We start from the raw sequence: 64,423 nt of genomic DNA, 5'->3' as shown, positions 1-64,423 counted from the left end.
CATGAAAATCCAATTACTACTCATGTCCCAGAAAAGTCTTCCAGTTTCCATAACATGCCCGTATTATTTTATTTTTGAAGACTAAGCAGAATTTCAATCCAGTATGTTCTACTACTCTCTTACAAACCCCTAACTTAAATATTAAAAAGAGAAGAGGGGAAGGAAGGCAAGGAGAAAAAAGTGGAGGGGAAAGAAGGGGATGCCTGAGGACACAATTTAAAAGACCTTGTGTGCTGGTTGTTTTTAATGCAGATTTTTAATTTTCCCCCTTGCAGTATTGCAGAGGAACGTAAGCAATGCTGGAATGTAAGCAATAGTACCAATGGGTGACATGCTTTACTAGTGTAAATAATGAAGCAAATTCTCCACGTTAGCATACTTAGTGTTTTGGGAAACAACTGACAAGGTGAACCTTTGTTAGCAATGCTGTTGATTTTTCTTAGAAGCTGGGAAATGTTTTGTTTCTCTCAAAAAAGTTCTTTCCCCTTGTTAGCAAAAAAAAAGAAAGAAGTATCAGCTCTAACATAGACATGAGCCAAGACTATTTTTTTTTTTTACTGAGTTAATTATTGATTGAAAAACATTTCATTTCTTGTTCTTTATCTTTTTCTCTGATGAATATGTGTTGAGTTTTTTGAGAAAAACTTAAAAATTAGAAGCTGAATGTTTAAAGCTATACAACAATTGGACTTGTGGAAATTTTAACAATATCAGTTTGTTAAAAAATGACTTGAAATTATCATGAAAACAGGCAGAATACTCTAAATAGTAAAGGGACACATTTGAAATACAAAGTTTTTTCAAGTTTTTTTCTTGCAAAGTCCATGTAAAATTACAATGTTGTTAAAAAGCTTATGTATAATATTTTTAGAGCTTAGTAAGTTAAATTCCTGTCTGCGTCCCTCTTGAAAAGAAATGCGGGCTATGTTTGAGACATAATTTGTGTAACAAAATATCTTTATTTCTGAGTTAATTTAATTTTTACATGCCTCTGTTACACAGGAAGTATACTTTTAATAAAAGTCATGTGTTTAAAGCAGTAATTTTTGCATTCAACATAAATTATTTTTATGTTCTAGCTGTTTGATGTGAACTCTACATTTTCTGCGAGTAAATTTCTTAGTAGTTATACTGTGGATCTCATCTTACTATATCAGTACCAATGTGTTACCAATCACTGTATTGGAAATAAAACTTTACAGGTTAATATCAAATTTTGAGTAAAACTATATCTGTACTTTTAATTAGAAGATATACTTGCAGTCCTTTTTCACCTAGGTTTCTTGAACTATTCCCCCCCCTAAATAAATAAATAAGTAACGGTCTGTTCTTGTAATTTCTGATTTAAACAGGGTCTAGCACCAGATGAAACGCTTTGCTAACCTTTAACAATGTCAGAACATGAAATAGAGGAGGAGGATATCCTATGGTGTATAGTACATTTAGGCGATTACCTCATCAGCATGAAAGGTCCATAACTAATCTACACCAGAGACATGAACTGTTAGAGGAGAACATTCTTGAGGATGTAAAGCAATGAATTAAAACATTTTCTATGAGAGCTGTTCAGAATATAAGCGGGTCAGCAGGCATGTGAATATTTCTGAATTCCTGTATCAAATTTATTGTCTGTTTCCAGAGTTTTTAATTCTTTTTCCCCTCCCCACTAATAACTTCAATGTAAGACTGGGCTTATAAGTTGCAATCAACTTGTGCTTCAGAAATTTGTAATTAAAGATTAAATTGTGGTGGAAGGTGATTCTCATATTTTCATCATGCAAGAGGAGAGATTCTCCCTACCTTGTTAATTGTGGAAATACAATAACAGAAGCATCGCAGGAGGTTAGTGATTAAGAGGAAAGCAAATTTTTTTTTATTTTTTTTTCCTCTCCCAAAATTCCTAAATCTTTTTGAAAATGTACACTACTTTGTGTGTTTTTGCTCTAGTTTTACTCAAGCATGTATGAAGCCCATAGAGAAATTAATTCTGAAGATTCACATCCCAGTACCAGGCAAATAAAATATAGTTCTACCCATCCATTGCACACAATCATGTAACTGCTGCTATGATAGACTTCTGTAGCTCTCAGCACTTGTATTACCTTAATACTTGTTTTTCTACATATGATTTAAAAAACAACAACAACAAAAACAGTTGCTTGCTGATAGATTTGAAACATTGGCTGAAAGCTGTAAATACATTTTTCCAGACATAATGAAATAATGGAAATGAGTCAACCTGAAGTTTTATTAACCCTTTTTAAATCTTGCAAATAAGTTGTTTTTAAATGCTAGGGTTTGAAAACCCTGTTCCAATTTTGTGTGTGAGCCCTTGTTTGAATGTATTCCTTATTATTAAGAAAAGGAAAAAAATCCAACACCAAATCCATGGAGAATTGCCAAAAACAGCTTAAATAATACTTATTAGGTCATAGAAATCTATTATTCAAACATGTGCTAGAATTATTGGCTCATATACATTGTAATATATCCCTTGAGTAGAAGAGCATGACAACAGAACATCGTAAGCAACTAAAAATCATTCTATGCTGTTTTATTATTTTTCAGATTCAGGTGTCTTTTTTTTGTTTCTCTCATAAGAAATTACACTTTGTTGCACTTGCCTATGAGACTATCTGGCATGTTGATCGATCACATTTTCTAGTATCTCTGAAATATTATTAGACATCCATTTTACTTGTGTTTCTGTTAAACAGCAAATGTATGTTATTTAAATATTTTCTTTCAGCCTGCAGTAGTGTAAAACTTTTTTTGAGCAGATAATTCATAAAAAATTCCTTATTTACCACAAATTGTTGATGAATAATTCAGCTTCTTCAAGTTTGCCGTTCAGAATTGTTTGTTTAATATTCTTTGTGAGTCTTGTTTTTGAGCTGATTGATGGGCTGTCCTCGCTGATTGCTATTTGAAATGTTACAGTCTGTAATCAGCCAGTTAGCTTGCATGCTATGTTTCTTTGTACTGATTGAGCATATATAATAATTCTTAGCTGGAAGCTTGTAGAAGATAGATGTAAACATGCTTCTCAGTAAACACTTTCTAAAGTGTGCTTAAATTACTTATATCCATATTCCTGATGATAGACTTTTTTTATTATTATTTTTATTTTTATTAACTTGGGAAAACGAAGCTGAAATACACATTTTTAAAAGATCTCAGTGAATATTTGTAGTTGATCAGTACTAGTTGCAGAAATATGTAACAAATAATTCATCCTTGGTGAAATTCAATTTTTTTTTTTTTTTTTTTGAGTGAAACGCTATACTTTTTCAGTGCATAAGTAGTAGATTTGACCAAGTGCATTGGGGAAAACCCCTCTTTTAGGCGAAGTCCAAGAAGAACAAATGTAGTCTCCAACATAAGTGGTTCTAAGAACTGAAGCCTTTTGATTTGAAAGGAAGCCAAGTACTAAAAATTTGCAGACGATAACTTTACCATATTATGCCCTCTGTTATTATTTAGACAGGCTAGCTACTTTCTCTGTTTATCTGTCCTGCAGTAGGATCCAAAACTTAGTTCAACTGAGGTTAACAACAGAAGTTATTAACATTCAAGAGATCAGTGTAAAAATGTGGAGTAACGTGTATTGCCTCCAGTAATAAGAACCACTTTTTGTCACTGTCTTTAGACATTTTCTTAGGGGTTCAGCAGACTGGACTTTGCAGTTACTGAAGGCAAATTATTGATTGGCTGAGATAAGAAACTGCCTAGGTGAACTTCTCATAATGTCCATCATTTTTATTTTATGATCGATAACATTATATATATATAATATATATAATATATGTATATTGTCTTTAGGTAAAATCAGGGCCAATTTTTCCCTATGTAGATTAGCGTAAATCTGAAGTCATATGAAATGATGCATTCTACTGAAAGTGGGAATAGGATTTTGCCCCCGTGGATCCGCCTTATGCATTTTGCTCTGAAGCATAATATTCACACTGCATTTATTTTCTCTGTGATACAGGATATTAACTAAGTAACAGCATCTGCACTACTGCTAAACTCAGTTTTGAATACTAGGCTTCTACACTAGCAGATATTTTTGGCAAGTATGTACCTTTACCACAAAGTTGTTGCTATTATGGGATTGTTTTAGTCATATGCTGAAACTCATTTTCTCAAATGCTCTTTTAATTCTTTCTTTGTTTTGTTTTTATTGTTTGCATAAGAACACCACATGCTAATTCACCACATGATGTGTATATGCAGTCCAAATATCACAAAGTCCGTTCCAAAGTCCAGACATTTACCAGTCTCCCTCTCATAAAGCATATAATGGCAAAATCCTTATTCCAAATTCAAGTCAACCAGAACTTTGGAGTATCTTCAGAGTAAAATACTTTTCAGAACAGCTGCAGGAATCTTGATATATAACCCACAGTAGGGTGGACATAACCCTCTAATACTGAAAATATACTACATAATTTACACACAATGACAAGATAAACGTTTTTATAAGAATTTCTTCAAAAGAAGAAGGAGTATCAAAACAACTAAAAATAAGCAGAAACATTTTCCTGTTCTTTTAAACCCACATTGGGTACAGTCATGATGGCAGCCAACACCTTTTTGGCACAAAGCCGTGCCAGTTGCTTTATCCCAAATTCAGAGAGACACAAAACTCAACTCCTCTTCTGGAACTTTTCCAACCTTTTTGGGCGTTTGCCTTCCTGAAAGAGGCTGGGGGAAGGAGAACGTATAATCCTGCTTCTTGTGCTTCCTGCTTGTTAATAAATTGAAGATGACATAGTCTGCAAAAATACATTTGGGTGCCATCCTCATTTTGCTGGATTCCTCAACAAGCACAAATTGTCAGAAACTTATCTGTTGTAAGTTAAATGTTTTTATACCTATTGCATTGTCCAAGATCACACTGTTCTCTCATATAAAGCAAAAATAATGCATTTTAAGATTGTTCACTGTGTTTTATGTGAGCATATCATGAGTTATGTAGAATAATCAAGTTAATATCAAGGTAAAAAACACTTTTTTGTTTTGTCTCATTGTTGTTTTGAATTTGCTGAGGCTTTACATGGCCAATTTTGCAGTAGCTTCTATCATTAATTTGATAAGTGTTTACAGCAGAACCTTTTAAACCAATTCAGTCTCAATGCATGTTAGAATAACAGTCCTTAATAATTTCTCAAGAGCAAGATATTTAGAGAACTGCTATTAGCAAGAAAAAATGCTGAAGAGTTCTTCCAGAGCACAATTTTTAAATCTATAAATATTGTAAAATCTATAAATATTGTAAAATCTATTAATACTGTAATCTACATGGAAAAGGACAGATTATTTTTTCACTTATATACACATACAGAAGAGTGCATATACATATCCTTTTATGTGTATTTCTAAGAGGACACATCTAGTCAGCTCACTGAATGTCAGTACTGGCAAGACACAGCCTCAGATTCCAGTCCTGTATTTTCATTCTTATAGCTGAGAACTGTAAAGTCCTTTTGAACTGATGGAAAAGCAAGAGCAGATTTCAAATGCAGGCTCTTGAGTACTAAGTTCCAGGCACTACTATACACTGTAAAGTAACAAATATTTGGTCTCTTTCTCTGGTTCACTCTGACCCTTATTCATCACTCCATCGACCAAAAAGGGTTAAGCTCAAGTCATGAGGGCTAACCAGATCTGTGTCATCTCTTTTAATTTTCCTGCATCAAAGTTTCCAGTGCAGAGTGAAGTACAAATAGCTGTTGCTGTTGTTATTGTCATCTACTGAGTGGCATTTTGAGTCCAGTTGGCATCCAGAATAGTGTAGAACAGATTCAAGGCTGCTTTTAGCTGCCCCAGAAAGATTAGTCTGGACAGTCTTCATAGTTCTCATTTTCTTCCTAACCTTTTCAGGGGAAGAGGCAGAGATTACACATGACCAGGTTTCTTTGGCCTTTCTAAATTACCAACTGGCCATTCATGAAGAAAAGAGTGGTATTCCATATTATTTATTGTCCCATATTATTAAGGAAACGTGGAATGTGTCCAAGTGAGAATCATCAAAAACTCAGTGGAAAGGATGACTGACTTTACTCCAACTCTCACACTTCCAACCTTTCATCTCCTGATACAAGTACATTTTTTGAGTGTCAAGAGGTTTTACAGTCCTTCGTAGTAAAACATCTTTGTTTCGCGAAGATACTTTACTCGGATATGCTTTTGAATCAGATCATAATTAAAGTAAGATACTGTCTAGAAGACAGGTGAGTTCCATTGGAATCTGTCTCTGATCCTCTGAGGAACATAACCTGAATGTATTAACTAGAGGGACTCACACGTGTTATTCTGAAGCCAAGAAAGGAAAAGCTAATTTGGTTTCAATAAGAGGCACTGGAAGCTGTCTTGTGTTCAGTTACATACAGCTGAATTTTATTTTAAGGTCCCTCTCTTAAATATAATCCCATGCTTTCCTGGTTCTGTTTCATTATATATCCAGAATGTTTGGAGAAGTCTTGTGATTCTGAAATAATGAACTGACTAAAACATTGCTTCTTAGTTTCCTTTCAGACTCATTTTTTAGCAAATTGTTACACTGAACACATAGGGCTTCAGATTTATGCTAAATTTTAAGTTGATTATATAATCAGGAATTACTTAAAAAAAAAAAATCATTTAGAGGACATTGTTGTTAAATATTTCATTTTAACACCTGTTTATCTAAGCATACATGTTAAAAATAATTTAGTCTTTTTTAATTTTTCTTTTCCACTTTCTAGATACTACAAGTGCTAAGAACTTTGTTTATTGCATGAAGAAACATGAGGAGCATGTCCTATGTGTGTTGAGAGACTGGGTTAAAAGGCCAGTGCTTTCAAGCCTTAGCTCCTAAAACAGAGAAATGTTTGTCAGGTTTGGATTTGTTAAGTGGGACTTTCCCAAACACAGCGTTTTAAAGATGGGTCTAGACTCCGTTTGTTTAAGTAAAATATGTGTGGCATATAGAAAATAAATGGTGAAAGGGTGGGTCTAGACACAGCAAAACATTACTTACAATGGCATAAATTATGTTACAATTTTTTTTTCACCTTATTACAAATGTGAGGCAATTTACCTTTCTTCTGACAGGTCTCACATTCACACTTGAGCTTGTAGCATGAAGTCAGTGTTCAAGCTTTCATGGACTACCTCTAATTCTGCTCTAATTCATTTTGTGAATTTAAATATCTCTTCAAAAAGATGTATTGCCAAACATCAGGTTTTTTTGGAATATATTGTTCTAAAGGAAAAGGAAGGTTTTCTGTACTGACCTGAATTATTCTCATTTGATTTCCATTTCTTCCTAGGTGGACTGGTAGGTTTGTTGATCCAGAATTTTCAGATTTTACCTGACAGTCCATTAGAGTTGGGTAAATGTACTTGTTTTTGAAGCAAAAGTTACAAAGTCATGAAATAATTGGATTTCCTTATTGTATCCTTTTCATTTTATTACTTCTTTTGTCTATAAAGATAGAGGAAAGAGATAATCACAAAACTAAATACTTTGCAAAAGTGTTCTAATGAAACGAAACTTTAAAAGCATACCTTTCAGTAAATCTCCATACATTAAAGTTTTTTCTCTTGCTCTCTTTCTGTTTTCCTTAAGATATGCAAAAGCCAGTTGTATGATGTAATTAGTGCTGGGGCTGAGCTCTGGATCTTGCTTTATTCAAAAATCTCAATTTTAGAGAGATTTTAAAATTTTCTCAATTTAGAATTCCTGAAAACTTTTAATCAGAGATGGATATTGAGATGAATATTAAGTCAGAATAGATTAAATTGGTTGATAATCCCCATTAAAAGTTTTCTTTTTGTGCTCATATATCTGCTTTGACTTCTATGGGGCACTGGAAATTACAAGAAAGAAATAAATATTAATTCTGAACCTGATCTGGCTTATTTAGGCAAAGGTCCCATTAGGAAATGCATATTTTCATCATAGGCATTTAAGTGAAGCAAAATATTCCATCATCTAGCATTATTAAAGCAGTACCAAACTTGCAATGTACTATACAGTTTCTTTGGTTTTAAAAATATTAATAAAAATAGTTATGTTTTACCCAGCAAAAGAATTTTCTGATGTTAGACTCCGGCAGCTATGTGTACTATCATAAAGATTAAGTAGATGGCTTAGTTATAGCTCATCATTCCCAGAGACTGCTAGACTTGTAACTTGCTGAAGCTGCAAAACCTTATACCCATTTTGAGGTTTTCATGACTACTGTAACTAAACATATTAGATATAGCAAGAACAGCTGTGTTAAAAGCATCGCTGAAAGCAAGTAGAAAATGCTGTAGTGTCCTTTCCTAAAGCAGTTGCATCTGCTTTAGGAAAAAATGCCCATCTTTTCAGTGGGCATACAAAAGTAATGGATTATAAAATGTTGGGATATAACCATCTTTACAGATTTTTAATTCAGATAATGATTGAGTTGTTTTAGAATTATTTAAACATGTGAGGCAGGAACTCTGGTCATATAAATGCAGGCTGAAACAATGCTTTTAATTTTCCCACCTCTGAAAAACTTTCATAATCAAATCAAATGCAGTTTTCCTGAAGCAAAAAAGTCAAGCTATATCTTTCCAATGCACCGTGTATGTTGTGTTTTTTTTTTTTTTTTTTCAGAGACAAGGGAAAGTTTTGGATTATACACTAGTCATTACCTTTCAAATACAATGCAAACCCTTTCTGCCAAACACGTGTAAGAAAATAATTGAGCTGCTTGGACACTGCATTCTTTAAGAGATATAAATCTTCTCTCTGTAGAAGTATTTAGCTGTTCTGTAGCAGGAGAACAGTCAAAGAAATGGTAATATTTGAAATATATTCCAGGGATTGATGATATGGGAACCAATAAAAAAGGATGAGACTTATGTTGTTGGTTTCAGAGGCAGTACACTTGATATAAGAGAAAGAAACATATAGTGGAGGAAACTATCCCAGTTCTGAATCTTTCTGAAAGAAGTTAGGAGCAGAAAAGCACAAAAAGAGGAAGCTGCTCTGTGTTAATGTCAGAGGTTTTCTGTAAGTTCAGGGGAATGAAGGAATAGCTCTGCTTCATTTTTCATCTAAAATTTAAAAGATGTTCTCCCCAGACATTGTCCTGAGCAACCTGCTTTAGTTGTCCCTACTTGAGCAGGAGGGTTGGACCAGATGATCTCCAGAGGTCCCTGCCATTCTCAACTATCCTGTGATTCTGTGAGTCATTATATACAGGTTGAATGAGAGGGTTATTTTCCCCTCGAACATTATTTTTCATTTGATTGACATTCTCAGTTCTGCTTTACAAGAAAAGCAGGCACATCATAACACCATTATGATGGAAATTATATTTGTTTGATATTTTTGAGGAGAAATCTTGTAAGGAAGTTCTTGCCCTTAAAATTTTCATTCCAATTTTTCAGACATTAGAGAGTTTGATAAATATGGTATTAATTAGCACCAAGATTTTTAGGGACTTGATTGGTTGAGGTGTCTCCAAATTTTCTGTTCTAATGTTCAGGCTACCTTTCTGGAATTTCTATGTACAGTTCACAAATGCATATTTTTCAGCTACATGTAACCCTTTCAATCAGATGGTGCAGTCTGCAGACTTAGGCCTTGTTTTGAAAGGGGCAAGTATCTTATCTCCTGTTATACTGAGCTGAAAGTAAATCATGAAAAATGTGACTTTAACCATTTTAAAACAGATGATTCTTTTCATCTGGAGTAAGTTTATCCTTAGGGGGAATACACAGTACAGCCCTTATAGTAATACCTCATTAAAAATCATGTATTGAATAACCGCATTTTCAAAAGAAGCATTTGAACTGATTGCAGAAACTCAGCTGTCCTTGCAAAGTCAGCATGCAAGGGAGGATCATGTCGATTAGCACAGACATAACAATGTGAGCCTTTTGGGTCAATTTAAGGAAATGGCAAGAGTCATAGTGGCTGGGTGCGCACCTATTCAATGAGACCACATAATCATTTCATCCTGATGATATCATTTCATCAGCATGCTAGTATTTAAGCTGCTTTTTCCTCCACACATTTTACTCATCTAGTTATAGCTTTCTTCTGACAAGTAAAATGATAGCCTTTTCTCTCAACAACAGAAAACAAACTGGTCCAAATAAGATTCAATTTTCTGTGCACTAAAGAGTAGATGATGAATTATTTTTTAGTCAAAAAATAAAAAGTGAGAAATTCCTCTCCATAAGGATATTTAACAACTTTTAGAAAAAAAAGCACCACCATCAACAACTTCCCACCCACCCCCAGCATCCAGCTTTTAAAAAGCTGCATTGTTTTCCATTTGAAATTATCAGAATTTCTCTTTTGGTGTTCCACTGCAAACTTTAAAGCACCTGGTTGCTTAAATTGAATTTCCAATCTTTGGGGTGTACACACTCGCACATACACACACACAGACAAGGAGTTGGTTTGGTTTCTCATAGCCACGTTTAGTAGTTTGATTTTGGCAGTCATGGAGAAATGCACTTGGACACTCTGTGGAGCTCTGCTGAACTGTAAATTTGATGGCTACTTGAGTAATTACCTCTTTTTATTTATTTTTAAGCTCAGCAGTTATCTGATCTGCTGTTGTCTATGCAGTGCAAAGATAAGAAAGACTTGCAGGGCTAGGGAATAAAGTATAGAAAGGCTACTTCCACTATCTTCACTGGAACAGGCTCCCCAGGGAAGTGGTCACTGCACCGAGCCTGTCTGAATTTAAGAAGAGATTGGACTGTGCACTTAGTCACATGGTCTGAACTTTTGGGTAGACCTGTGAGGTGTCAAGAGTTGGACTTGATGATCCTTAAGGGTCCCTTCCAACTCAGGATATTCTATGATTCTATGATTCTATGATCACTGCTGCCCAAACTGGTGAATCTACATTGACACATAATGCACATAAAGCACAGCAAATTAATCACGGTGAAGTCCTGTTCTAGTGTTATGTTGTATGAGTTATCTTTTGGACAGACAGTTTGGGTGTTGCACTGTGCATCACTATACAGCTGAGAAGTCTCTAGCCTCTGTGGTGATCACAAAGCTCACCATAGACACCCTCACATGAAGACAAAGAAGGTCCTGTCTTGGAATAGTCTAGTCTGGGTGGTGGTAAGTTTTGCCAGCTTTCTGCAAGAGAGATTGAGTTCTTTTTGTTTCTAAGGTTTTTGAGTTTGTCTCCTAGAAAGTACAGAGAAGCATGGGAGGAATATTCATTTCCTATGCAAGTGAACTAAATCCATGTCACAACTTTATAACACATGACCAAAAAAAAAAAAAATAAAATAAAATAAAAAAATCTCATAGTCATGACTCTTTTACATATTTATACATTTTAATACATATTTTTATAAATTTATACATATATTGAATGTATGAATACAGTTTCCTGTAGAGAGGAAAGCATCACCTTGTAAAAAATAAAAGACCAAGGAGATGCACTGTCTGGCAAACAAGCAGATAGTCCATATCACATATTAACTTTTATTTTCTTCTAAATGATGTTTGAACTATTATTATAGTTTCCTTTCTAAGAATTTGATTCCTAAGGTAACATGTAAAGTCATTCAGTTTTTGTCTTCTCATTCAAAATATATTTTGTCTGCCAACTTCCATTGCTTAAAAATGTCATACTTATTTTTGAAAATGAAAAGTTTGAAAACACATAAGTTTGAAATACAAACTTATGCATTATTGCTCTATTATCTATTAGTACTCTATGTGAGCCTTTTGGACTGGTAGTGTTATTTGATAGTGCTTAGTACTAGGAGAGCAAACAGTTGAGCAACACCCACAGAGAGAGAACTGTTTTTTATCAAAGTCTTCCATTTACTATAGAACAAACAAAACATTAATGACTCACAAATTCTTAAGAATTAAGCAGAGTAAAATTAGATGAAATGGAAAAAATGGATGAAAGGTATATTTTGAACTTTTGTATAACAGCATTACAGATATCCAAATTCGTATTTCACAGTGTAATGCTGTAAGCACCCACTTTTGAAGATGCCATTTCTGGCTAATCATTCATTTAAATGCTTACAAGATATATATTCCAAGAGTAGACCCCAACTGCCCCTCCCAGAAATGGGGTGGACTTGGAGTATCAACGCATGACTCTGGCAGGAATCATAGAATCAGGAACCTATTTTGTTTTTCTTTTAATTTGGAAGGATAAACTATGTGGAATTCAATGCAGTTACAACAGTACATGTTCAGACATAAAATCTGGACTTATTTTTCCACACAAATGAGGGAGCAAAAAGCAGCCAGCTGTGTACTTCTTGAGAGCTAGTTCACGTACTACCTTTCCATAGTCAGGAAAGTCTGCCTCTTAATCTCAAAAGAGCAATACTACCTCATTTGTGATTCTAGCCAGTTTAGGTGCTCTGCAAGTTGTTTGTTGCTGTAAGAAATATAAAATGACTAAAAACCATGACTATTTGATTTTGTGTCTTGGATTTAGAGGAAGAGGAAACAGCATGGTGTTGCCTTTTGCAACATGCTTGCTTGTTCACCTCTGCTGACCCTGAGCAAGTAAAGTTTTTGTCCACTGCTCTGGAGCTGTAACAGTTCAGCCAGTAAATGTAATAGGGTTAAAATTTTCCCTTGATAATAAAGGATTTGACAAAAGGACTGGAAAAAGCAGAAAAAAAGTGACAAGCGCAGACACTACCACCCTTTTTACCAAAGGAATTTATGAATCTGAGTCTGATGGCAAATGTCAGGCAATGCTGTGATCCACACAGTGAGCTGTGAAGGGTGTCTCCACTGATCTTTCTTAAAAGTATTCTTGGAGACTGCATTTCAAGCTAAATATATAAGTGGCATGCTGCTGCTCATCTCTCTTTCACAGATGCTAGAACTCTTGAAGATATTGAAAATGGTTTTATTATTTTTATTTATTTATTTATTTATTTAATTTATTTAATTTAATGGGTTAAGGAGATTATTACAAGTCTTTAAAATACCTAGGTGATGCAGTGAAACAGCTTAGTGAAACACCTCTTAAATGCATTGCATGTTGTAGAAGTTTCAGTCCCTGGTTAGATGTCTGAGATTTTTAGTCATTGCTCTGTTATAGTTATGTGTCCAAGGAAGCAGTCTTGGGAAACAAGCAGAATTTCCTGAGCTGCCGGAAGGATGGAGAGGATAGAGGTGGGAATCTTCCTTCAGGGAGTCTTTGTCTTCTCTTGTAGCTGGACATGCAGAAAGGTAACTTTCCCCATCTGTGATAAATGAGTGTCTTAGTAGTACGAAACCTGAATTCAATCCATCTCCCCAAGGAAATGGGATTTCTACAAATGGAACAAATTCTTCAGGAAAGACCGAGAAAGACCCACTCTTCAGTGGCCAATAGTGACCAGTTAGGGACCGGGCAGCCTAGCACCAAGTTCCTGTTCCACTAGGAGAGTGGCAGGAACTTCAAACAACTCTTCACATACACAGACCTGCAGAAATTTAGATCTGGCCTGGATAACTGGAGTACTTGAAGAACTCCAAAGATGCCAAAATGTGTAAGTCAGAGTACAGACACACATGTATCCTGGAGTCTCTAAACCTAAATCCTTGCTGAATGCTTAATCTCCTCAGCAGAAAGGCATTGCAAACTCTGCAGTTACCCTTGAGCTACCCTCATAAATGAATGTTTGCTGTCTGGCAAAAAAGCATGTAGCCAAGTACTTGATTAACCAAGTGAAACTTTATGTCCATTATTGCCTCCATTTTGTACTGCTATTTTATAATCCCAGAGAACTACTTGTTTTAAAACTATCCAGTAAGCCAAGCATTTAATGGAATCATAATCTGCAATCTTTGCCACAATGCACTGTAGACAAGTAGTGTTATTGGAAGAAACAGAACATTGAGGAATTGTTTCCAGCTTGTTATAGTACTTTTTTGCTCAGTTTTTCCATACAAATACTGTATATATACAGTCATCATCCACATGAGGATTTGGAGATTTATAGGAAAAACACCATGATAAGTGTTGGGTAGAGTCCCAGTTTTATGAATATGGAATAATCTATGGAGTGTTATTGCAAGTCTTTCCCCCAGTTATGCTTATGGGTGGCATATTTATCTTATTTGCACAAACAGTATTTGCAAGACAAAAAAGAGCAGGTATCACCATTTGTCTTGGAGGATTTTAAAGCTCAGGAAGACAAGAAAAATAATTCTGACCTTAGGAAAAGCAGAACAAAATGTACTTTTTTTCTCAGAGAACATGGCTAAACCTTTTAAAGTATGAGGAATTAGACTTAGGAAGTCCATATAGAAACGTGATTCTTTTAGAAATGATTTATACCACATGAACTTCTGAGTTCATCCTTTCCCCCTCCCTTTTAAATTTGTATTTTCCAGCTCTCATCTCTTCAGAGAGATCATTAGAGATGTTCATTTCTTTCAGATGTTCTGTCTTTCAAATTAATACATTTCATACAATAATTTAACTGCTGTTGTTTTACAGAGTTATGTTTTCTACTGAAACTGGCCAAAGGTAAGTTATCAGGAATAAGATTGTGCTGGCCTTATGAGGTACACAGAAGAGTAGAGATGCTATGAAAGATGTTTTCCTCTGATCTCACATATAATATGTGATATGGATATCTACAATATCCATCTCTAAAGGTGAGATGATAGTTTCATCTGCCTTTCTCTTTGTGAGAGAAATTATCTTTCACAAAGTGGCAGACTGTCTCTCTTTTTCTCATCAGCTTTGCTGATGAGAAGAAAAATGATGTCTTCATGGTCCTGCCTGAAGTTCCACAATGGGAAACTTCTCCCACTTGTCTGGCTGCTCAGTGGCAGCACTGCTGATGGTTTTATACAGCAGTTCTTTAAATATTACGAACACACATCATGAAAAGAAACAAAATTGTAATTAACTCCTCTTCATGGTGTTCAGTTTTGTTCATTCAGAGAGAAAAATCCTGGGAGAAAGAGTAGGGAAAAGTAGTACCTCAGCTTTAATAACAGAGTTTTTGTTGTCTGATTGAACAACTATACGCATCCTTAGCACAAGTAAAAAGATAAAGCACTTTTGGTAGGTAAGCAATCTGCAGACCTGAACTGTCTATCTATATCCAATTACTACAATGTAGTATCAGATGATATCATCGAATGCTTAAAACAAAACAAAACAAAACAAAGCAAACAAACAAACAAACAAACAAACAAAAAACCTCTGCCATTGAAAGTTGTCAGATGACCATAAATAGGACGTACCAAGCATTATCTGGGTGTCTGCTGCCAAAAATAAGGGGTTTCATCCAAGGAGTATTAACAGCACTTATTGGGGGCAGGAAATTAAGAAAAGAATTTTGAAAGGTGTTAAAAAGAGAGGCAGGATGTTGAATTGTGCAGACTGGTCCAGGACACTGTAATTAAAAATAACAGTTTTAAATGTAGCATAGGAAAATTACACTGATTTATATATATGTATATATATATATATATATATATATATATATATATATATATATATATATATATATATAATTTCCTGCTAATTAAGTTTATAAAGCTGTAGAAAGTTTTCCAAGAAAAGTGGTAGGCTGGTAGGCTAGCCATCCTTTGGAATGCTTAAACAGAGCCTGAACAAAGCAGTTTAAATTATAAATAAGGACAAACCTGGCACTGACCTGCAAGATGGAAAAAATGAACAAATAGCTTTTTTAATAATTAAGTTCTGCAACTCTATGAGAACATAAAACTAAATAGTTAAAAAATTAAATGATACTGAAATATTGCTGTGAACACTAGAGATTTATCTGGAAGTGTTAATTGGTTGCCAATATATCAGTTCCAGTGTGGGAAGAGAAAACTATTAAAAATATTTCTGTAACATAAAACTCTCCTCAATCATCTGAGGAGAACAAATAAAAAATATTTTTAACTGAGAATTCATCAGCTGTTATTTGAATGTATGTTTTTGTCCTTTATTTAGTAAAATGTTTTTGTTTTTTTTTGTTTAGTTTTGTTTGGTTTCTTAATAGCAACCAAAGGAAAAGGTTATCTTGAAAAAATCAATGTTACTTTATGAGTATAAAAACGCTTTTGGAATACAGAGATAAAGATTTTTTTTTTCTCTCTTTACAATGTAATGGACAAACCTCATGAATTTCAGCGGTATTTGGACTGTTCAATAGTCTAAAGACAGCATTTAACAATCTAGATGACATACAGGACAGCCACTGCGTGGAAGAATGAGATCAGAACAAGTCCTGAATTTAATGAAGGCCGTCTCTAGTAATATAGTCTGGTTTTGTTGGTGATGATGTTTGTTTATTTTCAACAAGAAAAGCTAAGTGAAGGAAAGGTTGGAATTACAAAACATCATAAAAATAAATATATTGTTAACTTTTTAGTGTGGGAGGAACTGTTGATAAGGGTAAGATACGAATATTCATGAAAACTATGGTTTGTGCAAGTGCTTTGGAAGTCAAAACATCTCTTATATTATTTTTTGATAAGATTAAAAGTAGAATAGTCCTTTATTGATTTAGGCATACAAAGCTTAGAGATGCTTATATTTTACATTTCTGTCACAGTTAGATGGTAACAGCTGTTGTTCCTTTCCTAGACTTTCCTAGCCCTTTTAAATAGGGCTCAGCCCCACCAAAGACATGGCCTTGTATCTTCTCTGCTGAAGGGAAAAGACCACCAAGATTTTTTTTTCAAAGCCCTGTAAGTTAGTGGTCCCAGTATGCCATTATTTGTGAAATGTTTTCAAATTTTGCTGTATGTATTTGAGACCATTTTGACCAAAGTTAGTGTATTTCAGTTAAATGAGAAGGTGCTCCTGCTGAATTGAGTGAGTAAATTCTCCCCAGGGCTATATGTGTCTCATTAGCCATGATTTCCATTAAAGAAAAAACAACTAAAAACATAATTTGAGAATTAAAAAAAAATAAAATCACTCTGTTTGTCACATCAGCCAGTCCACTACTGAGAGAGACTTCTCTGAATTTTCACATTTTCAGCCTAGTGGGGAATATAATTTTAAAGGGTTTGAAACTGTTAGTTTAATAACATTAAAAGCTTTTATTATGAGGTAGAGGATATTGGCTTTTCTCCTGATTTCCTGATTCCAGCAATCTATTATTAATTAAAGTATTGTGTGCCACAGGCTTTTCTTTCATTTTCTGCTTCCCTCTACCCTTCACTTTTCAGTTGGCCATGGGTTTTATATATGCAATGATGAGAAGAAAACTGTTTATGCTCATTCTTGCCATGACAAGCCACCAGCTCTATCCTAAAGGGAAATATAGCTGTTTAAACATGAATTAGGGCTATCCATAGAGCTGGCCATTGATCTGAGCAGACCAAATTGCAAAGCCACTGTCTAAACTCTCTAGTTAGACTCTCTAGTTAGACTCTCTTCTTAGTCACTCTCTGAGAAAGCCATTCACCTATGTCCACTGTGGATAGGACCAAAATGATTATTTAAAAACAGACTGAAAAAAAAAAAAACACACTTGAATTGGAGTGATGACAATATATGTAAGAATTAGAAAAACCTTTTAAGACTAAGAAATGTGAACTGTTGGGTTGTCTTGGGTGGTTGTGAAGTTTTCATGGAACTGTGAGTTTTGTAAGGATAGATCAGACTTTCTGTCAGGAAGGAACAAGTAAAGGTTGATCTTGCACTAGGACAAGGAATAAGATTTTTGAATCAAACTATAGATCTAGCTTATTTCATTGACTAGAGAGCAACCTGGTGACTGGGATAAGTGCCCAAAGCTTGGTGATATGAATGTTCTCCATGCAGATCTAACACTTCGTAGAATCACATAATGGTTTGGGTTGGAAGGGACCTTAAATACCATCCAGTTCCAACCCCCCTGCCATGGGCAGGGACCTCTCCCACTAGACCATGCTGCTCAAAGCCCCATCCAGCCTGGTCTTGTAGACTTATTAGACATTGTTACTACACTGTGTCATTAAATTTCAAGAATATTTGCTGAATGCAAAACATGTTTCTCTTTCATGTCCAAAGGCTGATTCACATACAATATTATTAACAGTCTTCTGTTTCTCCCAGTTATTCTATTCACTCCCAGTTACTTCAGGTAGCAAAAATTTGTGCCAAGTAACCAAAGATTCTGTCCATGCTGTAGAGCCTGTGTGGGCTTTTATGAGGGGATCTTATCTATTTTTCTTCATATTTGTCCAGGTTTAAAAGAAACTAATGCTAAACAAAATAGAAACAAAATCAATCAATCAAACAAACAAAACAAACAAACAAAAAAACCCACCACCGACAGCAACCACACACCCTAGTGTAATAACATTGTAAAGGCAAACTATCATTAAAAACAGCATGCCAGCCCACTCCTGTGGAACTTCAATCCATTATTCTTCTGTGTTTTATGATAACCCTCACTTACCTGAGTACACAGTACTGGTTCCAGAAGTTCACTCTCCATTCAGAACATTGAGTGGAGCTGCTCTGGAAATGAATCAGGCTTGAGCAGTGACTGTCTAAAAGGCTCAGTCTTCTCAGACAATGGAAAGGGCTGCCAAAACCAAAAGCACATTTGCAAAATTAAAGTGTTTGTCTGCTGTTACAAAAAAATAGTTACTATTTTTCATCTACTACAAAGGGATAAGATACTTGAAATTTCATTTATTCCCAGTCCTTTTTGTGTGATTACTATATATTACTCATTTTCTCCTTGCATGTTTGGAGAACGTAAGTTCTGATTTGCAGAAAATCATAGTTCTCATACGTGTCATTGGAATCACTGATGTTTGTACTTTCAACATATCAAGTACAATGCCATGCTTTAAGCTTAATTTCATAGTTGAAAAATTTGGCCATGGATGTCTTAATTTTGACATCAAAAACTAATGGGCTTTTTTATTTATTTATTTTTCTCTGACTCACCTGCATGAAAGTAAACTCTTTTCTAGTAATTTAGGGAACAGATATCACAATGATAAGCACCACAGAAAAGCTCATGACAAAGTAGCCTTGTAAAAGCAGCAACTTACAACAAGATGTCCATTGCTCACAGAGAAGGGTGGTATTAGGTTGCTTTGTCTTTAAAGCCACCATCCTCTAGAAGACACAGTACACAGAAACCCATCCACCTTTCTGTGAAAGAGCTTATGTTTTTCCTTAAGCTGGCTGAATTTTAGGAGAACCCTGATCAATCAGCAGCTGTTTTTGAGAAGTGCAGTAAGAGATAGATATAAGCATAGCAGAAACTAAAGTTTTAATCTCCATTTACCTACTGTTCTGTGCTCCAACTCCAAGATGGAAGAATTAGTTTGGGTATTTATTATGTTTACTCTGAATACAAAGGCATGTGCCAGAAAGAAACTAAGGAGGTTTTGAGTTGCAGGTCACCTGAAAATTATCCTGAACTGACATCTGTCCAGGATTTTATTATTTTTCCCCAGCTAAAAATTGTTGCCTAATTGCACTTAATGTACAGAGAGTATGAGAATTATTTTGCCTTTGACTATCCTAATGATTTTAGTGCAGTCTCCTAAACCTGTTGTGATAAGTGAGCACTTTGGTTCTGCTATCTAAAATTAGACTGTGGAATGAAGGTTTTTGGTCTAGGAAAACATGCAAGTGTTCTCCAACAGTGCTGGAGGGTGGCTTGCCCAAGGAAGGACATTTTATATGCCAGCATGGAATATAGAGCCACAGGGCTCCGACGAGGAGTGCCCTGGACAGCATGGTCTTTTTGATGCTCCTTACTGAGAGCATTGAGGATAAAACTCTGTAATCAAAGATACTTATCTTCCCTAGGAAAAGACATGTGGCAACTGCATGTTAATTTCATTTAATTCATATTCCTACAGTCTTGCTTATCCTACCTGCCTATTTACACTGACTAGAAATAGAAGTGTTGATTTTGTGTGTGTGTGAATTTTTTTTTTTTAATAAGATTTTTTGGGAGGGTATTAGTTCAGTGAAAGACTTGTACCGTATAATTTTATAAACAGACAGACATACACACATATTTATAAAAGCTTGATTTAAGTCCCTGTTTTCTTCTGCCGTGTTCTCTTCCGAACAAGATTTTCTGTAACCATGGCAGCGACTGTATAAGAAATGGTGGTTATCACCAGTAGTATTGATATATTTTAGCCATTAGAAACAGCCTTTTCTGCGAAACTTGGCTCCATTAGCACCAAGAAAGCTGTATCTTGTCAGATTTCTTGGCTGATTCTCTCTTGATGTGACCTCTCACTTTGAGATGCGTCAGTGACATTGAGTTCTAGTGCAAAGAGTACTATTAAGTTGTGGGATCACCACAATGTGACACCATAGCAAGGCTCTTTCAAAACTGAGAAGTTTTTCTTAACTGATGAGTTAACAAGATGATAGACCAAAAATACACTGGGGCAAATTCAGTTCCATATGCTGGCCTCTTTGTGCCTCAGGATTTCAGCTGTATCTGGCCAAATGAAAATTTCCCAGCAGAAGGGAGTTTTTAGTATACATAAACTGGCATAGCTCTGAATCCTACTGGTCCTAGCCTATATAATAATAAAGCTAGAGGCTGAAGGGGATGAGACCAGCGTGCTACTGTGCAGATAATTTCAGCTGGCAGATTGCCACCTTAAGACCATTGTCATCTGATGTAGGTTAGCCCAGCCTGAGGGCTGCTCTAATGCACGTTGACTCTGTGGCCAGTGCTGGCAGAGAATCAAAGAGTTGTAAGCAGATCTTCCTGGCTACTCACTTTCTCTCCTGCACTGATCAGCTCTTGGCCACAGAAGTGATTTGCCTCTGTAGGCTCAGGAGTTGCTGTGCAGACAGTTGTAACAATGTTCAGTACAGCAGTGCAAAATTAGGGATCAAAAGTGGAGCTAGGTGTGAAAAAGTGTTGTTGCTTTTTTTTTTTCTTTTTGGTCTTGCAAGAAGTATATAGATAAAAACCTCTTTTCTACCCTAAGAACAATGCAGTTCATAAGTAGTAAAAGAACAGAGAATGTAGGCTATCCCAGGAATGAGGGCACTTGTCTGAGATGAATTTTTGCCTGTTTTTGACCAGGAACATGAATTAGATCTGTCACACACCCTGTTTTGGCTATAGATATATATTTGGCTATATATGGTTTTGTGTATCTCTCTTTCTTTGTCCATATCTGGAATACTGTTCAACAGCTGAGAATCTTTCTTTCTTCACTAAAAATAAGTTCATATTGTAATAGTTCCACTAAAAAATCAGATTTAACTAAAGAAGCATGTTTCAATGCATCTGCAGAAAAATTGTCTAGTCATAAATATTCCTAAATAGCTCTAATTTGAACATCTAGGTTATTTTCTAAGCTCTAGTTTATCCCATGGTTCCTGCCAAATTGATTTTACTTCAGCTGTGTAAGAGTGTACAGACACTGACTTTTCTCTGAGTGGAAGAGGTATGCAAGTTTTTCTTTGTCTTGCACTGAATGGTGAAGCAATCAGGGTTATCATCTGAATTAAGAAAGGAAACAATATACTGTTGCTTGCAGAACTGGCAAAAGGTGAGGAACAAACTTCAGAAGCTTCCACTTTTGGTTTAGATAACTGTGATATATACAGCAGGAGGTTCAGTGATCTCAACTTTCTCCCTTCTTTTGTTGATTCCCTCCATCCAGGGCAACTCAGCTCCTTCCTCCCTCTCCTGTCTCTTTCCAGTGTGTTGGTGGAGTCCGTTGGGCTTAGTTTGTTTCTGTTTGAGGCATCAAGATGTCTTTTGTTCCCTGGTTCTCTGCAACAAGAACTTGGGCTGTCCAGTCCTGCACTTTTTCACCTGATTTAAAATCCCGTGACACTTTGATTTTTATGTAGGGCAAACATTTAAGTGTACACAGCCTTAGAAATGAAAGAAAACAAACATTTTGCACCCCAGGTTCTATAGAGTCCCACAATATAGTAAATGCCACAAATTACTTGATAGGGGCTATATGTCCACCACTGAGTGAATGAAGCTGGAATATTTCTGCATCCATCAGCAAAGCACCCGGGCAAAGAAGAAAAGCTACGATATGAAGGGACCAGCTTTTCTCAGCTGTAGTTCTCCAAAGAACTACACAGTAGTTCTATTAAGAACTTTTTCACCACAGGTCACCACAGTATACAGATGGACTCCCCATGCTGTTCAACCCAAGACTGAAGAATTGATATGACATATTCATGCATCAGTTACTTTTGAAAAGACCCATATGTTTTTATAACATGCTCACTACATAGCCTAAGGCTCCATACTTCTGAATCCTCTGTGGAGACTGCAACAGTAGATTCCTGTGTCCATCAGAAATCAAGTAACTTTTATTGGGAGTGCTTTTAGCAGGTCATGATTCAAGTACAATGCAAGTTTTCTTTTACAGACATTTAAAAGCTGGATAAATAATGAAAAGCAATAGTGCAAGGAGTTATAGATGATTATATCACAAACCAACAATAAATGGGAAATGGATATTTTAAGCTAGAATTTTGTTATAAATGAAGCCATGTAGAAATATTTATGTAGAGTGAAAAACCAGAACAAATTCTGGTTTCCCGCAGAAATTTTATATTGTGTTTCATGCAGCTGAGAATCTTGGTAGAACTGATTGCTTCATGAGAGGGAAACTGTGTTATTTATGAAGGAAAGTGAACCTAGAAGCTTTCATTTGTTTGTTCTAAAAGCATTTGCTACATTAAAATTATAGAGGCAGATCAAGGCATTTCAGCACCTACATAGGTCTTAGGTGAAATCTGGGTGTCAAGACACCCAACATTCTCCACTGCAAACTGAAAATTTAAACGAATTTAACTCTACATTTCAAGAACTACACAAGTCCTGATAGTCAGCTTAATTCCTAACTCACATCTGTGCCTCTCTGGAGAAGAGTTAAAATGATGGCATCTATATTTGTATATTAGACTGCTGGGAATGTTCCCAGACATGATAACTCAGTCATCTAACTGTTAAATTGTTAGAAAGGTCCCTAGTACGGTTTTGACCTGGACCAGCTAGCACTATCCTAAACAACTGCTGAGTACAGTAAGGATTTGCAAAGGCTGAAGGTCAATTAAAGATCATAGGCAATTTGGCTGCAGCCAGCATGTTTTGGAAGAAGAGAATTTAGCAGTATGGAAGTAGGCTGCTCCATGCCAGTTGGACTCAGTGACAGAAAACAGTCCCACGCACACTTGATTTAGTAGCATAGATGTAGCCAGCATGTTTTCTATCTGCCTCCTGGAGGTGCTTAGTTTAGTAGGTGTTGTTGAAAAAACTAAACACCTCACAGGGTTGGGATCTTCAGAAAATGAAGTTATTGTTGACACTGTATTTACACATTGTTCCATTTTTGCCTTTCCCACAAAAATAATACCCACTAGGTTATCCTGGTTTGAAACACTGCCTCCAGACTGAGCTCCTAAGGGAATGAGAATCTGCACTGCCAACCTGTTACTACACAAGGCAACCCTTAAACCAGCCTTTAGGGGAAGGAATTGGGTAGCTGAAGCTGAGACAGTCTTAATCAGCTTTTTTGGAGTAACATCACAGCGCAGAGAAGAATTTGTTCCATCTAAGTGAGAATATAAAGACATGTAAGCAGAAACCTGACACATAGCCTGGCAAAGAAAAATATCACTTTGTGGTGGGAAGACTGGGGTTCCAGGCCTTGCTTCCAAGACTATTGCTCTACTTTTACAATCACTGGAAAGTAGGACAGATGCTCAGATCTCCTTCCCCTAATACAGACCTTGAACATATAGGAGATGCTGTTAATTTTCAGTAACCTTGGAGCTCTGGCTCTGAATTTGACTTGCAGCCATGTCCATCTCTGTTTTGCTAAAGAAAAGTCTCCTTGTGAAGGAGGCAGTAAGAGGAGAGTAGTGTAAGGTCAAATGTCCCAAACCTCCTAGCCATAAGCCAGCACTACAGCTGCTTCAGGGTAGAGCTGTTCTACCTTGCATTGTACAGTTGGAATTGATGATCTTAGAGGTCTTTTCCAACCTAATTAATTCCATGATTCTATTTCCAATGTGGACATAGTTTTGTAGATCTGATGTCATCTTTAAATAGTTTGTATCAGCTATATGTTACTAATATTTATGGCTGGGATCTCAACATTGGATCCTTGCTTTTAAAATTCAATTTACTCAAGGTTGACTTTGTTTTCTTTATCTACATTGGTCTAAGGTAGAGACCATCTCTACCTACCATAGAGTCTATATCCAAAGTTATCATTAATTTCCACTGCTTAATAAAGTAAGGGTGAATGCCACAGACATCTTTTGACAGCTTTGGTTCACAGCTTCTCCCAATGAACACACAAAACTCAGAATCATTAGTATGGGCCTTCCATACTTTATGTGGCAAATCCTATAGTCTTTATTTAATTACATTTTACACAGAAGCTGATGTCCTGCCACATTACATGTGATATGTTGAACATAATTTAACTCCTTCTGTCCTAGAGTGCTAAACAACATGAAGGTTAAAAAACTGAGAGGAAAAAAAAAAAAAAAGAAGCTGAAAGCCACTACATTCTGATATTAGTGGTTTGGGGATTGCTTCCATTATGGTATCCAATTAATTTACCCATCCATAGCTAAGCACCATGGAGGCACACTGTATATAATAAGTTCTCCATGTCTTCCTCACCTATGGAGTTGCTTTCAGAGGCAAAGGTCATTTCTTTGGAGTTTGTATCTGAATTATCCTCTTTAGTGACAGTATTTCACTTGATTGGGAGCGATCTTAACCAGATTCCATTCCAAGACAAGGGAGTAGATGAAACAGTGAGGCAAAGCACTAGTGTGTATGTCACAGATTTATTGTCTGTATATCCTAGCACATTACTATAAATTTATAGTTGGGTTTCAACAGGACTACCCAATGCTTCTTGACAGGGAATTTGCTTGATGCCAGGATAAGGCATGCCAAGGTCAGATTGCCAAGACACTGAAAGTTGAAATCTATGAAAAATATAAGAACCAAGAGATCAGTGGTAAAGCTGGAGCTACTGATAGTACATTTGAAGAAGTGCCCAGTACTGCTGCTTCCCACTCAACTCAATGGGAGGATTAAAACCAACATGAGGATTGAGGGCTTAAAGCACTACAAAGTCACTGAGTTTCACAAGATCAACCCCAAATGGCAGTTATTGTATCTCCTACAAATACTGTTAGAAACAGATTTACCTTTTAGGTAAATCTGGCCATTCTTGGCAAACCAATGATCTACATTAAAAGGAATGATTTTTATTTATTTTATTTTATTTTATTTTATTTTATTTTATTTTATTTTATTTTATTTTATTTTATTTTATTTTATTTTATTTCTTTTGTTTTATTTTTACAGTTTATGTAAAATTTAATCATATAAACATATAACTACATTTTAATCTCTGAATCCTGGTTGAAGACTTTTGACTTGTCAGACCCAACTGCCTGGCCCATATTTTGTATATTTTCCTACCTGTATTCTATTTCCCACCTTAATATTCTATTAAAAAAGATTTGTTTACTTGACTCTGAAGTTAAGACTTTTGAAATTTAAAAACTAAATTAGGACTTCACATGACTTAAACTTAACCATGTTTTCACACACAATCAAGAATTTGCTATTTGCATATGTCTGTATTGAATAAATTTGTCCTGAGACTGCAGTTTTTAAAAATTTGTATTGAATTGATCCAAAGCACCTGATATGTTGAAAGTTCAAAGTGTAGATGTCTGTGACAGCTCAAATGCATGGGTTAATAGACCCAAACCATTCACCTTGGAATGCTTTGCATATAATTGTAATGGTGTCTTGTATAACAGGATTTTGGTTTGTTCCACACAGCCAAAGCTGGGAGAGAAAGCAGCTTGCATTATGTGTTATTATTTCCAGTAGAGTTTTAACTCATACAGCTTGTGTGCAAACAAAAAACCCACAACTTAATAAGTAAAGAAAAAAAGAGAAATTTGAAACTGTTTCTTTAAATAAAAATTTCCATGCCAGCTGTACATCATGTAATATTCTTCATAACACGATAACCTAATGTGTACTATCCATGTCTTTGAGTTTGACCCAGATGAAGCTGGTTGCTTAGCTGCAGCCACAGGGCCCCAGGGATGGGCCAAAGCAGACAATAAACATGCATCTCTGGCTCCTTGGTTGCTTGAGTGACTTTGTATCATTGGACCTTTGGTTTGAGAAGGAAAACAAATTCTGAAACAGTGTCTCCTGGATTTCTTCACCCAGCTCTGACTGCAAATAGTAATAAATTCATGTATTTACTGTATCACTGAGGCCCACTTTAATAAGTGTTTACTCTGTATTTCCAAGAAAAAAAAAGTTGTCCAAGTGATTACCATGACAACCACTGGCTCTGAAAAAGCATTTAGCTTTATAACCTTTTGATTCTCATTTTAAGTTATCCTCCCAGATTTTGATCTAATCTTAATTTAATTTTGTGTGTCACAGTGATAGTCTGGGAGTGAAATGAGAGAAGTGCCTCAGTTTAAAACACAGTATTTCACACATCTGCAGTTGGAGTCAAATTGCAGGTGGTGGCAAGTGTGTGAGAATCTCTGGGTACACAGTTTATACTGCACTCAGATCAGAGTGTGAAAGGTGTGATAGATATTGGGGTTAGAAAGAAAAGGAATTGAATGTCTGCTAGACATCTATTGAGTATTTTCTTCTTATGGTGGTAGACTGTAGGGCATTTGAAAACACCCTCTTCCATAGACCAAATATCTTTGGATTTCAGTTCTATTCTTTGGATAAGTAGAGTAAACCAAGCCCCATGCTGTCCAAAGCAGTTTTCCTGAAATCACTGGTAAAAACTGAATGAAAAAGATCTGTAGGGTATGCCCCCAGTATGCTTAAAAATTGAGATGTTTTCCCTTCTCTACACCCCTTAGATGTAATCAAAAGCTTTTATCTCAGCCAATTTCCCCTGCAATGAGGATGCTTTGTAACTCCTTGTGAGCACTAAACAATCAGTACATTTAACTTATGGAAAACTCCTCTAAGTCATTGTCCAACAAAGATCTACTGACAACTTCATCTTGAATTCAGCAGGCATGGACCCAATTCCTTTCACAACCAAGGACTTTCCAAAATGGAATTCAGGCTGATCAAAATGAGAAAACACTGTGAAATTCAGGTAGTCATGTGCAACCTAGATAGGACAGGGCATTTCTTGTTGCTCTAGAGGAACACATCAACATAAAGTTTTGTGTATGTATTTACTCAAAAATTAACAGCAGCCTCTGCTGAGCTTTATTTTCCAAACTGGGAACATATCAACCACACAGCTACTAAAGATAAAATGTTTAGGTAAGAAACAAATGTGATTTTTTTTTTTTTTTTAAAGTAACCATATTTTCACAATCTAACATAATAAGTTTAAAGAGATACTGTCAACACTACACATTTGTTAGAAAAGACATTCACTATTATCTCTGCCAGTCAGAGGAATACATGGGGCAAAGTTTCCATAACAAATGACTTAGCAAAAGTCTGTCTGAAACAGGTTGATGATTTTCAGATTTTGGGGCTATGACCAAGAAAAATGTTGCTTGCTGGTCAAAGACTTGCCATGTGCATCAGACACCATCCCTTGGAGACTTTCTTTTGGAATTTGCCTAGGCAGTAATACCTTGATTTAAAATACATGGATGATGGAGTTAAAGCCACTGTGGAAGAAAATGACTGGCTGGATTTATGTGTCAGAAGCTAAATCAGTTATATGCTCAACCTGTAAGAAGAATAATTAAAAATAAATAAATAAATAAATAAATAAAATGAGGAAAGCAGGAGAACATAGCTTGCTGCCTTTGGAAACAACTGACTTTCTGTACTGCCTCGTCAGCTTGATGGTGCACCTAGCTCTCCTGAGACCATGGACTCAGCTGTGTCCAGAGATGTCTGCACAATCCAACACTGATTTCATCTGCTCCTGTTTTATGAACAGTCTTTCACCCATGTACCTGCGTAGTACTGAATATACTCATTGTTTTCTTGAGGAAGAGAATGCAAAGATAGAAAATCACAGAACAGCCGAGGTGGGAAGGGACCTCTGGAGGTCACCTTCTCCCACTCACCAGCTCAAACAGGGACAACCAGAGCAGGGCACTGAGGACCATGCTGAAGTGGCTTTTTAAGATCTCCAGGGAGGGAGACTCCACAGCCTCTCTGGGCAACATAATATTAATTCACAGCTGCTTTTTGAAGACTTAGCAACCAAATCTAGAGACCAGCTTGCACAGTGTATTTTGGCTGGTGTTACCTAATTTGAAGGGTTTTCTTTTTAATCATGCAAACAAGTTCTCATTTGCTCTAAAAACACTAACTAAGATCAGATGTCCACTATTCCCACATCGCAACCTAATTAGAATATTTAGTTATTAATAAATGGGCACAGTGCCCTGCTCTTCCCTTTCCTCTCCTTTTGCACAGTGACAAGGCAACATGCAGGTCATAAGCCTTCAGTTCAAGGGAGGTCCCTCAGGGGACTGAAGAGCATTTCTGAAGACCAGGTGACAGCATGGCAAGGTGGATAGTGGTGGACATGGGGATGTCAGGGGGTGACAGCACCTTTTGAGCACAATTGTTTAGACCTGATCCATTAGTGTAAAGTAAATCTCTGGCATACACAACAGTTATCCATACATATGCATTTGAGAGGACATAATGTATAGACAGGTATTCAGAATGAGTTGTTTAAATAATTATCTTGGATACAGAACATCAGAATAAAGCAAAAACGACTTTATATGTTTCTTCTTTATCTTGACAAAATTAATTTGAGGGAATTAATTGTATTTGCAAGTTCTCACCTTTCCCACCTCATCATTAGCTTCCCTGGTGCAGGTTGTTAATAGGATCCACCTCAAAGTATCCACCAGATGTTTGCAGGGACATTAAGATATTTTAGGCCTCAGGAAAGGCGCTACAAACTGAAAGGAAAACAGGTTCAGAAAGACAGAAGAAAAACTTCTGTTTATTTCCTTGTAACATCATCTCAGATCTTTCCTGCATCAAGTTGGAAATGCCTTCAGTACCTTTAGTAGTGAGTTGGTTCAGTTTGTCTCTTTGTTAAGGTTAAAAACAGACCTGCGAAAGTAGACATGGCAGTCCTTTGGAACAAGGCACCACCAGTACACTTACATAAGTTGCTATAAAGTTGTTTGAAGTTGATGCATTTGCCACCAAAGATTTAGGATGAATATGCTCGTATATATATCTTCATACGTATACATCAAATAAGACCATGTACATAGTCCCTACCATTGCTTATTTGAAGAACACTATTTTGTGAGTTAGTGGACTTTATCAGCATTTATGGCTTATATGTACACACACACACACACACATATATATATATATATAAAGTAAAAACATTCAATTTTTAAGTATTAGTATATCCAGTTTAGAAAGAAAGAAAAGAAAGATTGCTGTTAAAATACCCTTTTAAAATTATGTTTCCCTAAGGAAAATTAATTAAGGATCCTGGAAAATGTTTCAGTCCCTTTCTTGTACCATAATCTAATCCTGAAGGACACTCTTTGATTCACTTCTATAATACTTTGTTTTTTCCCTCTCTTGTTATTTTATTTTACTTATTCCCACAGCCAGCTTCAAATGACCTCAAGAACACAGGGCAGCTAAAAGATTGCTTAAACTTCTTAATACTTTTAATCCTTACTTGTTATAATTTGATTACTGAGACAGATTTTCTCTCTGGGCCTCATATTAAATCACTTTCAAGTTGAAACAAACCAGAAATCCTTTCAACTTAACAGAGCTTGTATTCAATATGAGCTAGTCAGAAGTAGCACAGACTGTAGGATGTTGCATCACATGCTTCCTGCATTTTAACTACAGGGAGAGCAAACTTCAATCAATGTTACACATGAACTTACCTTCATAGCGTATCTCTTTTTCAAGAGCAAACATGAGTAAGTATAGTTTTTGAAGTGCATGTATATGCATGTGTATAAATGTGTATGTCTGTACACAGGTAGATAATAGATTTATACGTATATATAATTGCTGGTAATATAATCGTCAGAGTTGAAATAACCTCTTTTTTGTAATAAGAATGTCCCTAAGAAGCTTTTCTTTCATGAAACTCATTCCTTACCTCATAAGACATATTGAAAAGAAAAAAAAAAAAAAACTTCTCTGGGACAGCTGTTCAATTGATTGCATAGAATCCTTTCATAGTGATTTCTCATTTTCTTGGGAAAAAAATAGGGTAAAAGAAGATTTCAAATTCAACAATGAATAAGAAATCATATAATGAAACCCATGGCTATGCCACAATAGAAAATTGGTGATTTTTCCATCAGGTTTCATTCTGAAGCTTTTGCAAGAAAATGTTTCTGAGAAGGTGGGTTTTGCCTTAGCTTTTTTGGTTGATCAGAACAAAGTGCAAGCATCCTTTATGTAGCTTTGTGACAGTCAGAGGCAGCGGGCTTGCAAGGTAAATTTTAAGATTTTAAGGATATTAATATGATACTTAATTAACAATCATATGAAGATAAGCTTTAACTGAGTGCTTCTGTCCCTCAGCACAGCCTGCCTCATCCCCCTCTGATGTCCTCCACCACCACCCCACCTTCTGTGCAGGCACAGGGTTCAGGGGAGCACCTGCTCTTGGTACTGATGACCATGGAGGCTCATGTTATTGTAATATGTTTATCATGTTATTGAAAATCTAGTTTTAAAGAACCATAGTGAGTACCTTCCTTTTCCAATAAACTCCCTGGAGCCTGAAAATCTCCCCCTGGCACAGAGGGCACTAATAACAAAGGCTTGTACAGCAGGGATGTTCAGGAAACCAGTGTGGAAACATTACTGCACATGCTCTCTTTGTCATCTTTGACCTCGTGCTGCAGCTGGTGGGGCTCACTCTGCCTCTGAAGACCAGCTGTAATGGAGCACTATGTCACGGTAGAGACCTGCTTCAGCTAGGATGCTTCCAGAATTGAGGCCATATTTGTTAGCGATGTCTACAGCTGCAAGAGAAATACAAATCCCTGCAGCCCTATACTCTCATCTTGGCAGAAGAAAAGCCCTTTCACCTTTAAAATACATTACAAGAAATGGGCTCAGATTAAATCTCTCCATCCAAAACCACTCAATTCAAGGAATGATCGAATCCAGACTCAGTCTCTGCTGGTTGGGCCCCTCACTGGTGTCTGCACATCACTTATAAACACACACAGGTGCTCTGTCAAAAAAAAAAGAAGGAATCTTAGGTCTTGTAATGAATATACTATATACCTTTTACAGTATTTCCATCCATGCACAAGTTGAATCAACACAACAGTAACAAGAAAAGCCCCTTCTTAAATGCTAGGTATGTATTTCTTGTGTTTCTGTAACTTAAAAATAACCAAACATCCCCCTTTGAAAATCTGCAATCATAAAAATTGTTTCCAGGCTAGAAGATTTTATGCCAAGTTCTTTCTGCAGTCTAAAATTTAGAAAAAAAGGAATTTTAATGAAAGTAATGACCAACTGTTAAGTTTAATGCTATTGGTAGGTGCTACTTTCATTTATCTATTGCGTTTGAACTAGGAAAAAGTAAAGGAATTAGTGATTGCAAAATTAGAGATTGCAACTGCTGGTAGACTCAGCAGTCTGATTTAAGACTATGGATTCAGTCCTGCAGTTTCCTCATAGATAACTCTACCATGGTATCAAAAGTTTTTTGCTGGGTTGAAGGCAGGTTCCTGGGCTTAATATTTCTCATAAAACAAACAAACAAACAAACAAATAAATAATCTAACTTTCTGAATATTTAAAAAACACTGAAATTACTTTTTTATTTTTTAAGCCAAGCTATCTAATTTTTTACTATTCAATATGAAATTACTTCACCTGGCTTTGTGAAGCCAGTCTACTTTCACTGGGGATACCAAAATTAAATTAGAGACTTTGTTCATTGTATTGGTTCATCCTCTGCACATTCCAACAAGCAAAGACAAGCTTTTCCATGGGGGAGCCTCCTGCAGCCCCAACACCCAGAACAGAGGAAGGACAGAAAGCAAGCACATGAGAAGCTCACGGAGTGCTGAGGTGTCAGGACATACCTGAATCTGGTCAGGAAGAATGTGAAGTGCAATCCACAGTAGGACAGCTATGGTTGTTCAACTGTCTTCAGCTTGTTGGGCATGCCAGGTGGGAACTCTGGTTGGCCTCTCAGTGTTCAAATCTGTGCCAAAACATGGACTAGCTGCTGGCACCCATCTGGAGCCCTGCAACCTGTAGAGAAGGAGACACTTTGCTCAGAGGTAGCTGGGTAACTATTGGTAACTATGCACAGTGGAGTGCATAGTACACCTGCACCCCCAGGTGCTTACAGCCCACCTAATTCCTACTTTTGTCCTTTAAATTCAGTGTGTACACTCTGGTGCCATGCAATTTCTGTAGCCATAACAGCTGTTGCTGCTTTTGTTAACACCAATCAAGCTTCTTTGCCACCTGAGGCATCTGAGCCAATGTACTGGCTGAAGCTGAACTGGGCTCCTGAAGACAGCAGGAATGAAACTAAGCCAAGGAATGTATGTCCTGGTTGCAGCACACATAATGGTGTTTATTTTCTGACCATACCTTCTGGATTGGGTTTGCAGAACGTATGCCCTGTATCTGGTGTAACAAAAGTGGTGTAACCACTTTTTTCCACTCCAGTGGCTCAGGTAGTTCTCACTGCACTGAAACCTCATGTTGTACAGACTAGAGGATATTTTGGGACTGGGACGTCCAATGCCCTTCTCTTACAGTTTGGTATGGATCAGGAAACCACTTCCACTTGCACTCTCTGTCAGTAAGATAATTTAAGCACAACTATGCAGGTCATTGAAATCAGTATTTATTTGAGGGAGAAGTCTGGTCTCCTTCCCATTAATACCTAATTCAATGTTAAATAGTTATTTCCTTATGGCTGTGTCTTTCCTCTCCCAAATGTATATCCTGACAAAGCTACAGTTAACTTCACTTTTTATTCCCTCACCAACTTTATATGAAAGCATTTTTTTCCAGTCTTTTAATAGCGTTTGCTATTCTTTCCTGCACCCTCTCCACTGTTTTGCTCTCATTTCTAAAATGTGCAGTAGAGCATTGTACATCACTTTAGAGTTTATAGGGCCCATGTTGCATCAGGGATAGCCTGCATCTCCACAGTCCTGGACTGGTTCCCTCTTTATACACTCAAGAATTGCATTAGCCCTTTTGCTACAGATCACACACAGAGTTCAGGCTCAGTTTTCCACCTGCTGACTCATCAGTTCTTTCCAGGCACTTGTTTCTGGGATCCTGTCTGCAATTTCTGGGTCTGACTTAAGGGCGTTGGTTTTAGACATTTAAGTTTTTCTGCTATCACTATAAAAATGTACATATGTTTTTATTTACTTATGATAATTTATTTATTTTTCTTAATATCACCTGAAATAATATTAGCTCCCTGGAACCTCACTAAGAACAACTTCATGTAATTGTGACACCATACTGGCAGCTAAATTTTGAAATCTCTCAGCTAACTCATTCTTAACGCATCACATATATGCTATTGATTTTGAGACTTTATTTTCTACAGAAGTTGAGGAGTAAACATTTTATTGTTATTGAGAAAATGAGTGAAACCCTTAAGTCAGCATGCTAGACTGATTGGTGGGCACAGGTTTATGTTTCTGTTATTATTCATTAGTTCTTTAACGGATACCTAGTAACTAGAAGTGGAAAAAATCCTGCTAGATTGTTCAGTCTTGTCTCGCTATCTGTAATTGCAGGTATTAATCTAATACCACAGACTAATGCCTATAAATATTTTATCTCAGAATTGCTTTGAAAAGAAAATCCATATGGTATAACAAGCAGGATACCACAGCTAGCCTTTGCCCTTTTGCATGCTTTGTGATGAAATTATGAGCTTTTTGAGATGTACCAGTTATTCAGATATAACCTTTGCTTTCACTGACTTCTACTAACAATTTGTCTTCTGAGTAGACAAACAGAGTTTATGGGCTAGATAAAGTAGCAGTTTTATTTCAAGCATGTGTTTTTATTAGACAGGACTAATAAAATCTTCAATGGATTTTGTGTATACTTGCAGAAATCTGTAAATGCCACCCAAAATTATGAATCGGAGGTGATTAGAGTTAATAGGCTACTCTAAAGGAAATTTGAAACTGGAAGGTCTTTTTACATGTGATTTAAATTATTTTGAAACATTAGTTTCAGAGAGAGGGAGAGAGAGCGTGAGAAGGAGAGAGAAAGGGAAAGATTTCTGGACTCCTCTGGAAATGGGGTATAGAAGAGCGACTAAAACCAGTAACCTTACAGCACTTTCTATTAATGTCTGTATTAAATCAGGAAAGACCAGCGAATTATTTTTCTTTCTGATTTCGTTACAAAAGTTCTTTGTTTACTCATATTATTGTTTCTTCTCCCCATTTTTAAAATCATCCTAGGTCCCCATCTTAGCACTGCATGCTACATTGAAGCCGTTTTACCAGCTTTTAACGTTTTTCAGTCCACCCCTTTGTGAGGAAAGAAACTAAGATCTTTGCTTGGTCTGCAGGTCAATGGGGCTCGTTGATCTTACTGTTCTGTCAAAAATTAAAAAAAAATAAAATAAATAAAATGTAGGAATCAAAATTCCACAGAGAAAGAAAAAACATATTTTCTACACTCAGAAAGCAAACTACTGGGGAGCTGACAGAGATGAAAACGTTAAATTTGTTCAAACTAAAATATTCTCATAAATAAATGCATACCGAAGATTGCAAGCTATCATTGCTCTAAAATATCATAGAATTTCAGTATTATCTCCTTTATGCAGAGAAATAAGGTGCAGTTATACAATCAGCAGGACACGTTTTTAAAAACCTGGCATGAAAATCTATCTAGATATAGTGTGGCTGACAGAAAACATGCTGAGTTGGAGTTTGCTTTCAACATTTGTGTGGCTGCCAGAGTACTATACTCAGAGATATTTAGGCCAGAAGGGACATTAGATCATCTAGCCTGACCTTCTGTGTATCACAGGCCATTGCATGTTACCTAACTGCTCCTGTATTGAGTCCATCTAATCTGGCTTCAGCTGCCATCACTGGTTCTTGTTAAACCTGTCTTTACTAGTTTACAAAGAAAGTCTTTGAGCTATAATATTTTTCTTAATTTCTTAACCTTGATTATTGAGCTGTAGAATTTTTTGTTTGTTTGTTTGTTTTTTGTTCTTTTAAAAGTTTATTTCCTTATAATGCTCACAGAAAGTGAATTTATAATGGCATCAAAATAGCAGTGCAAACACACTATGACACTATGACACACTATTAGTAACGAACTTCTGGGAATCCATATTGTTGTTTCCTCTGAATTCCATAGTGGTTTAATACCTACTTTAAGATGTCTTTGATTGTTGTTCAGTTTTCTTATGACAACTGCCTGCTTCACAGGAGAACGTTTGCTGTAGGGTGAGAACAATGCTCTTGGGTGGCAAAAGACACCTCATGGCAGGAGCAGTACAGCTGTAGATGTAGTCACAATCAGTGTCTTAAATCCTAAAAATGTTTGTTTTGGTGAGCACAACCAGAGTTTCAGTGATGAGATTTTAATTCAAGACCCATTCTAGCAGGTAGTCTGAGCCCATTTCTAGTTGTTTCTTCTGTACAAACTCAAACAGACTTGTTTGTAGTGTATATCAAAATGTTGTGGTTTCTTTCTAATTTTGCTATATTTTGATATATGCAAAATTGTTACATCTGAAGTTTCATAAAGCAGTTATATACAAGTCTTTTGGTTCATGAAGACCAAGCCTTAGGAAATATTAGGAAATATTATTACATAGCCTGATTGCAAATAATTACTTGCATTTGAATAATGAAAAACAAGTTAACTGGGCAATATGCAGTTTTGTGTGGATACTGAATTCTGAAAGAAATTTGCTTTTGCCTTTTTGTTATTGAGAATGTTTTCAGGAAAACAGATCTTATGGTGAAGCAAAAATAACTAGAAAAAAAAAAAAAGTGAATTCTGAATTTGTCTTTTGTGAAATTTGCATCAGAAAGTTAGTTACATGTAACCTACTCAGAGAAAGAAAAAAATATCATGAGGTAATTTTAACTTTCAGCTTCTATTATGGTGAAACAGGATGACAAAATCTTATTCAAAATCTGATTCTTATTCTTTAAAATAAGAATTTCTTCACCGTCATCAGATTATGGAAATAATAAAAAAGGACTATTGGAAGACACGTGCAAGGCAATCCAAGCATGGAAATTAAGTCTGTGTGAAGAATAAAGAATTTGTCCATTTGCATTGAACATGCAGAAGCCAGGGTGCAGAATTTATCCATGCATGCAAACTCATCTAACCAGTCTGGAATACACCTAATTGATGTGCATATGCATCTCTGTGGTGTGCGCATAATAAATGCAATGTGTCCTGGATCACCTGTAATGCATGACCTTGAACAGGGAGTGTGCCACATGTGGCTGTGTTTCCATCTGAGACTCTTGAGTCTGGGAAACTCTGGAACAGAAAGCCTGGAACTTTTTACACCAGCGTTATTTTTCTGTGGTGAGAACATGCATACAAGATATTATCTCTTTCTTTAGGGATTGTATTGTATAGCTAACACTTCAATGAAACTTCCTATCACAATGTGTTGGTGCTCACCAACCCATTTATTTATTTATTGGTAGGTGGACTCACATCAGTCTTTTAGGATTTCCCTTTGGGTAGCTAAACTAAGCAAACTCTCACATTGGACTGTTGAGTTACAAAAATCTGCATACCTGTCATCAGCTAATTTTTTCATCATTTATTCTCTTAATGAGCATGAGATATGCTGAAGCTGCTTTTCAGTTTTTGTTTAGTTTAGCTTGTGCTTTACACAACTGGGAGCACTGTAGCTACTTTTTCTAGTTAAATGTTGATACTGAACAATCAAACATACTTTGCAGTAGAGAAACAAATGATTTCCATATGCATAGAAAATCCCTAAACAAATCCATCAAATATGTTGTCTCAACTATTTTTCTTCCAGCACTGAGAGAATACTGGCACACAGTTAGTATACAGCATCTGGTTAGCTGAAAATACATCAACATCTCTGAAGTTTTAAAACTTTTTATTTGAAAAACAAGTCTTTCCCACAAAGTATGAAACAATCCATCTACACCATTTGACTGTGATACTGATTCCCTAGACTTTTAGTATGCTTGACAGACATTTTAGGAAGGTTTACACATAGAAGGTTGCAAACATATTATTGGTGCTTGCAAAAATGGATGTTTTTAGACATTTTTCTTTGGAAATTATAACTGCTGTATTAAATATTGGTTATGGCATGTATGTATTGTTTATGATCACAGCACTAGAGCAAATGGCATGTCATTTGCCAAGTAGACTATACTTTATGAGTGTGCCTATACTAGTTCCAAAAAGGAGTTTTTGGCCTTACTGAAGCCAATAGTAAAATTCTTGTATACTTCAGTTGGCCTTTATTTCACCCTAGGAATTTAAGACTGGATTCCAATCGGGATCTAACTCTAGGTCCAAAATTTAGATCCTCAAAATCTCTGCTCAGCTGGTGTCTAAACTCTCTAGGCACCTACATTTCTGTTGTTAAAACTCTCCCTCTGACTATAAAATTCTCCAGCTGGCTATTACCTGTGCCTTGAGAGCACTAAGCCATTTGGTGCCTATTTTAGACCTACTCCTCAAAAAGAATCGTACACAAGCGTTCTCCAGACTGTCTTACCCAACGTGCTCAGTCTGGTAACAGCTTCAGGGAACAGCTGAGGTTTGGTAGAAGTGACAGTGCACATGAGGATAAAGGTCCTTTCCTCATCTGTAGCTCCAGTTCCCTGTTGCCTTTGCTCTTATATTCCTAGAATGGCAGCACTATGCTAGGTGTCATGAGGGCCTGATTTTGTGTGGACTGACTGGAGAGAGGACAGAGAAACAGAGGAAGAGCACATGTAAGTGTGGTGTTGGAAGGACACCTGGCTCTGGGTACGCCCTTAGCTCTGCTGCATGTGCTTTGTTCAGGGAGGCTTAATGTAAGATTATGTACACTGTCCTTGGAGCAGGGTCAGGAACCTTGGTCTGATCCTCTCTAATGAGTGCTCACTAGGCTCCAGAATTGCACTAACACCAACTCCGTCTTTCTTGCCAAATTTATATTTAATTATTCCCTGTAAAGTGAAACAGCTTCCTGTCTTTGAGTACCCAGAAGCTTGGCAGCTAATGTTTCAGGCTTTTTTGCAAACCAAGTGTGGGCTCAAAGTGCCTAAGGGATGGGTGGGGAATAAACTTTTGGCTCCCAGTCTAGCTACACTGGTGGTGCTACTGGGGGAGAGCAGCTCCCCAATGCTCCCAGGTGCCCGGAGGACCCCTTGCAGAGAGGAGCACAGCACGTCTGCAGGTGGGTACAAACTGAAGAGCAGCATGTGTGTATCGAGAACCTCAGGGAGTTATGGAGGAAACGTGCCTGTGGAGAAATAGCGCTGTGTGCTGGGAGGTGTGCGGGAAAATCCTGCTGGAAGGCACGGCCTGGATGCCAGCTAATGCTTACCAGACTTTCAATTCTTTTTCTTTCCAACCTTGTCAAGATCATAAGGCACCCAAAAGACAAAGTTTGGAAACTACTCTGTAAGCTGGTACCTTTTAAAGAGCAAACAAATAATGAATCCCCAGTCTAATTATCACCAAGAATTTTCCAGACTTTTCAGCTGTTATGCAAAACATTTTGCTTCCCTAATAATAATTATAAAGTTCTTAAGTAGACTGATTTACTCAGGAACAATAAAGTTTAGCTGAAATTTATATGTTATTCAAAGGAAGGCAGCTCAGGAACTTGCTGTTCAAAGGGAAATTTGTAGTGCTGTTTTATACAGAGCTAAAATTAAAAAGAAAGTAAAAGAAGTCTGTGTTTTACATTAAACCCAACCTTTTTGATAAGAATGCTGGCCTGAAGCAATTTAAGCCATGAAAAATGAACTCCCTGAGCACTCCTGTCAGAGTCCAGTGATGGAAGGATCCCTGTAAATTCTTAATCTGCCTTTCTTCATGGCAGGACAATGTAGTCCCATAGAAAGGAAGGTCAAGGAACTGAACCCCCACAGTAGGTATCCAAAAAAGCAATCAAGCTAAACTAGCAGGGAGTGGATTCCAGCTGAACTCTGTGGTGAGGAGCTTTTCTATTCCACCACAGGTATCTTATAGAAGGGAAGATTCCTGGGACTAGTGGTTTAATTTCTCTGGCTACCATGCTAATCACATACGTCCCATAATTACTGTCTTTCTTTCTTTCCCCCAGACTGTCATTCTTCTGTCTCTTAGCTCTGTCCAGCAGGCAGACAATGTGGACACAAAGGCTGTGCAAGCTGGCTAGGCACCTGATGGAACTCCGAAGCTCCATGACACGCCACCCTGTGCCCCACTCTCTCTTTCAAATATTTAATTTGCATTCTTTCCCAGCAATAGCCAAATGCTCAGGGGCTGCTTTCCATTTTCACCTCATTAGATTATATGTCTGAACATAAAAATGACTGAGAGCTGTGAACCAAATCAAGCTCCTGCAATGTGTGCTGCAAACATGCCAATCATAGTGATGACACAAGGCAAGGATTTGGCAAAAGTCATGCATGGCATTAATGTTAATTGTGTCTTTGCAGGTTAGACCAGTGTCAGCTTTATAGCAAACTCATCTTGTTTATGGCACAATGATGGATTTCCTAGAAGATGGAATAGATAATTTTACAGTGGGCTGCAAAGAGAAGGGGTCTTTGACCAGAGGAAGAAACATAGCACTAGTCAAAGGGATTGACCAAGGGACAGAAGCTTATTTCCATGCCAGCAAAACACATGGCTCACACACTCTCTCTGGCTATGTAAAGCAGAGGAAAAGGAAACAAATTAGACTAAACCCCAAAAGCTGGTAAAGCTCTCCAAGAAACCATCAGGTAGGTTCAGAGAGTCATAGCCTCACTGAAGCTCTTTGCTGGCAGGGTAAGGACATGGTAGGTTAGCTAGCAGGAATGTCCTTCTGCTATGTCCTTTCCCTGGGTGGGACCTCTGGTGGCATGGGCACACTGCAGGCAGACCCTACTGCACACTTTCCTGGGCAGCTTGCTCTGCACCAGAAGCAAAGGGCCCATAACTGTTCCCAGGCAGACCCCTCATGCAGATAAAGACAGCATGGAGAGCTCTGTGTCTGGGAAGAAGAGACATTCATTTAAGTCTGCAGGGACTTCTTCCAAGTTTGAAGAAATATATTTCAGAGATGGTTCTACACACTGCAGTGTCCTACATAGGGTCCCCATGGTGAGCAGTCATATATACTTGAGTTTTAAACTGAAGGAGAAAATTGAGAGACTTTTTAATAATCTGGTTTAAAATACCTATATGATTCCTTTTGTGGCCTATTATCTTCATAAGAAGGTTAAACAATTAGGAGGAGTGCATGATGGAATAATCATGTTTAAAATGTGGCGAAAGGTGTTGCTTTTTTTCTGCCTCTTTCTTTCCCTTGTTTAGTTGGGATAAATAACATTTGAAAATACTGCTGTGTGGTATAGCATTTGGAGAAGTCAATTTTATTCCATGAAAGTAAAAAGAAGAAAAAGAAAAAAGAGTAGTGTAGTAAGGAGTTATACAGCATATTTAGTGTTCACTGGGAGAGAGGCGACAGCCTGGCATGCAGGAAAAGGAAGCATCTGGGGAGAAACCCACCCTGCGCCAGCCCTGCGCCCCGGGATTTCGTAACGACTGTAGTTGAAGTGGCAGGAAAGCCTTTCTCTTCATCTTCGAAAAATGTGCCTGCAGCCTTCCTGGGAACCCTGATTAGGCAGCTGATTTGAAACTAATCTGCTGTGTGCATTAACTGTGAAAATATAGCTTCAAGCGTTCAACAGTTTTCTGCCTGGCTTATGAGAGATGTAGCCCTCAATTTGCACAATTTGGATTGCAATTTTCCTGTAGCTCAAGGATATGTATATTTAGGGCTGTGATAAGAAGCAGCTTCTGTACACTGGGTCAGAGTCTGTTGCTGAAGAAGGTGTGAGAAGACGAGCAGGAGGTGGGGGGGCTCAGAGAAGGCAGCCCTCACCAGTCCTCTGCAGGTTAATGCAGACTTTTTAGTCCAGAGAAATATTCACCAGAACACATATTTAGGAGACTGAGAAGGATTTGGAGTAAGGATTTATCATTTGAGGTTTGATCACAGGGAATTTTTTATATCCCAAATTTCAATTTTCCACCAGTGGCAGAGACAGACTCAGGTTCTATGATGCATTACATACAGCAGCTGTGTGAAGGGATGCTTCCCCCTTGGCTCCTTCGAGTGTGAATTTGGACAACATCGAAGTGGGCACAAGCTAAGAGCTTGCATAAAAGGTAGCGTTGATAGCAGAACTTATAATTAGACTTTTAAATTTTTGCTGCTTTCCTGCTTTCATATCAGAATTTTCCATGGATATTAGTTAAACTCTCCATAGCTTGCAAGCTTAAAGAGCTTTCTTGTAAGGAAAAGTGCCTACTTGCCCGGGGAGCCTCCTCCAAGTTAGTCTGTACCAGCTTTACCATAAATCTAAATTCTTTCATTTTCTCGTATATTCTTTGGCGAGGACTCACCTATATTACTTGATTCTTAAAGCCAGCTTGAGGGAAAGAGACAAATATGTAAATGGCTCATTGACTGAAAATATAGGCCAGAAATTTCAAAGAAAGCATTGTCAAAATACTTTAAACTACAAAATCATAACTCAGCTGCTAACAAATAACAAAACTATCTTCTAACATTTTACTTTATCACTGAGTATTATCGTCTTTAAAGTGACTAATGAGACTGACCAGCTTTATTAATGACCTCATGGTTGATAAATTTTGCAGCTAAGTGTCTTACTGTCTGTGAGGTAACGCTGAAGAAATAGATAAGTGTGTCTGTCTAACTGGCTGCAAGAATTGCACTTTTGTGTGTTTCCCTCTTTATACTTTCCTTTAAGTATGTAATGCCATTCTCTTGCCTTTTTTTTTTTTTTTTTTTTTTTTTTTTTAATTCACACTATTAAGTACAGTTCTCCAGGACATGTAATAAACAGAATGACAGAATGTATAATATATTCAGTGTTCTGGTTGAACTGTAGATGGGCTCCCTCATAAATGTAAGAAGGCACTCAGCAAGTTTTAAACAAGGAGAGGAAATGCTGCTGAAAGGAACAAGCAGACATGCGAACCATGACATAAAAGTCATCTGAATAGGTAAACACTGTAAAGAAAGTACAATGAAATGGCTAAACCTATGTTAGCAGAGGAAACTGGGGACCTCTGGAAGTGGTTCAGTGAAAAATATCTTCAGAGGTCTTTCCTGGCACCATTATTATAGATGAATGAGTTGTTGCATTGTGAGTCAAATTTTGAATAATTCTGAAACAGCAGATGCAAAACTTTGGGGACAGAGGGTGAGAGGAGAATGGGTCTTCCAGCAATGAAGCCTGCAAGGTACCTTCCCTGCTTCTTTTGGGGTGCACAATAACAGAGACGAGGCCAAACAGCAACAGACCAGCAATCCATTCATACACTACTTGATTCTGAGGAGCACCAGAAATTCACAGAAAGTGCATAAAATACCATAGCAGACAGTCAAGAATAACTTGCTTGTACAGAAAGTTTCTCCCTAATCGGTTAATGTTAGACTTATGCACTGGATGGTATCTTTCTTTTTGTAAATGCTTTGTGCTGCAGCTTTGCCTATGCTCATTACCCATTTCAAATACCTCATCTGTTTTTGATTCCCATGAAGATTCTGGATTCAATTGCATCTTACGGCTGTACTTGCTTTTATTGGTGTTAAATATTTTGTCTAATAATTTTGTTGGATATCCTTTTTACTTTCTTTCCTTTTTTTAAAATGAATGAGTAGTAGGAATATAGTTGGCCACAGCTCTATTAATAAAACCAAATTCAAGTAGAGAATGTATTTTTGCTGGAATGAAAATTGCTTTATAAAACTGTCAGATTCACTATAATTTTATTACAAAAGAAAATTGGAAAAAACATTCCAGAAACACACACACACAAAAAAAATAATCCCGTCTTGTATTTCATTTTGAAATCATGTTTCATTTCAACATTATTTGATTTTGTATTATTATGTTTCTAAATTCTCATATGAAATATTCTTATGCTCCTGGATGAAATTGTATTTTCAGAATGCTCATTTATAAACAACCCAGAAATTTTCAGTTCACACTGTGACTCGGAACAACAGTTTTGCAATACTAAACAAAGCATCCTGAAATGGAGAACTTAGCTACAGACCTCGTTAGATGTAAACAAAAAACCCTAATATGCACCATTCATTGTCATCCTTGTTTTCAGTCTTTTATTTTATGTTATTTATTATTTTTTTAATGTTTCACTGAATGAGAGTTATCTAGTGTGTTTAATAATAGTTAACAACCCTCTCTGGATTTTTGTTTTCACTCCATTATTCTGGTATTAAGAGGTCAGAACTGAAGAAAGTTATTCCAGATACTAGTGTCATAGATGGCTGTTCACCTCTTCATAACTTTCTGTCATAATTTCTATAAAATGTTTTACAGGTATGATAATATAAGATAACGCATGCATTTAGAACTTCATTAAATAAGCCATGGAGCATCCACACATGCACACACAGCTTTACTCCATAGTTTTACTGCCCTGGAGAGAGCCTAAGATATTTTCTTTGGCCTCTTATTCATGAATACCTTAATTTTGCTCTTCTTTGGATAGTACTTGAAATTTATCACCTCTCCCTTCTATGTTTCTTTTGCTCTCAGGGTGGGTAAAATTTTAAGTGTTACTCCTGAGGAACAATAACACCATAAGAAGGCTCTGGCTATGTATTAGCTTTTGCTCAGGGGAATGGGCGAACTGCACTTATGCTGGAGTCCCCACTTAACAATCTTCATCTTCTCAGTATTATGTCATGGGTTGCATTTAGTATTTCTAGCTTCTTTTTTGAGGTTCCTGGCAATGCTCGTTTTTAAGTGTCATGGGTTACTGAGTAGTGCAGTGTGTTAGCCCTCTTCAGGAACTAAGAATCCTGCCACCAAACCCCTCCCAGCTTGGGAAATAGATACTCATCACAGTTTATCTACTCTAGATCTAGACAGCAGAAAAATGAGTTGCCTAGTGTAGCTACGTGCAGTTAATGAAGCTATCTAGAGGAAGCTGACCACATAGGCACTGGTTGTGAAACGCCTCCTTAAAAAGAAGTTAAAAAGTAAAAGCTAAGTATTGGTATTTGAAGACTAGCTGAGTACCCACTTCAATGTTCACTTATCTCCCATTTCCACTACCTCCCAGAAGATCTGGCTTTAATTCAGTGTGGATTCCAGTGTGTGGCTTGGGCACATCACCCTCTTACCAGCTGCGCTTCCCGGATGGATGCACAAACAGCAGACCACTGAAATCAGTGTCTGAGGCTTGGAGTGGGGTAGAAGACATTCCTCCTTCTTCTTTGCCCTCTCTCACTGCTTTAAAAATGTTAGAACTTATTTTTCCAGTTCTGTACTGACATGACATCAACATAGGTCAGATTTTTGAAGGGGAAAAAGTAACTGATTCATCCTCACATTTGTCTCAGACAAGGCAGGCAGCCAGGGCACTCACAAATTATTGTTTCTCATTATGGAAATCTCTATCTGAAGTCCATCCCTGGCTCAGGTAGTGCAGCACTTTGCATTTACATCCTATGTGACTGTCCCAGTTACAAGATTCTGTGTAGTAGAGGATGGTGATATACATTTGTTGTGTTCTTCTTGTACATGGGATGCCCCCAAACCCACCTGGAAAACCTCCCCTAAAGATAGTATATTCCCACAGGTTCCTCAAACCTGAGATCACTGTGTCCCTAATACATAAGCATGATGAGGCTGCTGATGTGTTTCTCAGGAGCAGAACAGCAGCAGGGAGCTAAAGATGAGCATTTCTGGGCAAGTCTGGAGTGATGCAGAAATCCACATTCTTCTGCCATCTGTGTTAGTACCAGACTAGTTTTGCTTTGGAAGCTGCAGAGCAGCTATAGCTTAGCTAACCTGAGGTTGGTGCTGCACTGATGTATGTGTGTGTGTCTTTTGCAGGCAGTGTTTGTTGTGCATACAGGCTGGAGACGGTGCAACTGCAGTTCGGAAAGCACCGAGCCTGAACTAAAAAGCCCTGTCTGGAAGTACAATGCAAGTTGTATAGACATCGAGAAACCCAAACACAGAGCTTTATGAGGAAGGCAGGACCAGGATCCTGATGTGCTGTTGTTTTTTGTTTTCTGTTTCTTTCAGAAATGACTCCATGCCACAGTAAACATGGCCACAAGTCTGCCTGCTGGTTCAGAGTGTTGGCAGAGTGAGCTCACATCTGCCTGTAATCGCTGATGTAGACACATCCTATGTGGCCTCTGTACCAGAGCTGGCTCCTCTCTGGACATGGGCAGAGCTTACTTATGTCCATTCACACCCATTCCTGCAGGCGCACCCAGATGGAGGGGATGTAGGCTCTGTGAGCATTAGTCTTTTATGGAGGTGCGAAAATCCTGTTTGGATCCGGCAGCCATACGAATTCAGTGTAATGGGTTGTAATTGGGCATGTCCTGGCTTGTTTGCACTCTTAATACAACACAGGGTTCATAATTTGACACAGATATATCCCATTCTGTCACAATGGTAGTTTGCCAAGATTTATTCTTTTAACAAGGAACATAGATTCTTTTAACGTCTGAAAACTAATGAGGAAGGCTTTTCCAAGTGCAATGTGTTTTCTCAGCAACGCCAATTTGTATTTATTTATTCTTTCTCCTCTCCTCTCCTCTCCTCTCCTCTCCTCTCCTCTCCTCTCCTCTCCTCTCCTCTCCTCTCCTCTCCTCTCCTCTCCTCTCCTCTCCTCTCCTCTCCTCTCCTCTCCTCTCCTCTCCTCTCCTCTCCTCTCCTCTCCTCTCCTCTCCTCTCCTCTCCTCTCCTCTCCTCTCCTCTCCTCTCCTCTCCTCTCCTCTCCTCTCCTCTCCTCTCCTCTCCTCTCCTCTCCTCTCCTCTCCTCTCCTCTCCTCTCCTCATCCCCCCAGTTTCTCTCATGTTCTCTCTACAGAAACACAGCGAGTTTGGAAAGATTTAGGGACACACTTCCCTCTCAGCCCCCACTCTTGATGTAAGCAATAAAGTCCCCCACTTCCTGTACTCTCTGTGAACTTTCTGACAAATAAATGAAGCCATATTTGATAGGAACCCATAAACGCTCTTTATATTGCTATTTGGAAAAGCTGGTAAATCAGCATACAAAAGAGGCCTCAGTGATTTCCCAGTTTATGTTTCCAAAAATAATCTTTCTTCCAATATTCCAGAAATTAGTCTTTATAATGTGGACCTTTGCCCTTCATTGGAAACACTAAGTGTGTGACCTTTGTTACTGGAAGTCAAGTTACCGATAGAGAGATAACAGGAACATGGACATGCTTTCTTCTTTTAAGACCTTTAATACATTTACAGTGTTATTACACGTTTCTGTACTCTTTTGAAAGTACCCTGCAAGTTTCTGCCATTCTTTCTCTGAAAGCCCTTCCTACCTTTATCTCCCTGCCATTGCTCTCCCTCTTTTAGGCTGGCTACATCTTGAGACCTCAGTTCCTTCCAAACACCACTGGTTTGAGAATCACCTTCTCTTAAGCTCCTGCCATCCAAAACAGCCGTCTTGTATCTCTGCTTCACTGCCTTGCTACTTGTTCCAAACCTCAGCTGAAAGCACAATTTCTTTTTCTGGTTATATTAATAACAACTCCCTCAGACACTGACCTGTAATACAGTGCTTTAATATCTTCACCATACAGCCCTACTTATTGCAAGCCACCATCTTTTAACTTAAATGAATAAGACTTTTTCTATAACTGAAATGGTCTTTGAAAATGTGGTATTTGTTTAAAACTTTTTTTTCTGCATGAATTTTAAAAAAACAATATGATATGTGCATTTGTTAGAGATGTTGAACTAAGAGGAAAAATTTGGCAAGCACGGGGCTTTTAGATATGTGCAACAGCCTTTTTGGGGAGGAAGAAAGGGGTTTATCTGGCTCCTTGCTTTTTGTTCTGTCAGCAAGTCTGAAGATTTCAGAAGGAGCTGTAGCATATCCTGTGCAGGAGAAAAAGCAACAGTATTTCTGACTTTATGGGACCATCAGATTTCTTTTTGGGTAGTGAAAAGCAAGGACTTCTGGTGCCATAGTGAAATTATCCAGCTATAGTAGGGATAAGAAATGATACTTTGCATGTTTCTAGGCTTGTTTCCTTAGTGTGTTTACTATTAAACACTGAACTGCTTGTTCAGGAGTTGTGTATATATTTTATTTAAATATGGGTGGGACATTCATGGAATAAGTTATATGAAGAAACATAATGTGCAACACAGTGGAAAATCATTCAGAGTACATATTTCTGAAGATTGTGGATGGTGATAATGTTGCTAATCTATTTAGAAAAAGGACAACTCAGGACAGCATCAGGTGATGCTAAATATAATGGAATTAGGTAAAGGAACTCTTATTATTAGAAATAGATGTTGATTATGAAATCCAGGTTGTTGTTGTTCTTTGTTTGTTTGTTTGTTTTTAAGTGGGGGGAGGGGGGGGGCTAAAATCCCAAATTTTATTGGAAATTGATAGGGTGTATGTTTCTTGGAAATGTGTGTTCCTTCCAAATTTCTGTCCCATCAATATCAAAATGAAGAAAAATTCCAACAGAGATGAAGTCAGGAGAACTTCAACAATTTAGCTGATGCATCTAAAGATATTTTAGGGAGATTTACCTAAAAGTAGCATAAAAACACTCAAAGACTAAATTAACTTGTTATGAATCTTAGAAATTTCACAGGCCTGTATTTGTCACATCACAAGAACAGGAAAACTGTTTGCAGCCTTTCTGCAACAGTCTTTTAAGGTTAAAATGTTGTATTTGAAAGAGAGGAATGCGTGTGAGTTGATGAAAGACAAAAACTGCTGTGCAAGAAATGTCACTTGGGATGAATCCAGGGTAGTGAACAAATTTGGAAGCAAGTTTGGAGGAACCTACGAGATCCAATCTGTATCTGTTTCAGAAGGTCTTTCCCACTGACTTTAATAGTAGGGTCCTTTAATGCTGATGGTATTGACCCTTATCATGCTGTTCTTTCTTATGTGGTTTGGAGACAGCCCAGGTGACACCATGGTGATTGAGTCTACACCCTATCTCTCTGCATGTGAACAGGAGCATTACCATAGTCACTCATTTGTGCTGAGTTGGTACAGAATAATAATACCATGAATTAGGTTAAAGGAATACTTAAAAAAAAATATATATATATATATATATATATATATGTGTGCATATATATATATATATATATATATATTGCCATTTTTTATGGGGAAACATACAGACGTCGGTATTTTTGGTTGGTCAATGTGTATTTCTGGTTGTTTCCACACGATTAATTTGTTTGTTCAAAGATTTCTTTGATTCAAGCATGAATTGGTGGCTCTTGTCAAACACTGTTGGAGCTACCAACACTCATCAGCCAAGCAGGTCTGGCTTCTGTCATGGTCCGGTTTTGAGAAGTCACGCTGTGGCACCAGGGGTCTTGCAGTGCCATGCAAGAGAGCAGTGAAAGGATCCTGGGCCAAGGAAGGCCATGATGCCACCAGCAGGACCCCCCAACTTGGTTCCCACAGACCTTACCTGGCCTAGCCCTTTCTGCACTCTCAGTTTATATGACGACTTTTAGGGCTAAAATAATTCTTTCTGAGACCCGTCCCCTGCATTTTTTCCAGTGTACTTGCAACGAAGCATTCCGCAGGGTGGCAGTGTGAACATCTGTGCTATATTTTAAAATACATCCCAGGAGCACCATGTCCAAGCAGATTCAGGCTGAGATCTTGTAATGTCCTGAAAAGAGAGCAAACTTCCCACCCAGCCCAAATTCCCGCCTGAGCTAGTTGGAAAATAAAAATACTGCTATTACTTGATGAAGTGGGGCTCTTTTTCTTTTCCCTGCTGTGCTGTGGGCCATTGAAATCAGCACAGGTATGACTTAAATTTCTAAGCTCTGCCACCACTACCCGAAAGAAGTGCAGGCTGGTGTTTTCTTCAGGTTCATGGCTGTTCAAAGTGTGTGTGTGTGTGTATATGTGGTGGGGGTGTCTGTATTAGCAAATACTTCTTCTATCCAGAGAGAATCTGAGAAAAACCTCATATTTTTTCAGAGAGATTTTTCCAAAGTAAATGATCTGCAGGCATTTACCCAGAATATCATTAACACAGAAAGGGAAACTGATTTTATTGTGCCCAAATGTTACACTGGTGTTTACAGGAATTCTGATCTTTAAATTTCTTGATAAACATAATCTATTTTGTATATGTTTAAGTAACCCTGTCTGGGATTTTAAATAATAACAGAAGACTATAAAAAATAAAATCTCTTTTTTCAACTCATTAAATGCATTTATAGATTTAGAATATTCTGTATACTCCATTTTCTACTTCAATATACAAAAATTAAAAGCCTTACAATTTAACTAGAAACACTGAGCTACACAATGTTTTGTTTATGGCCTGTGTTACATTAACATAGTTGCTTTTCATTGTAGGGTGATGCTGGAGAAGTAATGAATTTTTTTGACAATATTATCAAATATGTACTTTTGAAATAAGCTTTGCATTTTATTACTAATGGGCAAAAAAAGTGGGATCAATTTGACTCGTGTAGCTCAACCGAAGCACTGAAGTCATCAGATTTACATCAGGGTTGAATTGGGCTGAATCTCCCCTCAGAGAGCAGAAAGCTCAAAACTTCTGGCACTTAATTAGGAGCAACAAGCAAACATTTAAATGCTACTCTTAAGGAGGATTAGGCAGTGAGTACAGAGTTCAATTTGTGTACTGGACACACACTGATTTTGAGAGGCTCCTCTCACAGGGTTTACCGGTTGATCAAGCCCTGGAGGTCTGTCTGATGGGAGGATTTCCACAGTAACCCCCCCACCCTGCCCAGCCCATGAGGACTGATGAAGCGGCCATGCCTGGGCGTCATCCCACATCCCAGCCATGCTTTGGAAGCACGTTTCTCCTTGGCAGCAATGACCAGATAGTGTGCCCTCTTTACAGAGGTGAACCTTAATGGAAGATGGAAGATGGAGATAAAGCAGGAGGCATGCCAGAGACACCTTGCCCTGCTGCCATGCAAAAACCACTGATTGCTTTGCTATCAGAAGACTCACCTGAGAGTGAAGGGTAGAAAGAGATTTGCAAGACTACCTAGCCCCATATCTAGACACTCAGGAAGGCTTCCCTGCTCTCATGTGGGGACAGTACTGAAGTATGGGCAATGTATGAAGCTCGTCCTTTGTGGTCTCTCTTGCACTCTGGTTTCTGAAGAAAGAAAATGCAGGGACAAGGGCTGGAAATGTGCTCCAGACTGTTCATGACCTGCATGATCAGGGGTAGGCTGGTAAGAGTTGAGGAGGCACCTACCCAGAGCTTGCTCTTAGCCTGTCACACTGTCATTTAGTATCCTTTATAATCCACAGTAAATAAGCAGCATATTCTATCCCCACTACTCCTAAAGGAAGGTAGCTCCAGAAATTCACATTTCTGAGAGCTAGAAATCTACACCCCTAATTTACAGACTGAATTTCTTAATGGCTGGCTTGTATCTCTTTGTTCTTATGCCAACTCATTGTCTGTAAGCTAAAAAAGCTCTTTTTCTTTTCTGGTGTTTATCCTCCAGCTGTATTTACAAAGAGTGATCATATCCCTTTGCAGGCTTGGATCTGCTTGACTAAATAAGCCACTGTCTTTTAATTTCCTCTTGTAAAATAAACTCTCCGTTGCTTGGATCATCCCAGCAGCCATTTCTGCACCTGTTCTGGTATAATTCCAGTTTTCTTCAATGTGGGTGACCCAAACAGTGAATAATACTTGAGGTTTCACAAGGGCCTTGTATGGATGGCTTTAACAGTCTGAGAAATAGCTTGATTAATTCATTCTTAGATCACATAGCTCTTTTTGTAAGTCCATCCTGTGGTTCATAATCACCCTGTGACTGACTGGTATACCCAGGTCTTTCATTGCTGAGGAAGTAACCAAAGAGTTAAGTGTAGCGTCTAGGAGCTCACAGTAGCGCTTGAGCTTTTAAACTCCAGTTACATGATCCTGACTTCCAAAAAACTACGTCTAAATGTCTAGTTGCAGACCAGGAAACAAAGCAATTAAAGAGCAGATGTCATGTTAATTGTATCAAAATCACTTCCAAAGTGTCATGCTAGATCTGGCAATATTTCCATGTGCAGAGATGTAATTTTTTTTTCTCTAACCAGTGTTAGACAAAGGCTGAGATGATGGTATTAATTAAGCAATAAAGCAATGCCAAATTTGTGTGGGATGTAGGTAGTTTTAAAAGGATTAAGCATTTTGTAAATAAAGTACATCTGGAAAGTAAAGCTTCTAGTACCTTGGTGAACCTCTCCCAGCCCTTGAATTCCTTCTCAGCCATGCTCACCCACCTCAACCAATGTGAGCCAGCAGCAGGCTTACCTCCCATCACTTTATGCTTTCTCATCACTGTAGTCCAAATTTCAGAGATACCTGTCTTGCACAATTTATGAGGGTGTTTGATATTGTTCAGGATTTGGTTTAGAGAAGGCTTTGTGTGTGTGTGTTTTTAAACAGAGGACATTTCAGGTCAGCCAGTGCGTTCCTTAACTACTTCAATCTGTGTCTCCGTGCTAATACTGCTAGTATGAAAATGCTTGTTATTGCTCAGAATTTCAATATCTTTCATGTGATGATGGATTTAAAAGCAACATTTTGCTATTCAGTTAAAGAAAACATGATCAATATTTTCCTCAAGGTGTTACATCTATTATAGAGCTGACTCACGAATATCCATGATATAAACAAATCTGGAATACCTTTCTTAATTTATTGGTCCTTTTAGACTTGTACCTTCTTTATAATCCACAAGAAAACCAAATTCATGCTTAGTACCATATGTACCATAGAAGAATCCTAGTTGAAATTTACTTCCTATCCAACATCACAATACATACATTACACAACACAGAAAAAATGTGTAATATTTCTTTTTCCCATCACTGTGGTCTCATACTTTCTTTGCTCTTTTTTCCCATTCCAAAAATAACTATAGATATCAAATATTGGAAAAATAGTTGCCACCTGATAAAGAAAGGTGGGATAAATGAAACTTCCAAAATTTCTTCAACTATAAACTTGATAAAATATTTGTGTATTTAAATGGAGTCTTAATATCTGCTATTATGATGATGAGCCAGGGGGGAGGAAGGAGTGTATATGTGTGTATGTGTGAGTGTATGGGTGCATATGTAAATGTATGTACATATATATATGTGGTCAGAATGGAAGATGTAATTTCCCTGTTGGCTTCTTATTTTGCTGTGGTCATCACAGAATGGATGAAGTTTCTGCTGCAGTAAGAATAATTCAGGTCTTATTACCAACAGTAATAATACTTGCTGGTATTAAAAACTCCTAAAATCTCATCTGGAAAGAGTAAAAATAAACAAAAGATCATATAATAGGGGTGCTAGCTGCCCATGCCAGGAGGAAATTGCTTGGCATAGAAAATATATTAAATCCTTTAAATGCTGTTTTATGTACCCATTTCAGAGTGATGCTGGCCTGTCTTCCAGCTGACTAATGGCAGCTACAAGGAGAGTAACATCAGTGCCCATTCCTTAGTTATTACCAATAATATATCACTTGGAAAATAAACAGAAAGATAAATGACAGGACAGATGTCTAATGAGGCAGAGGTTAAGGAGTGTTAAACTGTGCTGGACACCGTCCGACATGCCGGTGTTAAATTATGCTGAATGCCCTGAGCTCCCTCCCCATAAAAGGTCAATGCTCTGGGTATGTTCCTGGATGATTTATGAAATCAAAGAATGGCCCACATGCCTATCTCTCTGGGAGGTGAGCAGCTTGCAACATTGTCAACCACAGCCCCATAATAAACCAAATTTAAACATCACTCAAATCAATCCATCTTCGTCACTTGCCCCATTGCAAGACCTCCTCTGTCTTGTTCTCACCAGCCAGCCATGACACAGTGTATTGTTCTTCATATAGATCCCTGTAACTATTTTAGAAGCCTTGGTGTTCTCTGCCAAAGTTAGAAACACCCTGAAAATGGCTGTTTCTTTTGGACAAAGTCAAACTTGTTCAGATTCTTTTTGCTACTTCAGTGTTTTAGGCAGCTAAGCGGTTGGCATTTGCCTGTCCTCAGAATCACTTGTCTTGTAGGACAAGTGTAGGTTAGGTGCATATGTGGCATTTATAAACAAAAATGACAACAAAAATTACATTCAGTTAAATACGGTATTCAATTACACCAGAATAAGTTACCTTTATCCTTCATACCCGGAGAGTTAGATTCCCTATATATAAATTTTTCTTGAGTCTCACACCATGCCACCATACAAATCGATTTGTGTTGGCTGCAGTGACATCTGCATTGATTGGCAATCAGATATTTGGCAACTGAAGTTAACATGAACAGTAGTGGTTTCTGCACTTCCTTCCTCCAGCTGGTGCCAACTCTTTGAGATTTTATTTTTTATTTTTTGGAAATTTACAGATGACTAGAATGTATCTTTTGAGGTTTCATTAGTTTCTAATTTTCTTCTCATTCCCGTTTCTGAAGATATATTATAGGACTAGCCAAAGTGTACAAGTTACTAGAGGAGGCTTCCAGAGGAAGAGAGGTAGATCCTCATAGGCCTTCATGGCTTTAGTTCTCCACCTGCAGAGCAGGCGTGCAGGAGGTAAGCACTTCCAATTTCTTTCTGCATCCTGACACAATCAAAGTGTAAGGAAGGAAGGAACCTAGTGAAGGATTAGGGCACCAGGAGCCAGTTTTCATTACCATTTCAAAAAACTCATTTGAGAAGCTGAAGGTCTGGTGTGGCACAGTCATTTAAAAGACCTGTTTTCTTGATCAGTTTCACAAATAGAGAATGTAAGTCTGGTGGCTGAGGGTGACTGACTTTCCTCTTCAAAGAAATCCTAGACACCACCTGGAAGCAGATGTTGTGGGTATTTCCAGTCATTATCAGTGTAAAGGGAACAGAAAGATGAGCATTTTGCCTCTTTCCTGACTTTTCCTGTGGACTTTTTGCAAAACTTACTACTAAAAATGTTGTGAGTTTTGTAAAGGAGGAGTCACAGTGGGGGTTTAATGCTCTGTGTGTGTTTTCTGCGGTCCAGCGGGACTATCTCATGAACAGGGTGCGGGCTCCTGACAGCCTCTGGAAGTGCTTCCCAGAAGGGAGTGGGGACATTCCAGATGGACAAAGTGATTTATTACTGGAATAACTCAGAGGGGTGTGACTTAATAACTACTATAATTGAAAAATGGCACAGAACTTGCTAGAACTGCTTGGACTGAAGTTCTGATTATGCTTTGTTTCCAATAATGCTATATTTTTCCTGGCTTTCTGCTTTATTGGTGATGGGATCACAGAACATCCACATGAAGGTAGAGAAGGATGAGGAATGTCTTAGATGTGTTCAAGTCTAAGAAGTAGAATTTGTCAGAGAACTAAAGGTTAGGTGTAGAAGATAAGAGAAGGACTTCAAAAAAAATCTAGAAGACAGAACTTAATTTTCTATTAAATCAGTACCTACAGGAAAACCTCTTGAAAAATGCACAAGGAGAGTAATGCAAATACGTTTCAATCTTCTCAGTTACATGATTTAACTAAGTTATCAGAAGCTAATCTGGTCTGAACTGAGATACAAACTTTGCAAAAAATAAAAATTTAAAAAAAAAATCAATGAAGGCTTCCTTTATTTTCCCTTATAATAAAAGGGGACTTAGCTTTCATATTTATCAGTCAGAAGAAATTTAATGTCACCACTGAAATCCTTGGAGGGCATCCACAATAAAAATAAGAGCAAGTGGATCCTTCCTTCAAAATGGACCACTAGTCATGTTTATGCAATAGATTCGGTTGACGAAGGAGAGGTAGTCACCTGAGACTAAGGATATTGTCCTCATTGCTGACTGAATACAGAAATGGGCACTACTCAGGCATTCCATCTGAACATCTACAAACAGAGAGTCGTCAACCCTCTGTTTCTCCTGACTTCCCCCTTTGGTGCTTTTTGTTTGTTTACGTCTGAGGCAGGTCTCTCTGCAAAATCACTTCAACACACTTTGGCCCATCTCCAGGCAACATCTTCTTATTCTTGTTTCCCTGATTTTATTCCCACTAAAAAACAAAATAAAACAAAACAAAAACAAAAACAAAAAAACAAACACCTGCAGAGAGGGTATCATTTAAAATCAGAAGACATGAAGTAGGATTTATATTCTAATGGCCACCAAGAGGGAATCTTGCTAGTGTCAGAGGTGAAATACTTATGTCAAGAACACTTTATTCAGTAGCAATAAAAAATTCATCCATGCACCAATAAAAAAGCCCTCTGGGTCTTCATACAGCTGTGGGTATTATATGTGTTCCTCTATATGAGAACAATAATTATTTTCCTGTGTTTTGTTCCACATGGGCTTTACGATTCTGTAACCTTTTTGTGTTTTCAATGAAAAAAAGATTAGATGAGGCCAGTTGAGCAATAGCAATTCTAGTTGCAATCTCAGTCCTTTAAGTCTTTTCCAAAAAAGTGATTTAGAGGCAGTCAACAGATTTGAGTGTCTTCCAGTTTTGGGATACAGGTCATAAACATTGACACATCATAATGGTATGGCGAACTATTATAATGGCGCCCGGTAGCATGGCTGTAGCTAAAGAGCTGTCAGCAATTTAGAGCTGTGTGAAGAAATTTTGAACATGAAGTACAATGGGTGAACTTTGGCTTTATGCCTGTGTCATCAAACAGCAAAAAAAGTACTTTTTAAGAGTTCAGTTTCTCTGGATGTATTTTTTTTCTCTCCTTTGTTTGTTGCCAAAAGGGGAGCTATTATGTTAGTGAAAAATACTTTCCTCTCTCTCTCTCTTTCTTTTGAGAAGGAGAGCCAGTGTCATACTATAGCACTGAGGCTGAGGACAGAAGGGTAGAAAAGGGTCAAATAGTGAGGCAAATGAAAAGACAAAACTTTAGCAATGTAATCAATAGCACTCTGAACACTTGTAAATAAGGAAAAAAAAGGAATTTCCTTATTTTTCCTAAATAAGGAAAAAACCTTCTTTATTAAGAAGGTCAGAAAGAAAAGATGCTAGGATAACATACCATGCATAAAAATTGTCCAGAGTCCCACATGAAATATATTGTGTTTGCTTAGGGAGAATAAAGGAGAATGCAAGATTTGATTTTAATTTGGAAAATCCTCATTTTGAAATAATATCCTGGAGATATTCAAGTGTGCACTTCAGCTACTGTCCTAGATTGAGGAACTACAAATTAAAATTTGGAAGTATTCAAACATTTCTGAAGAGCAATTGAGGGTAAATCTACACAGATATAAGCTCACTTGTTCCAGGTTAGCCAAAGGAACAGAAAGTGTTAACTTGTCATGGTCTTCTTCTTTTGGTAGTTTAAATTATGTTGGATGTGACTAGTCATAAAACTCTCATCAACCTTTTCAGATGTTCTTGTGTGGAAAGGTTATTTGAAGAAGGGTTGCAAATGATACAGTTGTATTGATGCTTGACAAGGACATTACACCTTCCTTAATCAAGGCAAATAAATTGCTATAACTTTGGGAGATGCTTCCCTACTCATTAAAAGAAATAAGTTAATCGGATCACCGACTTTTTCCTCTTTCTATTTACATCTTGAAATCTGATCATCTTCTTCTCATAGAAGTAAATGGAAAAATCCTATTGACTGTAACACTAGTTTTTTTTTTTTTTTTTTTTTTTTTTTTTCCTGGGGAGAAAGAGTGCCTTCTTGTTTAATTCTTGACTAGTTTTTGTACTCAAAACCATAAATCTTTCAGTCCTGGTTTCCTGACACACTCAAGTGGAAACTGAAAAATATCCTTATTTTAACTTTTATTGCATATCAAATTTTGCAAAGGTTTTTCTGCCAACACAAATGACTACAGGTTGAGAAGCAAGACTGTGAAATGGCTGAAAGCTGGTGCTATTCACTTAATGAGCAGTACAGTCTTGCTCTGAAATGCATTTCTGATGGCAAAATTCAAATTGCATACTTGTAAGGCTGTTCAGAAATAGAAGAGAAGGAAAGGAAGGAAAGGAAGGAAGGAAGAAAGGAAGGAAGGAAGGAAGAAAGAGAGAAAGAGAGAGAGAAAGAGAGAAAGAGAGAAAGAGAGAAAGAAAGAGAGAAAGAAAGAGAGAAAAAGAAAGAAAGAAAGAAAGAAAGAAAGAAAGAAAGAAAGAAAGAAAGAAAGAAAGAAAGAAAGAAAGAGAAAGAAAGAAAGAGAGAGAGAGAGAGAAGAAAGAAAGAAAGAAAGAAAGAAGAAAGAAAGAAAGAAAGAAAGAAAGAAAGAAAGAAAGAAAGAAAGAAAGAAAGAAAGAGAAAGAAAGAAAGAAAGAAAGAAAGAAAGAAAGAAAGAAAGAAAGAAAGAAAGAAAGAAAGAAAGAAAGAAAGAAAGAAAGAAAGAAAGAAAAAGAAAGAAAGAAAAGGAAGGAAAGGAAGGAAGGGAAGGAGGGAGGAAGGAGAGGACAAAAGGAAGGAAGGAAGGAAGGAAGGAAGGAAGGAAGGAAGGAAGGAAGGAAGGAAGGAAGGAAGGAAGGAAGGAAGGAAGGAAGGAAGGAAGGAAGGAAGGAAGGAAGGAAAAGTCTAAGTGAGAACTTTCACGGCTCCAATTAGTAGTTTCAGGCCAGATTTGCATTTTTGTGATCATCTGAGGTTGTTTGGGCTAAAAGCTGAATTATGGGTTGTTTCTTCAACAAGAAGGGAGGGATTTCATCTACATGTTGTTTACTTCCACATACTTAAAACACTCTGCTTCATTTAAAGTGGTCCACAATTATCACCTTGTAGAGTCAAGTAACAAGAATAAAGTTATCTAAAACAAAATAATGAGGAAGGACATAACAGTCTGTTGGGCATGTTTTGTGGTCAGCAATAGTTCATGTGTCTGACTTCGTGATGAGATCAGTTTCAAGACGATCCAGCTGCAAATGATTACCTGGTCATGCAAGATGGAGAGTCAAAGGTGCTTTGTCCGCAGTGTTAAAAAAATAAATCTGTTGGCTTGTTGAAATAAGTCTGAAGATGTTTTATACAAAGTGGAAAAGTTTCTGAAGGAGTAGGATTAAAACTTCCCACCTGACAGGCAGCTGCTTCAGACCACTGATTGGAGCTGTGGTTGGTTGTAGTTCATAAACATGCAGGGACTCTATCCTGTAATGGATTTTTATTTTTTTTTTCCTGGTTGTCTTGAGAGGAAAGAAAAACAAACCCAGCAAAATTAAATTTAAGTACAGTCTTATTGTTGGTGTTTTCTCTTCTGTTTTTCTGCTGAACCAAAGGATAAGTTGGTTCACAGAACCTACAGGCTATCAGACTATACTCCATTTCTACCATACTTATACTCCATTTCTAGCATAGCATGTATTTTTCTGTGAAATACAATAGAAATAGCATAGAAAAGCTGCTGAGGTTTCACCAATGTAAGATCTTAAAGCATGAGTTGGGGGTTTATTGCTTACTTAAAATCAAACAACCAGCTCAGTACATTACTGAATTGAGATTGTAGTCTCTGGAAGAAGACTGTCTATATATCTATAAAATAAGGGTTGCATTTATTAGTTGCATTTTAAAGGAGTTTTGCAGATTAGACTCAGACCATAAAGAGAGTTGATATCTGGGATAGGCATTACAGGCAGGACAGAATACTATTAAAAACATCTTTTCGTGATGAATTTTGGCAGTAGCATCATAGCTTCTCTACCTGTTTTTATGATGTATTGATTTTATTTTTCCAAGTCCCATAATAAGGAATAAGATGCCTGCACCATTAAATCTGACAGCTCTTTGCATAATTTGGCAAGGATTTGTAATGGCTGTGTGAATCAAGAACAAATGTTTTAACACCCTGGAGTGAGAAAATACTCAGGGCATTGAATGGAAAGATATGGGATGTTTTCCTTTGGCACCATGCATTTCCAAATGAGTTGTTCTGCCAATTATTGCATATTAGACTTATAAAAAAGAAATAAAATATTTAAAAGGTGTTAACTTTAGTGGCATCATGCTCCTCTTGCAATTGCATTCTGAATAGACAGAGCTGGAAATAACAAATGCAAGGACTCAGTTTAGTTTCATGTTATTTCTGCAAAACTGATGAGCTAAATGGAAAGTACAAGAATATATCTTGAGATAGCTGGAGCCAAGGAGACAGTTTTCCCCACCTTCCTCCTTGAAAGATGTCTGCAATAAAATTTCTGGGGATACTCTGATGATATTCCCTCTCTGGACTGTAAACTCCATTTGCTCCTGATTCACACATCCATTCCAAACTTGGACCAAATGCTCCACCTCCTCTCCAAACCACCATAAATGTGACAAGTTATTGCATGAACAGCTGAACAGGAGAAGCCTATTTTGCTGTGGATGTGTATCTCCTTGCATTTGTACTATAGTAATCTCTGTTCTCCCCGAGGCCCTTAGTCTTTCCAACTGAAATACCACACATTCTTCCACTCACCTGTACTTTCTAAATTATTATTCTTAGGTCTTTTCCACACTCCTGTCACCTCCACCCTTGCCATACTTCCAGCCACTCTTCTCCCACACCCTTTAATCTGGCTCCCTTCTTATCCTCTGTGTTTCCAAACTTCCTGCCTGAACAAAGTTATACAGAAGCTGCTCCCAGCTGGAGACAAATGTTAATATTTTTCACTGATGCATCTGCTGACTTACATAAAGCCGATGCACTTTGTGGATTGAGGATTTCTGTCCCCTCACCATGTTTGTTAGAAATTAGCTATTGTATTCCAGTGGTATTTGGGTGGCATGTAGTCAAGTCGACAGTCTGACTGCAGAAGCCTCTTTGTCAAAGTTGCTAGGATAATAGGAAATTAAAGTGCCTCAGTGTCCTTTCTGCTGCAGAGTGACCTTTGACTCCAGAGTGGATTTGGTTTGAATTACTTTTTCCAACCATACGCTTTTGTATTCGGAGGTTTTATACCTTGGCCACAGAGAGGCAGGGAGAACAGATGCAGACCAAATGCTGTGCCAAATTCTTTCAAAGGTGTTAGACAATACATCATTGGGTAATCTCACTGCTTGAGTCCATCTCATTTGCCCACCAGTCCACCAAAGACTGCCAGCAATAGCACATCTCCATGTATTCAGTTTACTCAGATAGATGATAGTTATTTATGTTTCTTAATTAAAGATTTGCTCTTGGGAGCAAATAATGTTGGAAATTGGATTGTTTTAATTTTTGTATCAGTATTTTTAATATATTAAATAATAATTTTATTAAGGTCCCTTTTGAATACATGTATGTGTGTAAACTTCTTATCATTTTGGAAGACTGGTATCCTGAAGCTTGCCAATATTCCCATGTAAAGGAAAGAAGACTTGGAAGCTGTGTCATAACTTAGTCTCCCGAATTATGTGCCCCTTCAGCGAAAGAAAGCTTTTCTGCTGGTTACAAAGGCTCAACAGTGCTTTTGTCTGCTTATACCATGTAATTATTCTCAACCCTGATCTCTGTCAGACCCAGCCCATGTTTCTTCTTCTGGAACACCTCTTCCCATCTTAGAGTTTTCTTGGGATTGTTTCACTGAACAACATCTGTCCTAACACCTTGGGGGAATTGGTAACGTCTTTTATTTTTATGTTTGGTGGTACTGAAGGAAATTCAGGCCTGTTATAATAGAATATCATTTGATTTGACAGGTATTAATTATGTGGGGAAAAACAAAAACAAAACAAAACAAAACAACAAAAACAAACAAGCAAACAAACAAACAAATAAAAACAAACAAACAACAACAACAAAAAAAAAAACAAGACATAAGAAGACAATGTTTAGTTGCAGTCTCTTCTGGCTATTGTTGCACCTGCAAAGTTTATATCCTGTAAAAGATTAAGATGAAGAAGATAAATTTTTAAAAAAATCTAACCAGACAGGGACAAAATCAATTTATTTTTATTTTTATTTTTTTAAGATAATGTCTACATCATTCTTCTTTATTTCCCCTCTAGAATAATGTAAATTTTATGAGTGGACATTTTCTACTTTTCTGAAGCCCTACAGAAGTCCATGAAGTCCATTGATTTTCCCTTTTTGCTATGATTTTTCCTCTTTTTTTTTTTTTTTTTTTTTTTTTTTGTCATTTTCTATCTCCTATGTAGGTGTGTTTGGATTAAACACAACTGTTTGGAGTGATCATAATAAAGTCTGGGGCCTATTGAGCTTTTAGGCTAAGCCAAACTGAATATATTTGAGGTCCATTACCCATAAAATTGTAAAGATCCAGTAATCCAATGACTACTTCCACATAGTGAGATGTGAAATACAACTGAAATCAGGACTTCACTTTCCCTTTCTGGTTTTCATTAAAAGTAATCTTACATTAGATGTTTTCAACAAAGCCTGTTGGGCCACAACTAAAAACAACCCCAAATAATATCCTAGTTCACATATTTGTTCTAATAAGCTCTTAAAACAACAAATCAACCCCAAAGTCTAACACTCTGTCCTGTACTGTTGAAACATTTTGGATAGAGATTAAATGAATCCACACTTGGGATGGAAGAATCAGTCTAGTTAATGTGGATTACGAATAATTTGTGTTCTTTGACACGGGATGCTATAGATGCTTTATACTGTGTAGCCCACAGTATAAATGAGTCCCAAAACAATGCATATATTTAGGGAAGATAATATATCTGTGGCTATTACAACCAGTGGTCAGTCTTCACCTTCTGGTTCATCAAGTCCCTAAGCTACAGCATACTGAAAGAAAAGACAGAGGAAAAGCTGTTTCAGAAAAGCTGTCTTATAACATCTCTCTGGGTCCATTACAGGGCAATGTTGTAGACATGATGCTGGACATGTAGACATGATGCTAAGGGATTTTAGTTCTGAGAAAATATTATCATTCTTATTCTTAAGGTAAATAGTAATATAATGTAACTTTTAACTAAATAGGCATTTCAGCTGACTTTCAAATGATTTTCCAAAATCATAGGTGGTTATGATAATTAGACATCTGCCTTTGTGTCTTTGGATATTAAACTGATTATAGTTAGATTCAACTGATATTGTTGTAGATGTTTCGTTGAGTTTTCTAACTGTATTAACGTATTTCTACTGTGAGTTTTGTTATTATTCTGTAATTGGGAATTCTTTATAAACTAAACTTGCTTCACATGCTATAATCATTATATATGAGTGTGGGCCAGAAGCAGTGCTGTATGGAGAACAAAAATTATGTTTCGTGGAGAACCTCAGAACTTTGTTCTAAATTCTAGTGCCAAAATTTCAATAAAAAAGCTAAAAGCTAATTTTAATGGGTTATTTTCATTTTGGTTTTTAAATGCTTATAATGTACCACAACATAAAAAGTCATTTGCAAAATAAATGTTAATATCTTTCTCCAAAATAGCAAAATGAGCTTTTTTTTTTTTTTTTTTTTTTTTTATACAGTTTTAGGAGTTTTTCCTCCTTCAAGACAATTTCACTAAACATTTTTGTTTAGATAGAACTTCATTTTTTGACTGCAAATCTGTTCTGTCAAAGTTGTCCTGGGAAGCTGTAAACAGAATCATAAAGAAACTTAGATCCAGATTCATTGTCAATTAAAAAAAAAATAAAAATCCACAGACTCAGATTTTCAGGTACTGGTTTGTGCTACTATAGGTAAAGGTCCTCATAGCAAAAGTGCATCCCCATGTGGATTCTGGATGTGTCCCACCCTGCTCCCCAGTCTTTGATCAGTTCAGGTAAGTCCTTCATTTCATATTTTTCCATGCAGCGTTAATGACTTTTACCATAACAACACTGAAATTCTGTTACCCTGTTATTAATAACCCCTCAAAGTGGATTCAGGCTAATAGTCAATAACATGCTCATCCATACTTTCCTACAAAATTTTATTTTAAGCATTATCTATGAGATTATTTGCAGTGCAATCTGGTTTCTCTTTTTCCCAGAAAAAAAAAAAAAAAAAAATCCCTCTCCTAGCTGCTAGGGAAGTAGACCAGAATACTGCTTGAATGATTTTTTTTTCCAAGAGTAGTTGTGCTTGTAGAGAGCTTGTAGATTTTTTATGTCAGTCTGAATCTCCTTGTCTGACCATGTCAGTACAGTGTGCTGTAACTGACACTAATGGATTAGTGAGCCGTCTGCTTTTCCTGTTTCTGTGCTTCTTAGGCCCATCTAAAGAAAAGTTATTTACACAAAACTTAAAAAGCAGACAAGAAATCTTTCTTTCCAAATGAATGCTCAAGATGAATGGCAGCTGTTAGGTGACTGACAGCCTGAGAGAAGTAGATCCCATACTTTAAGCTGTCTCTGGTTGCCCTTTGATAATCTTTTTGAGACGGAAACACTTTTTCCCCCTGCCCCCTCCTCCCTCATACCCCTATACCTAAAGTTTTAAAGGCTTCTCAGATAGTTGATGCAAGTTCCGTTTTCTTTGTGAAGGTTTCTATTTCAGTACTTACATCATGCAAGAAATTAAGAATGTATAAACATCCCTTTAAAATCATTTTATAAAGGGTTTACTAAGAAGTGAATGTATAATATTATTTGTCTGTCATCTAGATACGCTTACAACCCATTAGCTCTTGACTTAATTTGCCATCTCTGCTACCTGGATTTATGTAAGGAAAGTTGATACAAAGCTTATGAAATTTGGAGAAATCTTTCAGTTTAGTTTTGTTAGCTTTTTATTATTATTATTATTTATTATTTTTCCCCAGCTAAATTTCCTCTAATTCATTCCTTTCATCTTCTTTTAAGCTAGAGGCACATTGGGTCTGATTTATATAAATATATATATTTTTTTCTGTGGCAAGAATGTTTAATATCAACAAATGATAATAGCATGTTTTCTATCCTTCTGATGAAGAATGCACCTGTTTTAAATCCCCAGGGTGTATTTAGGAGTAATGCTGCTAAACCCCCCAAAGGTGTGTACCCATAGATATTGAAGCATATTGATGGGTGATGCAATTCATCTTTCACAGTACTGAAAGGAACTGTTACCCTATTACCAGATACTGAAATGCAACAAAAACTTTCAGATAAGGTATTAGTAGAGTGTGGGGAATTGTGGATAAAAGTGATAATTGTTTTTTCATCAGCTCCTTCCCTGCTGGTTTGATCTCATGGTAAATTCACAACCAGCACACTGTGCTAATATTTTATAAGTTAATGAGTAAAAAAGTCAGTTCTAATGAGAGATCACCTCAGTATCTAAGCCTTAACAACAGTATAAATTTATAGCAGTTCCACCCATCTTTGTAAAGTTC

The 64,423-nt window shown here is 37.2% G+C and overlaps 1 long non-coding RNA gene across 5 annotated transcripts; it reads right to left on the bottom strand.

Moving 5' to 3' along the window:
- Positions 1 to 27,277: 27,277 nt before the first annotated feature.
- LOC137854276 (uncharacterized) lies at positions 27,278 to 32,385 on the bottom strand. Of its 5 annotated transcripts, none has more exons than XR_011095054.1 (5): positions 32,326 to 32,385; positions 32,049 to 32,220; positions 30,695 to 31,183; positions 28,785 to 28,904; positions 27,278 to 27,703 (listed from the first exon to the last, which is right to left on the bottom strand). It is a non-coding gene; the product is annotated as an uncharacterized lncRNA (long non-coding RNA). The 5 variants fall into 5 exon arrangements; XR_011095057.1 differs by lacking the exon at positions 32,326 to 32,385 and having other exon boundaries at positions 30,695 to 30,968; positions 31,051 to 31,183; positions 32,049 to 32,317; XR_011095053.1 differs by lacking the exon at positions 32,326 to 32,385 and having other exon boundaries at positions 32,049 to 32,317.
- Positions 32,386 to 64,423: the final 32,038 nt, after the last annotated feature.

This window comes from Anas acuta, chromosome 3 (assembly GCF_963932015.1).
Source record: "Anas acuta chromosome 3, bAnaAcu1.1, whole genome shotgun sequence".
In the NCBI taxonomy this organism is placed as follows: Eukaryota; Metazoa; Chordata; class Aves; order Anseriformes; family Anatidae; genus Anas; species Anas acuta.
Note: the sequence above shows the minus strand (reverse complement) of the source record. Positions and strands in the feature narration are given on the sequence as shown.